We start from the raw sequence: 72089 nt of genomic DNA on the forward strand, positions 1-72089 counted from the left end.
GGAAATGGACATAAGAAAATAAACGGAGAGTGAACTGGATCCCATGAACACCCTAGTTATTGTCAATTCACTAGATATTCAGGCAACTCCTCCACCCAAGGAAACTACAAACACACCACAATGGTTGGAAGTTGTTGTTGGGAATAAATGAAGTGTAGTTCTGATTACAATCCCTATAGAAGACATGGTCAGCAAATGTCTTGGAAAGGTCTCCAAGCCAAATAGACTCAAGATGCAGAAAATGCTTTAGGTGGATGAAGCAACTGGTCACTGGATGGCTTAGATAGCCAAGCCTATTCCAGATAGAGATGCGGTCCAAGCTACTGAGGAGGACTTTACAATTGAAAAAATAGATCTAGGAGTTGCTTCGCGTGTTGTCGATGTCAAACATTTAGAGTCTTCCACAAAGAGAATAATTTCTAAAACATGGAAGGATGAGAAGGATAAAAAGGAGTTGAAGCAAATTGTCACTCAGATGACTGAGTACATCAATTCCATTCACCATCCAAATCTCTAACCTCTATCACAGGTGCCAGTGTCTTTTGATCCCAAATCTCCGGCCAATCAAATAATGTTGGACCAGGTTCAAAGAAACAAAATAGTCACATAGATGTTTAATAAATGGTTGGATCTTACAATTCAACAAGGATCAAACTATATCGTTAGTCTAGTAAAGGTTTATAAGGATGCTGAGACTGTGAGCAAGGAGCTGGAGTTAGAGGTCATGGCCTGGGAGAAGGAAAGAGTCAAATGGGTGGTAGTTTTGGCACAAATGAGTGACATACAAAACATGGAGTGATGAAATTCCTAGCCAAAAAACCAGTGGAAAACTTGGATGATAATGTACTATATGTATCAAGGAAAAATATGGAGTGATATAATTTAATTATAAAGCAAGGTCATGAAGAATCCACTAAACTGATCAAGGGGCTGACAGATTTAATTGGTACAATGCAGAAGGATCTCAAGTGCATTGACATCCAGCTCATGAAAGATGATGCAAAGATGATTAAGGCATCGCAGATATGACAAATATCTTCCAAGAAAGGATACAATTCATTCAGAAGATAAATTCTTTGACTATGGATGATTTTTCAAAAGTAGCCAAGATCAAGTCAATGCTTGTGGTCTATTCTGATCATCTGGAAGCGCACAAGGCAAAAGTGGCACAAGTGAATATGAACAAGGAGGCGTGGAAGCAACAAATCTAGCACATTGGACTCCCTTACTTTCAGGTCATCCTGAACTTCTCGGTGGCACATTTAGAATGGCATGGTGTGCACATCTTGGCGGCAAAGTAGGATAAACCAGTAACTTCCTCTGCCATGGTGGAGTCATGATTGATTAGGGAATGAGTTGTCAGCCTCTTTGTGGCTATTATTTTAGTTTTTCCTATTTTAGCAAATGATTTCTTTAACCTATGGTTAAAGTAAAAATTTTAATTGTTATGTAAAAACTATGAGCCTGGAGGCTATTTAAGCTAGGAAGTTTGTTTTCACAAGGGCTGGGAAGAACTGTGATTTTTCGAGCAGCAAACAATATCTGTTTTTCTATGAATTTCTTTAAACTGGAATGACTAATTTATCAATAAAAATGGTTATGGTTTGCAATCTTTGAATCTGTGTGTTTAAATATTGGCGATCCTTCTCTTGGAAAATCTGCTATGTGCATGATAGCATTTTGTTTATCTGTTAATTCTATGGTTTTTCATAATTCATTATTATTATTAATTGTTAGTGGATTCATTGTGGATTGAGTTACGTTGATCCCCCTTGTCCTGTGAAGCATAAGAGAGTATCGATCAAAATCAATACTGATTTGCATTTGCTATGCTCTGAATTTATGAAATGAACATGTGTGAGAAACAGAGTCTGCGAACTCTTATTTAATTTTCAGAATATTTCCTCTATTTTATGTTGATGGCATTCCTTTGTGTTGATAGATGAATGCTAAATCCTTTTTATGCTTTCTGGTTAAAATCATCTTTATTTCAAAGGTTTTTTTGTGTAAATTCATTGCAAATTATATGAGGAGCTTCTCTCTAATGCAGAGGATGAATTTTGATTAGTTCATCCAACTGTTGGTTTATTTGTGTCCTTTCATTAAGGGGTGTACAAAAGTCATATTACTATTCAGAGAAAACAAATATTACAATTTCAAGAAAGGGACAAATCTATTAACCAACAGTTGGATATCGCAAATGAGGAAAAAAATTGTTTTATATATAAGGTTCTAGGTTTAATTTGATAAATGACCGACTTAGAGGGTGTTCTGCTATACGAGGTAGGCTAACTAAACCTTTCTATGCGGTTCTATTGCTTTCAAGATGTTGTTTTTGTGTGTAACCCTATGTGATCATGTGAACCCTCTCAAACTAGATGCCATCGTCCCATCTAGGCACCATCGTCACACATGGGCACTATGGTCCCAAAACGAGCTCCATGAAATGCACAAGGGGTTACAATAATGATGACAAATAGAAATGATGTTGATAAAAATATTTGATTGTCATATTTTCAAGAGCTACCGACTATGTGAGAATGTACAAGAGGTTCCTTGTTCACATTTCTTTGTAGTTAGGTCATAGAGCTCAGTTGAGAGGAGAAGAAATCCCTTGAAGATGTAGGACTCTTCTGGGTATGTCACATTCCCAACATGCTATATAATGAGAATATATTTATTGATTTGATGGAGTGATGGGATGTAGACACCTCTGGCTTCCATCTTCCAACGAGGGAGATGATAGTCACTTTAGTGGATGTTTACCGCATCCTAGGACTACTAGTATGGGGTACATATAAACCAATTCAAAACATTAAAATATTATTAATTAATGTCTAACAACTAAACACCTTCACCTAACCAAAACCCCTTACATTCTTGTACAAATCTTTTGTTTTGACTTGTAACCTCTTGGTAAATAGAATCTCTGCAAATGAAGAGGAAAATACATTTTATGGGGGAGGGAAACCTAGATTGAATCTTCAGCTAATACCTAACATTTTCAACTCCCTTTGATTTGGAGCAAATGGCATAAAAGAATATGCTCATTTCACATTTGTCCTTCCTATCATCTTCTTATCATTTGTAATTGAATGTTACTTTTCCCATTTTTCTTTGTTTTTATCTTTCATTTGTTCTTCATTTGTTTCCAACTCGTATTCTCATGAATATTTTTAACCTAGGTGTAAAAACACATTATTGCCCTATTTTTCACAAGATAATAAAAAATTTCACTTTTTGGGTAAAATCCCATTTTCTTGCAGTGAAAATTTGCCCTTAAATTGTATCTTAACCAAATATTCAAACCCTTTGAGCACTTAAATCACTCTCTCCAATATTTGAGATTTCATCAAATAGTTGTCCTGCAATCCATTTGCCTATAGAAATCGTACTCTTTCATATACCCATTTTGACATGAATTTCAAGCTTAAAAAACTCCACCTACAAGCATCCATTTGCAAACATTGAAATAGACAAAATGGCACTAAAATCACCAAAATAATGCTCAAGTATTGAAAAAAAATATGTTTGGGTAGTTATGCAAGTTATTTTGTTGATGGAGGCAATTAAATTAAATCAAGCAACACTAGGAATGTTACAAAGATGTGGGATCATTGTTGGGTCATTTTTCACCTTAATAGCAACCAAAAATGCATAAGAAGTTCCAAATTGTTGTCTGGGAGTTTTCATAGTTTTGTGGTCCTTTATGGTCTCATTAGCATTCCAAAAATGCTCATAGGTCCAGAAAAGTTTTTATACAAAGAAATGGTCATATTCAGCCTGTGAACACCTAAAAATCTTCATTGTGCCTTAAAAAATGTGACTAACTTCATTTTAACATTGTCAATGGTTGCAAAAAAAACTTCTGCGGGTCAAAATATAAAGAGACAACCCCAAAATGCTACCACATCCATGGAAAGGCAACTCACATTGCTTCTTGGAGGATTTCACAAGCCTACGGTTATTTCAATCCCCCATTTCTTTCATGCTACATACATTTGGAGTGCTTCCTTTCATTGATTTTAACTTTGCTGAAGTCTAACTTTGGATTTTTTAAAAGATTGCACATGCCTTTTCACCCATACAAATGAATATTCAAACATTGAAATTGCCTCAACATTGAGATTTAAATCATTATAAAATGATTTAAATAAGTTTGAAAAAAAAATAATGGAGTTGACACTCAATTATTCTACAAGCCAAACAAGGAAATTTTCACCGTAGAGGCAAACAACCCCTGAAGGCCATGATTTTTTTATGGAGAACCCTACTTAATTACTTATTATATTGTTACTTGGTTTTTGTGCATTGAAAAGATTAATATTTTGGATTGTTGGTTCCCAAATCAACAAACATCCAAACCCTATAGGATTGCCAATTCTAATTCTTAGTTTTGGTGTTGGATATGGCCAACGAACAAGAATCAATTGACAAAATTGAATTCCCCTGCACTTTAGGCTTTGTAGGACCTAGGAAGGTGATCCCTTTGTCAATAATTTGATTTTAAGAACATGTGGAACTCAAACTAAGCTACCTACTTCTAATAAAATTAAAAATGAAATGGTTCTTCAAATTTATATGTGATTCTATTTTGATGAAGACTAAGAATCATGACCAGTACCCATCTAGGGTTTCAGAGTCACTCAAGAAAGTATAGAACATAAAATAACAAGAGGTTTTTCTGATCAATAGGCTTAGTATCAACACCTTATATGCACACTTCCAACTTCAAATACAATTACAATTCTTCTTTTTAGATTTTAAGCAATCCACCCAAATTCTTGTGATTTTTCAAATCTATGTCTAATCTTTTACATTGAAAAGAAGTAAAAAATAGATCATACACCATGACAAATGCAAAGAGATTGAAACAAAATGAAACCTTTTTCATTGATATTTTAGGAAGATTTGGAATACAATATTTAGGAGACAATTGTAAAGATTTAGCATATTTTCGTTATACATTGTGATGAAAAACTTTACATGTATTGATATTTAGATATGCAGGCTATTAGCCTCTGTAACAGAGCCCAAACTTAGACATAAAATCTACACTCAATAAAAAATCAAAACCCCTACCAAATGGCCTTGATTTTCCTTCTATAAAAATAAGGGAGAAATAATTTTTTGGGCCATTTACATTCAAAATTTTGGTAGTAGCCACTTGAACGCACAAAAGTCAAATGCATTCTTCAAAAGGTGGCAAAAAAGACAAATTAATCCTCACCTACTACAGAAGGTAGTTGAGGAAGTCAATTGCATTGATGAAACACCTATTGATAACATGCCAAAAACAAAATTGATATGATCCTCCTAGCAGCCATTGCATCATATTAACTCCTTGTTTTGATGATGTGGCTTGTAAAATTGCTCAAATATCATTTTAAAAAATATTTTGCATTTACTTCTTTCCCAAGGCTAGTGGATGTTAGTTGAATAGATAACCAATTGAAGTGCAAATCAAATCATGTACTTGCTTCCTTTCATAGTATAAGATCATATTTATTTATCACTGACTCTGACAAGATGAAATGGAAATCAAGTTTGCATTTTCCCTCTATTTCACATCAAAAATTATAAGGCATGCATCTAGATAATCGTGACAAAATATTTCAAAAATATAACAAAATAAAATGTAAATTAGATGTGTATCATGTTGTGTAATATCTCATCAAAAAGGACTAGAAGCAAAAAATGGCGGGAGCAGGAGGCGATGGTGAAAATTCTCATGGCGGGCATGACACAGGCATCTCTGAGCCTCAAGAGTAGATCCAGACTGGAAAAAATTAGCTTTTTGATCAACAATAAGGAGGTAGGACTGCTCGATGGAAGGCAACTTCATGAAGCGATGAGACAGATCAAGCTAACTCGATGGAGGCAATCAGGGATAGAGTCAATAATGGATGGAAGGCTCATATGGCAACCTGGGTCGCGATTCAATGAAAGATGTCAAGAGACATTCGGACCCCCCCCCCCCCCAAGATCTTTTTTAGGAAATATCAGTTGCAATGGGTATTTAGAAATGGGTGCTGGATTGATTCACTATATCAGGCTGGGAATGGACGACATCTACTGCACCCTGGAGTCCCAAGAAATTCTGAAATCAGAATGGGTATGCCAATAAAGAATCAAAAATTTGTTGGTCCTCCTTGGACTCGAAGAAGGAATCAAAAAAGAGATTATCGTGCTAATAATCCCACCAGCAAGTAGCCTACCAACTCACAGGAATGGAAGGCTAAGGGTTTCCAAAGAGGAAAGAATTTGTAGTTCAGGAAAATGTCGATCTCGGAAGCGGATGTGGTCCACAATTAAAGATCAGATCGCTTCAAAGCTAGACCTTGAAATGGTTGACCTGAACATAGCATGGATTCAAATTTCAATGGATCTAACCCCCCTAGTGTGAAATCAGAAATTGGTAAGGATTCTTTGAACCCTTGGTCAATTTCTATTGTAGATGAAGTAGTGATGCAAAATAAAGATTTTACAGAAAAATTTGGGCTTTTCATCAAATGGGGGGATTTAGATGGAAGAGTGATGAGCTAATCAACAACTAGTGCAAGGAGCAATCGGGAGTGGGCACATTGAGTAAGCCTGTTGCAAATGGTTTTTATCTAGTTACCTTTGCATCAATGGAAGACAAGCAGAGGGCACTCAATTTTGCCCCTCTTTTCATGAATGGGGCCCAGATGCACCTCTTTTATTGGAAACCATGATTCAATCCCAGGATAGAGATGGTCTTTGAAAGCTCAGTATGGTTCCACATTTATAACCTGCCATTGGAGTTCTGGGGTGATGGAGTCCTAAAAAGTATTGGCAAAAAACTTGATAATTTCTTATATCTGGACAATCCTTTGGAAGATCAGTGATTGGTAACTTATTTCAGGATCTGTGTGAGTGTATCCTTAGAGGCAAAGATTCCATCAAAAATTGAATTGATGTTGGAAATAGGCAATTGGACACAGTTGATTGATAGGGAGGATACGCTTGATTTATGTCCGCACTGTAGGTCATTGTCCCACACCCCAGACAATTATGATTTCAAGGTTTCTATAGATGCTCATCACAAAATTGAACAATCCTTCCTTGGCAGTGAAAAGGAAATATCAAGAAAGGATCCACTCACTGACATGGAGAAAGAACTGATAGATATAATATGGCCTGTAGAGAAGGTTATTCAAGAAATTGGGAATCTGGAAATTGTGGATGCAGACCCTAAAAAATCTAGTGCCAACCCTTTTGAGGACATACAAGGCACCCATATTTTTGTGGATCCACCGGCCCAAATAGTTGGCTTAGAGGCAATTGAATTGGAGAAGTCATAATTTGTGCAAGAGGCTACAGGACCCTCATAGGATGATTTGATTGGGACAGAGACCTTGGGCTTATCAGAAATCTCATTGCCTAATCAGGAGGAACATTTTGAGGAAAAGATAGCTCATCCCATGGTGAGTAACCGGGGTAAAGATCCAGAGACTTCTGATTCGGGGGTAGGAGACAGGTAGAGTCAAGAGGATCCAATTGTAAATGTAGAAGTTGAAGATGAGCTAAACACAGACTCAAACATTGACAACAACTTTGAAGAGTTTCAAGAAGAAATTCTAAAAGAAAGGGAATTAGATCAAATCCAATCCTCTTTGAAAACTCCCAAAATCATATCAAACAAGCAAAGGGGTTGCCAGAAAAACAAATCCAAATTGGAAATGGTTGGTTGTGCGAAAGGGCAGACCAAACTTTACCAAACAATTCTTAGAAATGGGAAGGAGTTACCCCCTCTCGAGGAGCCATGAGGATACTAAGATGGAATGTTAGGGGCTTGAATTCTTCTAGCAAATGGCACCTTTTCAAGCACCAAATTGAGTCAAGTAAGGAAGACTTAGTGTTGATTCAGGAAACCAAGTGGAGTAAAGATGAGCAGGAGAGGAAAATGAAGTTCTAGAGGTAGTGGGAGGGTGTTTTTGTGGAATCTATGGGATCTTCAGGTGGAATTGGATTTCTTTAGAACCCTTCAAAGGATCAAGGTTCTATTGTGAAAGCCAACAACAATTGGATGATGGTAGTGTTTCAAGCTTTCAAGGATAATCAGTGCTGGAAGGTGATCAAATCAATGTGTATAGACCCATTTCCGCACCAACTAAGAGGTAGCTTTGGCACGAATTATCTAAGAAACTCAACTTTGAAAAGGATGGGAATATTATTATTGGGGGGGATTTCAATGTGACCCTCAATAGCTCAGAGAAGATGGGAGGTTCTATGGTGAAGAATTGAATACAACAAAACTTTTAGTAATTTGTTGACTCCAATCAACTGAGGGAGATAGTGACAAATAATGGAAAATATACTTGGACCAATAGAAGGCAAGGTTTCACTAGCATAGCCAAAAATTTAGACAAATTATTTCTTTTTGGTGATTGGTCTTTGATTCCAAGTCTGGTAGAGTCTTCAATTCTTCCATTCAATGGATCAGATCATTTTCCAATCCAATTGGTCTTTACTTCAGATCCATATTCTAGTAGATCCCCCTTCAGGTTTGAGAGGATGTGGATCAAGGATCCATCCCTTTTGGCTTCATTGAACCAATGGTGGAAGGAATGTAGATTTGGAAACTATTCCAAGATGTTTATCTTTCATAAGAAACTCTCATACATAAAGACTAAACTCAAGGAGTGGAACAGGGTACACTTTAAAAACATCTTTACTAAAAGCCATAGGATTGAAAGCGAATTAAGAGCTCTAAGTGAAGTCGTTATAGCTCAAGGTATGAGAGAAGAAAAGTTCAGATTGGAGCAAAAACTCAAAGTGGAGCAGGCATAAATCTTGATCAGAGAGGAACAATTTTGGAGGTAAAAGTCACGTAAGCTCCGGCTTCAGGAAGGGGATAATAACACAAAAATAATTCACAACTCTGCAGTTACAAACAAAAACCAAAACAAGATCTTGGAGTTGATTTGAGAAGATGGGACTGTTATTTGCTCCAAAGATGAGATTAGTAGAGAAGCGGTGGGATTCTTTTAGATTCTTCTGAATCAAGTGTTGGCATTATAATAGACAAAGAGAGATTGTTGGCATTTCAATAAGGATATTGAGAAGGTTGTTGATGATTATGGATATAACTGATCAAGGATGTTTACTGTCTTAATATTATTATTTTGTCATTGATGTCAAGAAATTGATTTTCTAATTCAGTATGATGTTGCCATATCTTAAGAAGTATGATTTGATGAGTATAAAGATGTCGGTAAAAGACACAAAAAGAATGTGATGAATAAGAGGAGGAATAAGTTATTCAATGGGCAACTATTACCGAGCTAGACAATGATGAGATCATGATGTTTAGATTGTTTTGATATCCTACATATGTTGTTGATTGTAAGGTTAATACTATACTATGTTACCGAGCAAATAACCTGGTCGGTAAACCCTAAGGTTATCGCTATCGGTTAATGAAGGCAGAATGTCTATCGAGTAAAGTTTAGTATTTACCAAGTTGCCACTGAGTAATAACAGAATGCATTGAATGAATAAAAGCATTATTTAATGAAGGAAGTTGATGAGATGGAATTGATTAAATGATTGGTATGTCGTGCATGAAGTTTGTTAAAAAAATCTATGGTAAAGGAAAATCGGCAGGAAGATCTATAGCTCAGATTGAACCGCAATACCCTAGCACAAGTTCCAAGAAATGTATGCAAGTTCCAAGGCGGGGTAAAACATTTTCAGGTTGAAGGATACATTGAACCTGGTCAAGTTTGAAGATCTGATGGTTGTGATTGATCATGGGATATGTGATCAAGGAGATTAAGTGGTTGGCAAATTGTTTATAAATAAGGAACTGTTGATAAACAATGTATGTGGGCAAGTGTATGCATAGGGATGCTACATAGTGATTATCGAGCATTAAAGCTTGAAGACCTGTTTGAATAACAGAGTATAGAGCCCAACAGATGGACAAGATAAGTCCTATTGTATTGAGCAAATAAGAATCTGCTTTAGCATTTTAGATGTGAAGTTGCAAATAGATTTTTATTACTCTTATTTTGTGAAGTGACAGAAAATCTCTTAATCGAGTGGACTTAACAGTCTTATTTGTAAAACCCTCTAGCAAGGTGACATTATGATTGAGTGTTTGAAATCCTTTAACAAGGTCACTTCTAACAAGGTGAAGATCCTAACAGATCTGAGGGAAATCCCTTAACCGGGTCACATCTAGCAATGTGTTTGTAATCTTTAACAGGATTTGCTTTTAACTGAGCATACTCTAGAAGAGTATATTTCTTAGTGGGTCCGAAATCCCACAGTGGTTTTTCCCTTTTTGGGTTTCCACATTAAATCTGGTGTTATGAGTTTTATGATGTTTATATGCTTATGAGTTTGTATGTTTAGCAGTTTTGGTTATATTACTGAAGTATATGTTACCGAGGTTGAATCTGTTGTTTTTATGGAAGATTAAGTTTGTATGATTCACCCCCCCCCACTCTCATCTTATTAGCTTGGCATCTATACTTAACATTAAGTATCAGAACTATCATCAAGGATACTAGAACATTAATCAGGGAGCTATAAGGAGTGAGTTTCTCAATCAGATACCCAACATCATCTCTAAGGAGGAGAACAGGGAGATTTCTAGGCCTATATCTCCAGAGGAACTCAGAAAGGCGACTTTTCAACTTGCCCCTTATAAGGCTCCTAGACCAGATGGATTTCCAACTTGCTTCTATCAAACCTTTTGGGAGATCATTAAGGATGATTTACTCAGGGATGCAGAGGAATCTAGAAAAAAAGCAACGATTTTGGGATCCATTAATCATAATTTTTTATCCCTTGTCCCCAAGAAGAAGGATTCTTCAAGTATGAATGATTTTTGGCCAATTGCTTTATGTAATACGTGTTACAAGATAATCACTAAAGTAAAGGAAAATAGATTAAAAAAGGTGTTGAAAAAGATCATATCGAAAGAACAGAGTGGCTTTGCCCTGGGTAGGTCTATCACAAAGGGAATTATTGTAGCCCGTGAAGCAATTCATATAGCTAGGAAGATTAGGATTCCCAACATGATCATCAAGTTGGATATTTAAAAGAATATGATCTTGTAGATAGAAACTTTTTGCTAGATGTTCTATCTAGATTTGGTTTTGATCGGCCTTGGATTGAATGGGTTAGAGGTTGCATTGAAGCCCCAAAATTTTCTATTCTTATCAATGGTTCGGCCAATGGGTACTTCAGATCTAGCAGGGGTTTAAGGAAATGGGTTCCATTATCTTCATATCTATTCATTATAATGGTAGAGGCATTAGGTAGGAGCATCACGACAATAAGGGATGGGGGCCTATAGAAGGGCATTGAGGTCACCCCTGACATAAAACCAATCACCCATCATCAATTTGTGGATGACACCATTCTCTTTGGAGAAGTCTCCAGATGTGAAGAAAGAAGTATCAAAACCATCTTGGATAAATATAGTGAGGCTTTTGGTCAATCTATTAACTTGCGTAAATCTGAAGTATTTTTTCTCAATGTCCAGTCGGGTCTTCAGTTAGAAATTGCAAGAATACTGGGATTAAAAGTGGCACAATTCCCAGGGAAATTCTTAGGTCTGCCTCTGTTTGGAGGTATCATAAAAAAGAGCTATTGGGACAGATTGATTGAAAACTACAAGAAGAAGATGGAGCTTTGGAAAGGGAAATGGTTGACTTCGGTGGGCAAATTGCTCATGGAGAAGGTTGTTTTATCAACTATCCCAATCTACTCAATGACTTATTTGAAACTTTTGGCATCAATAGAGGATAACCTCAATCAGATTCTATGAATATTCTTCTGGTCTGGCCCTCATGAGGATCGGAAACATCCACTACTTGCTTGGGAAAAGGTTTGCAAACCTTGGAGTGTTGGTAGTGTTGGGATTCAACAACTTAAAACCATGAATCTGACCCTTGGGGATAAGCTTTCTTGGATCATGACCAATCAAACCTGAAGCGTGTAAGAATACTAAGAAAAAAACATCTGGATTTGGATTACCCCCTCAACATTCTAAGAGTTAGAGGCCCTTCAAAAGGTCCGACTATTTGGAATTTTATATGTGAAAGCAGGGAGTTGGTGTCCAAATATATCACTTGGGAAATACATAATGGTCAATCGGCTGCTTTTGGGGAGGACTCATGGGATGGTCACAAAAATCTTGGGATAGATCACAACTTGAAGGAGATCAGAGCAACAACCTCTAGGGCATGGGGGACTAAAGTATGCAACTTTGGAGAGATGGTCAAGTTTGATGGAATTGAAAAATGGTGTTTGAAATCCTTGGATTCCATTGATGCTCCCCAAAATAAAAAAGACACTTTAGCCAACATTCTCAAAGATAGATCCATACCTGTCTCTCAGGAAGTAGATAGAATCAAATGGTGTGCCTCAAAGGATGGGGGATACAAGGTAAAGCCTAGGTATAGGCTAAAAGAAGTTGCTCTCAAGGAAGGTCATTGGCCAATCAAACTCCTTTGGGGAAAAGATGTTCTTCCTAAAGTCGGGGTATTCTCCTAGCTAGCCATTCAGGGCAGGATTATGACTCGGGATAGACTTGCCAAAATTGGGATTTGTGGACCCAACAAATGTTTGTTGTGTAGAAACAATGCAGAAGATGTTGATCACCTCCTTTGGGCTTGTCCTTATGCTCAACTTTGCTAGAAAGTCTTTATGGGAAAGCTAGGCTTTCAACATGTGGAACCCTAGAGCATCAAGGATTGGTTCATATCTTGGCCAACATCGATGCCTAAAGTATGTTTTGTAGTATCTAGTTTGTTCTCCCCTTCATAGTCATATGGGAACTCTGTAAAGAAAGGAATAGGTGGGTCTTCAAGGATCAGGCCATGTCGAGGGATATTCTTGTGTCAAAGATGGAAGCAACAATAGTGGAATTGGTAAATGAAGTAGCTAAAAGGCATTTCAATAAGTCCAATATTTTTAGAAATCAAGACAACGAGCTGAAGAAACAATTCTTGGGTCTGATAGTTCCCAAGGGCTATGAGTTGGTGCAATTTGTTGTGGATGAGAAACATAGGGCTACATGCTGGAATGCTCCAGAGAAGGGATGGATCAAAATGAACTTTTATGAAGCTTCCTTGGGTAATCCAGGATATGCAGGTGTTGCTTGTATAGCTAGAGATGACCATGGTCACACTATTGGGATATTGGTTGAATACATTGGTAAGACCACTAACAATATAGTACAATTTTGAGCAGACTCGAAAGGAGTGGAGCTTGTTAGGAGGTTGGGGGTTGATAAAATATATCTTGAAGGAGATTCTATTCTAATGATCATTGCAATCAAGAATCAATGGATGGTGAGCTGGAGACTTGAGAGCTCGCTTACACCAATCACGAATGCTTTGAAGAGTTTTGAAGAATTTAAAATTTGTCATATTTATCGAGAGGGAAATGGGATGATAGATGACTTGGCCAAACAATTGGTAGAGACAAAAAGAAACATTGAAACTATTCATTCTGAAAAATGATTTGGAATTGTCAGCAATCGGTTGTGGCAATAATAACGAGGATTGGGCAGTAGATGATGGGATGATTTCCAAGTACTCAATAACCAAGTGACATGTGTGAGCCTATAACCAAGTGGAAAACTATTTATTACATAAGATCAACCAAATATGTGGTTTGTACTCAAATCAATATGATGCCTAGGTGGCGACGACCTAAGCCTTCATGTCGCAGAATAATTTAATAAATAAAGGTTGCATCCAAGATTTATTTTGAGTATGGGTCAAGGTATGTTCTCATTATGATAGGCAATCAATACGACTCACAGACTTTTTCAGTGAAGGGGATTATATATTTGGCAAGTATGGTAGTAACTGCACCGTATATTTCCCTTCCTCAGAGTACTTTGGAATTTGAAGGTATGGACACCCCTATTCTTTTGGAATCAACCAAGAAGAAAATGGAATTTCTTGGGGAGATCACGGAGAAATAATTCCTGATGATTTTGGAATCAAAGCACCCATTGATTTTGCATGCGGTTAGGAAGATTCTAGGCTCGGATTTTTTGCTGGCAAAGCACAAATACAGTGAATTCGAGCATCCCAGCCATGTTCTTGGCTATTTGCATTCAAATGGGTGTTTGTAAACCCAGAATGAAGAAGGTTTACTAGATGATTTCCAGGCATTCCTTTTTGGGGGAAATCGATACAGTCCTAGACAACATTGATGACCAGAATCTTATTTCGTTGGACCATCAATACTACATGACTTGAGATGCAGGGGGAGACGAGGAAATTATGCATTCTGCAGACCATGAAGTTGGAGAAATACAACCAAGGCCATGTAGAGAGAAATAAAAATTTTACCTTCATTCTATTTGTTACTAGCAGTCTGGCAAGGCCATAAGGGTTTGACCTGGGAAAGTATGTGAGGGAGGAAGGTCTGTAGGGTAGGCGGGATATTGGGGTGGATGACAATGGGGTGGTTGTAGTAGGAAATGACTAGGGTCTGAGACGTGGGGAGTTGTAGATTCCTAATGACATGAGGCTGGTGGAGGAAATTATGATTGGAGAGGCTCAAGTGGATTGTGGCAAAGACTGCCCAATTGTAGCATAGGCCCTTGTTGCTCAGAGTTTTTATGAAAGAATTCCAAGCCCCTCGGATAGTGAATGATGGTGCCTCTTTCCTCAAGGTTTTTTTGTCTTCTCGTTTACTATTATGATGTTTTATTACTGATTTTTATGTCATTGGTAGATAGTGTAGTGTCGATAGGGTGTAGGAATTTGAGTCTAGATTTTGTATCCCTATCCAGAGCAGGTATATAAACAGTTGGTATTTTTTGTTGTTTGTACTTGAAAACTAGAAATATTTCAACTTTTTGAAGGAGGTAACAGTATATAGACACCTATGGCGGATGTAAAAACTTTATCATTAATATAGGTGTTGGCCTATCCAACTATTTACTTACGAAAAAAAATAAATTAAATTAGATTATATCAATCCCAATTCTTTTAATTATTTGGGGGTAAAATTTTATTGATATTTTTCATATGCTCAATGTACTCTTGCCTAGTATCTAGAATAGTTGAAGCATTAATCATTATCATTTCATATTCAAGCATTGACAACTCAACCAATTTTGAACTCAAGTTGTCAATGACCTTCTCTTCATCTTCATTGATGGCAAGAATGATTTGAGAATTAAACATGTGAAAATGTTTCCTTCCATTTTTCCTAACACTTATGGTTCCATCCTCCTTCCAAAATTGTAGCATGGGGGAGTCTTTTAGTTTCTCAAAATGATTTGATTTCCTAAAAAAAAAATTATAGAACTTCTTATACAGTTTTAGTATATTTTAACAACCCCAAAAGTGCCACAAATATATGTTAGATGTTTCAAAGAATTGGCATTAAAAAAAGTTTCTTTAAAATAATATTAAAAACTTTAATTTTAGGAGCGAATTTCCTTCCTGCATTCCAAATTTATTTCTACCTTCTTGTGCTCAACAAACATGTTCCTTAATGAATTATATTTCTCCCCAAGTCTTGTCAACATGTGTCATAATTGTTTCCAATTTCCTATTCAACAAGCCTATAAAAAAATTAATTTTTACCTATTTCAATTGCTTTACAATATTTTCCTCTTTGTCCCTTCTCTCATTCAACTCCTTAAATATTGTTTCTCTCCTCTATAAGGTAGTGGAAGTGACATTGGAGATATGGTTCCTAAGGAAACATTCAACCTTTCTTGCAATGATAAGTTTTCTATGTTCAACATTTCATTCTCATCTTGCATTTTCCTCATTGTTGCCTCTATGCACATAGTGAATGTGTGGTTGTCAAGCTTGCAGCTTGAACATTACTTGTATCCTCCAATCTATGTACAATGAAGTTCTCTGTTAATTTTTTTGGGTCCTCTATAACCATTAGTTTATTATTTCAAGTGGAAATGGCCCAAATGGCTAGAACATTTGAATCTAGACCAAATGTAGATCCAAAGTATAACTGATTTGCCTTCCCTTCATCTATTTTTTGGTCAATAACCTCATGCCTTCTAATTGTATCAAAAATGGTGGTAGATGGCATGTTCCATCTTGGAAATAACAAACAACCAATGTCTCTAACAATTTTTCTTCTTTTTTGGGAGTCATCCTTGCCATCTCGTTTTTTACCTTCTCCCAAAATTCAGCAATTGCTTGATCTCTATTCTCTAGAATGATTTCTCTAACATTTTTCCCAATTTATTCCCCTTTAAGCTTATAAAAAAAAATCTATAAACTCTCTAGTAGCTATAAAGGTATCATTTGTAGACACCTAAAAATGTCTCATTGATCTTGTACTAATTATTCCTCTAATTGATTAAATAATTTTTTAATTATTTAATTAATCTTATTCTTCTAAATTCATATTTCTTCATCATCTTACTAATTATTCTATTTCTATTTCTATTTCTATTTATAATCAGTTAATCATTAACCCTTTTCTAAATATTAATTAAATATTTATTATTTTAATTAATTGTGATTTTAATCCTTTAATTTAAATAATTTTTATTATTTAATTAAATTCAATTTCTAAACAATTAAATACTTTCTTTAAATTATTTAATTAACTAATTTATTCTTCTAATTCCAATTCCAAATTCCCAAATTCTAATTTCATCTAATTTCATTTAATTTCATTAATTCCTCTAATTTCATTAATTCTCCAAATTCAAATTCAAATTCATATTCTTCCAATTTCTTCTAAATTCAACTACATGTGCATGATTTCAAAAATTAAATTGAAAATCAAAGTCAAGTTCTAAATATATTCAAATAACAAATTGAATTTAAAATAAATTCAATATTTGAATTAAATCTCATGCAAAGATTAAATTAAAAATCAAAGTCAAAGTGCAAGCACATGCTAAATTAATTAATTCAATTAATTAATTAATTAAATCATTATCTTTTCATTTCCTATTTATATCTTCCACTTTACTTTTTTCCAAAAAGCTTTCAATCAGTTAACTATTCCATCTATTTTAATTGATTATTTCAATCAATTGATTAATTGCATCATTTCTTTAATTCTCTCCAATCTTTCTTTTTCTATCTCCTAGTTAGCTTTTTCTAAATAAAGTTTTCTTTGTCATTAATTAATTCTCCTCCAATCATACTTTTTCATCTTTCAATCAGGTTTTTTCTTAATTAGTTCATTAATTAACAATTCAATCTATTATGTTTCACCTCCAAATTAGCAATTTACAAATTGAGACACCTAACAAAATCTCTAATTCATTTGAGTCACACCCAAGTAGGTTTCATTACTTACAAGTCAAGGCAAGACAATAAAAAAGAAAAAGTGTTATGCCAAATATTCATCTCAAGGCAAAAGAGCAATGATATATAAGTGAAATCTGACGCATACAAGTGCGACAAAAAGATTGACTATGGGAACATGCGAGTAACTCCGACGCCTGCTGCTAATGGAGCAATATTCAAGAAATTACAGTCTATAGACTCGTCGGAGCTCTAAAAGCTTGTTGGCAGTGAGGCTCTATTCGGGATGATTTTGAAGTTAGAATAATCCACGTAGCTAGTCATATAGGATGCTAAGGATCTTTAGTGAACATGAGAGCGGGAATTATTGCCCCTGTTTGAGACAATGTTGGAACGACGTTGTTTCAAAGAAAATGAAAAAAAAATTGCCCTAGTATGCCTCGATATGCCTCAGTGACGCTTAGGGTGTAATGCCCCCTCGAGAGATTGTTTATGCATTAAAGGTATGAATGATCTCTCGAAAGAAGAAGAATGTGAGATAGAAGAATATTTAGCTGATTAGAGATAGAGGCAGGTGATGCAAAGATGATATTAAGATAGAATATGAGAGAATGAACCTTAGAATGAAATAGAATGAAAGACGAGAATTAGAAGCAATTGAGGATGAATGATATAAGATGATGGATTGATAATGATAGACTGAAAATGAAGATGATGGTTTTCACAAAATTTTGTGTCTTTATTCATAGCGCAATATATATTCATCATTGAGCCTTATTATGGAACAATGGAGCTTAGCACATTAGGGTATAAGGAACCAAGGTATAAAGATATCTCATTGAAGAAACAAACACATAGCAGACAAGGAGTGAACCCTCTATTCTGGTTGTAGCACCAAGGGTCGAGGTATGTGTGATAATCACAAGCATAACTATCCATGATATTTTGCATGAGATATTTGTCGAATGAACATACCAATCACAAACACCCACTAGAACTATTGCCCCAAAACTTCATTGGTCCACACCACAAACAACAAACAAAGAAAAAGATCATGCCCATCACGACTCCTCTAGTAACTTGTGGACATCCTTGAGTAGCATAGGAACATGATATGTCGCCAAATGATAAAAGATAAAGACTAACTAGGACAAAATTCAGCAGTCATATTGATCTTTGTCTTTGTTTTGATTGTTTGATGTGATAGTTGATAATGTCTGATCTCAGAATGTTGTAGACCCCGTTTAAGGATGACCTGTCTGATTTCGAGTGTATCCTCTTCTGTTTAAGACAAAATAATGATCACTTGATATGGATATTGATACGATTGATAAGACTATTTGATCAGTTGATTACAGATGTTTGATTGGATAGTTGTATCCTTTGTTAACTTCATGTGAAGCGTTTGTTGGATATTTGCTAGGGTGTTTGATTCTTGTGATACATTTTATTGCAAGTTTTTTGATTGATTTTTTATTGTTTTTGGTTGATTTTGTGGATCGATATTTGAATATTTTTGGTTGATTTTTTTAGGACTTTTTCTGAATGTTTTGGTATTTTTTCAAGATTGTATTTGATTTTTATGATTTTTTTGTTTTTTCAATGTTTTTTGGATTTTTTCAAGACTTTATATAAATGTTTTTGGTATTTTTTCAGGATCGTATTTGTTTTTTTATGATTTTTTTGTTTTTTCAATATTTTTTGGATTTTTGAATTTTTTTCAGTACTTTATATGTTTTTTTAGGATTTTGTGCTTTTCAATGTTGTTGGATTTTTTTCAGGATCGTATATGGATGTTTTTGGTATTTTTTCAGGATTGTATTTGAATGTTTTTGGTATTTTGAGAGATGAAACATGATCTGTCATCAATTGATAAAGATAACTCAAATAAAAGATAAGACTAACTTGACCAAATGAGTCAACAACCATACTGATCTTCTTGCCAAGGATAAGTGTTTCTTGATTGGATGTTTGTTTGATAGGATTCCCATTGTAGGAAAGATGCATTTGTTAGGACATGATATATGATAGGATGCCTATTTTAGGAATGATATATCTGTAAAGGCATGTTGTTTGATAAGGATGCTTAAATTGATAGGGAATTGATCAATTAAGTTGCAGACTAGCTTGGGAGTTTGTCTGTTGATACATGATTTGTTAAGCTCAATGTTTTAATCTGTTTTAATGGATGGTCTATTCTTTCTTTCTTTGACTTTCAGTTTTTAATTTTATTTTTTTTAGGGCTTTTTTTTTCAAGACATTATATGATTTTTTTGGACTTTTTCAGCTATGCCCCTAGTATGTAGACCTATATGATACGTCGATGATCTACAGAATGCATGTGGAGACAATAAATTTTTGACATGACCTATGTTAATGCAATATGCATGATGAAGATGCATTTCCTATTTTGACAAGGATGAGTATGTTTGTTTAGCATTGTAGTACACCAATTGAATTGGAGGTATAAAAATATTTCATAGATAAGCGGTCAATCAATCCTTAAGGTACCTTGGAACATCCAAATTAACACACTTAGTGACTAGGATTTACAATTGGAGACGCCAAGAATTTCCCCATGGGTTCTTGAAACTTTGATCTTCTTTTGCCCATGTGTGTGAAAATGAGTTAATTCTTGCTCGTGTGTTCACTAAAGATCCTTAGCATCCTATATGACTAGCTAAGTGGATTATTCTAACTTCAAAAGCAGCCTGCATAGAGCCTCACTGCCAGCAAGCTTTTAAAGCTCCGACGAGGTTATAGACTACAATTTATCGAATATTGCTCCATTACCAGCAGATGTCCATAGCCCTGATGGAGTTACTCACATGTTCCCATAGTCAATATTTTTTTTCGCACTTATATGTGTGATATTTCAATTATATATCATTGCTCTTTTGCCTTGAGATGAATATTTGGCATAACACTTTTTCTTTTTTATTTTCTTGCCTTGTAAGTAATGAAACCTACTTGGGTGTGATAATTACAACAACGTTGAAGTAGAATTTTAGATTTTTCACTAGTCATATGATCAACTAGGTGTCTCGAATGAATTAGAGAATTTGTTAATGTGCTTGAGATATAGCAATTGATAGATTTTAGGTTAACAAGTCTCAAATAGTGAAAACACTACCCAACCATAAGTAAAGTGTCGTCACAGTGTAATGTTGAAAATGAATTACCTTAGGACCTCAAAGACTTCATGTCTGAATATATTAAGAATGCAGACGACCCTTGTTTCTCTTGAATGCAAACAAATGATAAACTTGGATAGTTTCCTTGTTTTATTGATGCTGCCATATGTAAATGCATAAATTTTGCGAATGCGATGCATTTGAAAAAGAAACTATATGTGATGTAGTGCTTTGAATAAAATGAGATGCAATGTGGAAAGAAAAACCTAAATTGACCCAATCCTTAGATATAGTATCGTTTAAGGTGCATGTTGTTCATAGGGTCAAGGAGTTTTGTGTAGGTAGTTCATTGGTCTTTGTTTGAAGAGTCGGATAAAGATGTCTTTTCCAATAGGATATAAGGACTCAGCTAAGTGTACATGTTCAACATCTCCAATGTTGATTTCCTTAGTTTTTGGATTTTGTGGATCATCAAAGAGAAATCTATCTCTGGAACCCATGCATTCAGCTATAGCTTATCATTTTCAAAGCAATCCAATTGTGGCAGATACTCTTGCCCCCAATCTATCAAGTGTGGGTGTATGAGGCAAATAGATTCTGGTTTCGAAGTTGTGACCACATTGACATGTGAAAATGGCACACATATAATCATTGATAAATTGTTCTATGCAGTATGATCAAGATTGGTGATTTCATTGATAAGGAGTTCATGAAAAACTCGAGTAGAGGGATTGGGATCATGAGGGGGACTAGGAGAAATGGTAAGTTCATTTGAGAGGGAAAAAAAGGAACATGGAGGATTATGGCATCGAGATGAAGGGATGGAGAGATCTTGATCAGGATCTGGAGAAATAATGGGATCTTGCTTAGGACATGAAGGTGAAGGAATACTTTGATCTTGACTTGGAAAGGGATTATTAGGAAGGATGTAAGGGATGTCTCGATTTTTCTTAGGAGGTGGATGTTGGATGGGACTTGAAAGGACACTTTGTTCTTGAGACAAAAGGGTATCATTATGAATGGAATATAAAAGAGAGAGGGGATCATCATAAGATTCTTGGTTGGTGGGATCTTGATAAAAAATTGGGTTATATGAAAGAGTTATTTCTTGATCTATATTTGTTTCAGGACTTATTTATTCTGATTTTGGATTATCCTCTTGACACGAGGAAGGTGTTTGGATATGCATTGGATATTCTTGTAAGGTTTCAACACTTTGGCCTAAGGAGAAAGGATTTTGAATGAGATTCTTTGAAGCGGGTTTTCTTGGAAATGGAATATATGTTGGCATTGGATTTTGAATTTCTGAAGCATGGGAAGGACTAGCATCATGACTTGGATTAGATTGGATTTGTATTATGGATAACCCTTGGGAGGTTGCATTATTGGATAAAGATGGCGTGGACTTCTCTTGTGTGACTTCAGGGTATGAGGAAATGGTGGAAGATATGGAGGCTACTTGAGGTGCAAAGTCTTGATGGGAAGAGTTATTGCTAGACATGGGCAGATGACCTTGTTACATGATAGGTGACACATTGACCATGTTCGATTGATGTCCAAAGGGTGATATGTTTGTAAATACATTTGCATTTGTTTGGGACACCCTTGATGGTGTATTTCAAGACAAGAGGATATTCACAGACATTGTGATGTGACTGAAGGAAAAATTGATTGTATGATTGTGTGTGACCTTGGTAGTGGTTGACTTGTTTGCACAATTTATGGTGTTGAGAGTTGTGTTGTTTGTTGTGTTAGGGTTTCAAGAAGATCTGAAGCAAATATGAACTAACAATTATATGTAGATTTAAATACAAAAGATAAAGGAATAAAATAGAACACAGATAACATAGGGATTTAACGTGGTTCACCCAGAATGGGTTACGTCCACCATACACAAACACATATCAACATGTTGGACTTGCATCATTGGATGTGTTTGTTGTTGATATTGGTTTCTCATGTTTATTTGTGTGAGAATAGTTGGTATGTACAATTTCATAATAAGAGCTTGCACATCAACTAGCTCTAAGTTCATATTGGGATGTCCAAATTTTTGAAATAGTTTGAACATCCAGGATCTACTCTCTTCACTTTTTTAACATTTTGTTCCAAGATCTATATTTCTCGAGCTAGTTTCTCTTCAAGTGGTGGATAAATAGGTATGACACTTGTTTGTTCCTAATAAGTTTGACGCACGTTTTGGGACATGTATATGTTGGATTGAGGTGACTGATTGTTTGGTTGCAATGACATGGTCCCATGAAAGTTGGAAGTTTGATAAGGGTAATGTTGTCTCCTAGAAGTTTGAGAGCTTGTTTCAACCATTGCACTATATGCTATTTTTTTTATTTTTTTTTGATTTTTGAAGTTTAGGGATGAAATGCAATGCAACTAAGGGATGAAAGTACAACCCTATTTTTGGGGGGATTTTAAAATTTTTAAAAATGGACAAACATAAATGAAGATGACAAATGCAACCTATGTTTTTTATGTTTTTTGACAAATTGGATTAAGGAATGACAAGATAAAATCCTAAAGAATGACAATGCAAATTTGGATGTGGACTAGGGAACACCCTGATTTTGAAGATAATGCAAAAAGGAGATAATGATTTGACCCTGTGTCTTATGAGGATGAAGACTATGCAAGGAATTATGCAAATATTATGATGATTGTTCAAGGACTTATGCAAATATTATGATGACTATGCAAGGAGTTATGTGAAGATTACGACTATATGAGGATTATATGTAAAGATCATGAGGATGCTAATGGGATACAAATGAAGACTTTATAAGGACTATGCAAGACTATGCAAAGACTTGTGTAAATATTACGACGACATATATGGGAACTCTATGAGGACATAGATGAAGACTATGCAAGTATTTATGCAAAGCAAGGATGTAAATGAGGACTATAATAAGGACAATAATGAGGACTATGAAAGGACTATATGCAAAGTAAAGACATAAATGGGGACTATAATGAGGACAATAATGAGGACTATGCGAGGATTTATGCAAATCAAGGATGTAAATGGGGACTATAATGAAGACGATAATGAGGATTGTGCAAGGACTAATGCAAAGTAAGGACGTAAATGGGGACTATAATAAGGACGACAATGAGGACTATGCAAGGACTTATGCAAAGTAAGGACATAAATGGGGACTATAATGAGAACGATAATGAGGGCTATAATGAAGATGATAATGAGGACTATAATTAGGACTAATGACTCTAAGAACACCTATGGTCACAAGTATGCAAAATTTTGGACTTTGTTGGATTGTCAAATGTTTCAAGATAGGCTCTGTTTCAAGTACTGTTATTTGTAGGACTGTTAGTGAACAGATTTGCTCTTTGTTTTTAAAAGATTAATCTTAAACTCTATTACCTTATTCTAAGAACAAATGATTCACTGAATAGTTGGGTAAGTGTTGTTCATATCACTTCCCTCTGAATTTTTGCATAGGTATAGCTCCCTATCTTAATTTTTCATGGAATGTGTTTTTTTTTTCCTTTTTTTTTTTTTAATAACAAGTCCCAACCATCTGATTCTTCCTTTGATTAAAAACAGAAAAATGCCAAAGCAAAAACTTGAGTCGAAGCTCACAAAATTAGTTACTAAAATCTAACCCTTCTACCATCTGTTTTACTTAATTTATAGTCTAAACGGGGGAGGTCTCCCTGAAAACTCGACCACTCCCCGGTAAAATAGTTACGAAACCAACAAGAAGTATTTTGGGACAGATGTCCCAAAGTCTTTGCATAACTATGAGAAAATTTTAAAAATAAAGGAAACTAGTCCTAAATTGATGCATTATGTCATATTCCATAATTGACATCTTCTCTGTCTTCGCGGGTGTCATGAGCAGTTGTAAGTTCTTGAACAATGGATTGGCTCGAGACTTTCATTGCATTGAGTTTCACCTTTGCCACCTCTTTATTCCACCTATGTTGCACCATCTTCTCTAAGTGTTTCGGTACCTGGTCATTCCCAATGAAAATCATAGATTCAATCCTAGCCACCTCGGTTATATCTTCCGGCGTGAAGCTACCCTTGGCTCTGATCTTCTCCATGTTCAACTGGAAAGATTTGATTGCTCCATGTGTGCTTGAGCCGTAGATTCCTAACTCCTAGTCATAATCGGGATTAACCACCTTATTATCCTTGACTATACTACTTTGCAGATCCTGGAGTTCATAGACAGAGGTCCTTGCATCAGTAATCACCGACTTGAAGGTAAGCACCCGCCACATTATAGTTTTCTTCAGCATGAAAAGCTGACATTCATCAACCACCAGCTTAATTGAATGTTCTGTCACAAACCTGGTAGCCCCATATTCTTCTATTTTGGCAAATAGAGGTAGGACATTCTGCCATTTGTGCTCTTCTTTCTCCCATGACACAAGCTGGTTTTGAATTTCAGAAATAAGGCTCTGTATTTCATCACATAATTTTTGGGAGTTAGTAATGTACTTCTCACCGTCTTTGATTATTTGTTCAATCCACTTCTCAACCGCTTCAGCAATGCTCTTAGCCCGTTGAAATTGGTTCATTAACTTCTTGTTTTCCGGAGAAGTTGGGTCGAAGTTCTCAGCGGCATGAGATATTGGAATTGCTCCAATGCAACCAATACTACCGATGAGCTAAGCCAAAACACTTATGTGTCATTTTAGTTCTCTTTTCTCTCGTCCATCCTTCTCTGACTTGGTAAGCATTTTCTTTGCTGACACTTGGAAAAAATGGTTGTCTGTATCTCTACTCATTTTTCCCAACTCTACCTTTGTGATCTCAAAATCATCAAACCAGCCTCTCTGTTTTCCTCTTTTAGTTTGTACGAGGCAATTTCTGCCATCCATTTTCCAGTTTCTTCATCATTGTTCAGGTGAGCGGCAATCTTGAACCTTTTCGGCTTAGGATTCTTCTATGTGTACTTAGCAACCATTTCCTGAATCGGAATGGTCATAGGAAGAAAGCTCATTTTCTTGTTTACTAAGGTTGTTAACCATTTAGGGGTCACAACGGAATGAGAAGCTCGTTCAATAATCTTTGGTGGTGGCGTCATAGCTATAGTCACTGTTTGGGAGTCCAGAGCACTAGCAACTTCATCATCCAAATCTTCAATTTCAAAAATCTGAGCCTCAAGCACAACATCCTTTACTCCCATATCCTTGACCTGGTCCATCTTCCTCTGGGCGACACTTCATGATCGAGTATGCTGAGGGGTACTAAAATCCAGAGTTGGACTAGACCTGCGTCTAGGCTGAGGCAACTTGGTATCCTTACCTGCACGAATAGGAGCACTGTTAGAAGGATGTTTTGGTGAAGATAGAGGATCCTTATTATTTCTTGCAGAAAGGGACTTGGCGCCTGACTTTATTGCTTTCTTTTTAGCCACCCATGCCACAGTTCTTTCTAGAACTTGTTTGGTCCTCAATTGTATATCATGATTTTCCTCCTCATCCCAATTAATCAGGAGCATTTCAGTCTCTGCATGGGCTAAATATCCTAGTTCAAACAATTCAAGATAATCCTCTTTGAGGCCTTTAATGTCTAACTTTATTTGCAAAGAGACAACTTGTTCTAGCACCAGTCTCATGTTTTCCCTTTTGAAAACTTCAAGTTCATCTGTACAATCTTCCCAGAAATCTTCTAACTGTGGCGTGGGAAGATAAGGCATTAGGCCAAGGCTCCAAGAAAATCCCTTATTATCAAACCCTTTTCTTTCATAATACAGAGAAAAATTGAAATTCCTAAGGTCTGCTCCTATACTTAGTGCATCAGACATTGAATTACAAGACAACACTCCCAATTGTATGGGAAAATGACCTTCCCACTTGTCCTTAGGTTGTGCCTTTTTTATCACAGAGGTCAGTTGCCTGCATACTTTTGCTAGAACAAAACAATCAGAACAGAAGTGAGGGAGCTTGAAGGGTTCCTCTTCAAAGCCTCCTACCCATATATAGCAAAAGCATGAGAACTGGATGTAAAAACTACCGAAGTTCTTTATCAATGTATGTGCATCATCTGAAATCCATTTAGCCTTTGTACTCTTCAATTCATGACACATATCACCTAGGAAAGCATTCTGTATACTTTTGAAATCTTGTAGGGCTTTGTCTTTTTGCAACATAGGATAGAACTCATACACGGGAACATCCTCCTCAGTGAGCTGCTTTGGTATACCCTTAACTCTTTAACACAAGCTAGACAATACAAGAGATATGAGGACATGAAGAAGTTTTGTTGAAACTTCTTGGCTAGACTCAACTGTTCTCTCATTGAATCAGCAATTAATTTTGCCCAATCCAAATATTGTTTTCCTTCCATAACTAATTGCACAGAGCAATAAATCTAGTCATCAAAGCTATAAGCTTTAGCAGAACCTCTGGATCAGCGCAACAAAAGCATCACATCATGGATATGTGGCAACATGTGGTTCTTGTTAGGATTTTTGGGTAACCTAGAACCACCTCTCTGAGGGACCTTCAACCAGAATTTCGCCACATTATTTTGGTGCCCAGCTCTATCTGCATTGACCTCACTGATTGACTCGGCAGGAGAAAAATTAGAAAACTGGTAATCCGATATCTTGAAAACTAAAGCAATCACCTCACGGTTAATGATAAGAAGGGTTTCGCCATTATCTCTCTTAATAGTTTCAGATACTGGGTCGTATCTAGCAATACATTTCTGAACCAACTCTGGACAAGGAATTGCTGGAGGAAAGGCTACGGCTTCTAAAAGTCCACTACTCAAAATCTCTATACAAAAAGACTTATCAATACCCTTGAACACCCTTTCTTTCAACTCTTCAAGGTTCTCTCCTTTCAGGTCAGTATCACTAACTATGGCTTCTGTGGATGCCAAGCTAAAGACGTTTCCAAACAAATGCAGAGTGGACTTCATAACTTCAAAACAAGAAACCTAAATTTGATTGCAATGAAACCTTCTGTATGAGAGAAAATGCAAGGGAAAACATTGGAGAAAATAAGGAAAGACTCACCTTCACAGTTGTATAATCGGATGACGGCTAGCAGCAAGAAAGACTCCTAACTAGGGATAACATATACAAAGGTCCAATAGCAAGTAACAAATGTAGAACACAAATAATTTCCATACCTTATTGAGAAAGGTAATGATACAGATACATTAAATGCAATGATTTCACAATTTCAGTCTGGACGCGACAAGTTGGTGGATTAGACCTCGCACGAATGCATTGAATGCGTGGCGGTGTGCTTTAAGAAACTGCCAGTTCTCGAAATGTTTACTTACTTCGAAAAAGCCAAAGAATGACATCACTTTAAGATATGGTTCTGCCTCTTTGTATTTAGCAATGAATGCACTTCCCAAAACATTAGAAACTGCGGGACCCACCAATATTGAACCCATATGAACATCTTGAACTGACTTCTTGAGTGTTCAAGTAGTTCAAGATGTACGCCGCGTCAAACTATTGACCACTTGTTGTGTTGAACATGTTGAACATATTTGAACCCTTTGAACTCAGTTCAATAAGTTCAACATGAATGCTATATCACCGAACAGGAAAAACTTTGGAAGAGCCGCTGCAAAACACTTAGAGAAAATGTTAGTACGAAATTTTTTTTCCTGAACACCTTGGAACCTATGGAACCTAAATGAATCTGTTGAACCCAATTCAAAATGGTTCGACGTGTTCACAGAGTTCAATCAATTGTCTGAACTTGACTTAAATGACTAGAAAAAGGGTTTGAAGATGCATTAGAGACTTGAACCAAGGTAATATAGCACGAATTAGGACTCCAACATAAAAAAGAAAAGATGACCCACTCTTGCCATGAGGAATAAATGATGCGGTAACATTGGCTCTGACTGGGGATTGTATTTTTCAAAGGAAAATGCAAAGAACTCACAAACTCTGGTTTCGCAGAATAGAAAATGAAAGGGGAAATGATTAGGGGGCACGACCAAAAACACCTAGACTACTATTTACAAACATCTCAATCACAGGATTTACAATTTATAGAGCTTGAGATCTTGCCCATTGTAGGTATAAGGCATGATCGTTCCGTCAACGTAGCTGAGTCCGAATGCATTTTTTCCTACTGCTTCACAGATTTTGAAAGGGCCTTTCCACCATGAATCAAACTTGTCATGAGCACCTTTGGACTCTCTCCTTTTTTCCCATAGCAACACCTCATCTCCTACTAAGAAACCTCTTGGTCGAGCTCGCATGTCAAAAATCCTCTTCACTCAGCTCTGATGTTCTGAAATTCTATCCACCAGCAATTCTCTCTCTTCTTCTATATTTGTCAGATACATAATTCTTTTCTCTAAAGCATTTTGAAAGAAGGAATCTTCAACTACTGTCTGCAGCTTGGTTGCTGATAACTCCAGTGGCAAAGAAAGTTTCGCTCCTACGCCATACACAAGTTCAAAAGGTGCCATTCCAATGGACCTCTTGGGTGTGGTTCGATTTGCCCACAAAGCCTCATATATCTTCTTATGCCAATTCTGAGCACTTTCATCAACTAACTTCTTCATGATGGTTATCAAATTATTGTTGCTAGATTCCGCCAATCCATTGCCCTGTGGGAAATAATCAGAAGAATGCGAGAGGGAAATCTAATGATCATAGCAAAACATAGTCAACTCTTATGAGGAGAAATATGATGCATTATCTGTCACAATTTTCTGGGGTACCCCAAAACGAACTAGGATGTAATCCTTGAGAAAACTGCACACAATCTCTGAGTTCGCCTTTTTGGTGGGAATGGCTTCTACCCACTTGGTAAAGTAGTCAGTTGCTGTCAAAATATACACGTGACCCGCACTAGAATGAGGGTTTATTGGGCCTATGAAATCAATGCCCCATTGCTTGAAAGGTTCATCTATCACTACAAGCCTTAGAGGCAAGGCTGCCAAATGTGGCTTTCCAGAAAACAATTGACATTTCTCACACTCCTTAACATGAATATAGGCATCCCGAAACATGTCAGGCCAATAAAAACAATTCCTTAGAATTTTGAAAGTAGTAACAGATGATGAGAAGTGTCCCCCACAAACCTCTCCATGATAGGCCTCCAGGAGCTTTTGTTGTTGAATTTTATCTACACACCTTAGATATGTTCCATCTAAACCCTTTTTGTATAAAACATCCTGCCAAATTACATACTTTGCAGCTTTTAGCTTTAAATTCCTTTGTTCTTTAGCTGACAGATGGTTTGGGCAGCTACCATAAGTTAAGTAATAGGCCACATCAGAGAACCAAGTATCCTGCAACCCAACAAAAAGAGTTAATGGTAACTCAGCTTCAGTTTCCACCTCATTTTCCGCTATCAACCTGCATAAGCCCTGCCCTTTAATTGTCCTCGTAGGGCGAATGTCTAAGTCATACTCCTGGATTTTTGTCACCCAAGTTGCTCTCTTATTTAGTCCAACCTCTTGCAGAGTCAAAATGCTTTTAACCGCTGAATCTAGAACAAAAACTACAGAGTGAGAATGCAGAATATAGTATCGAAACTATTTCACGACCTTTACAACAACATAGGCATGCTTCTCCATAGGTGAATACTTAAGCTCATGCTTCTTGAGCGGAGTACTCATGAACGCTATGAGCAATTCAGCCCCATTTTCATCCAACTGTAACAGAATCCCAGACATAGTATGGTCTGATGCATAACAATACAAAATGAAATCCTTTGTGAAATTTGGATTAACAAGAGTGGGCGCATTTGCAACCGATCCCTTAATTCTTTCAAAAGCATTTCTAGCCTCTTCGGTCCACTTGAAAGGATGTTGCTCACTTAGCAAGCCGACAATGTGTTTGGTGGTCTCAACAAATTCTGGAACAAATCTTCTTAAGAAATTCACTTGACCAAAGAACGATCTTACTCTATTCCGACTAGAGGGTAAACTGAGACGTTGAATTGCATTAACTCTCTCGAGATCAATCCTAACTCCCTCTTTCAAGACAATATGTCCTAACAATTTGCCCTCCGTGACGCAAAAAAATGATTTCTTAGGATTCAAAGAAATTTCGTGCTCACGACAATGCTGCAATACTGCACTCAAATCCCGAAAATGATCTGTCCTTTTTTTGAAAACACTGTGAGGTCATCCAAATAAACTACATTTATTCTATCTCGAAAATCCTTGAAAGAGGAATCCATAGCCCTTTGAAAAGTGGCTCCGGCATTTATTAAACCAAACGGCATGCGGTTGTATGCGAATGTTCCCCATGGAGTGATGAACGTTGTCTTATGTTGCTCATGCTCTGCTACAGTAATCTGGTTGTAACCAAAAAAACCATCCAACATCGACATCATCTCTGACCCGGACACTGTCTGCAAAATGTGATCCATATTTGGTAAAGCATAGTTGTCCTTCAAGCTCGCTTGATTCAAATTTTGAAAATCAACACAGATACGAATTTCCCCATTTTTCTTTCTTACAGGCACAATGTTAGCTACCCAGGTGGAATGGTGGATTGGATATATGATTCGGGCCTTAAGCATTTGTTCAACTTCCTTAGAAATTGCATCCGCCATGATGGGGTTAAAATTCCTCAATTTTTGCCTAAAAGGAGAGGCACCTAGCTTCAGCGGAATCTGATGTTGAAAATGTCCATTTCTAAACTCCTTCAGGTCATCATAAGACCAAGCAAAAACATCAATGTATTCCTTAAGCAGTGTGCCAAGTGCTCTCTTTTCCTCCACAGAACAACACCTACCGATTGTCAATTCTTTTGGATCAGATTCATCTCCCAAATTTATTTTCTCACAATTTCCTTTCCCGTCATCCTTGGGAACTTTGTTACCTATGAATGCATCATCTCTGGTGAAAAATCTCTCCAGTGTCACTAACCCCTTTGGAATTTTGTTACCTTTGAGCTGAATAAAGCTATTTGTAGGATCTACCTCTGGGTCTGGACTAAACTCTTTGCAAACATTCTCAGAGCCTTCAAAATATGACTGAGAAAATGACTGAGCACATTCTAGGAAATCTTTGATCTGTGCATCCGCATCAAAAATCTGTCAATGATCTACATTATCAGGAACACTGGGCCTATAGATCATTTCAATCCTATATGAATTATCTTTAAAATCCGGATGTGGTAATAATAGTGAAGCTGACACGGCCAATGAATCTGTCCTACTATTTTGCTCCCTCGGAATTGCTTCAATTGAGAAGGCATCAAAGAATTCTAACTCATCCCAAACTCTATTCCTGTAATGCCTCAACCTGTCATTCTTAACCGTATAAACATTTCTCACCTGCCTAACGATTAACTCTGCATCACCTTTAACTTTAAGCAACTTGATTCCTTTACATTTGGCCTCACTTAATCCAAATAATAGTGCCTCATATTCAGCAGTATTATTAGTGTTCTTAAAATCCAACTTGAAGGAAAAGGGGAAAATATTACCAGTTGGTTACAGCAAAACCACCCCTGCTCCGGAACCGGAGTTAGCGCAGCTTCCATCAAACTCCATCTGCCATAGCTCGTCAAGTTCATCAACTGCCTCGTTTCTTTTCTTTTCACCAAGTGCAAGAACAAGATAGTTTCCAAACTCACACTCCTGAAACAGAATCTAGGCTTTGGGGTTATATGAGGGAAAAACAGTGTACTTATTTTTGGGCTCAGGTTCAAGCTTAATTTTTTGATTTCCAAGGGGAATGATGGCTTTAGACTAGTCCATTTTAATTTCGCCTCCAAGATCTTTGCAAAACATCCTACTCAGAAGCATTTTGTAACTCGCCAGAATATCAGCAACCAGTATAGTTAATCTTACTCTTTTGTTTGGGCACGCTGCCAACACTGCCTGGACGTCCTTTACCTGACCTATAAGAGGAACCTGTTTTCCATCCATTGAAAAACATCTCCCAAACGTTTTAGTGAGGGTCAAACCTAGAGATTTAGCCACAGGAGAAGGCATTATATTGTCTAAAGCCCCTGAATCAATTATGCAATTACTTAACTTCTGGCCATTCAGGAGAAGGGAAATATAGAAAGGTTCAGGTTTTGGAATCTCAACCTCAAGCCCAGACTTTGTATCCTGAAAAGCATAGGGATCTGCCAGATTAGCTAATGAGCACGGGACAGATGAAGACCCTTCTGCAGCAGCTAAATCACTATTTTCCATACACCCATGTACTTGGGCCTTCGAAAGGAATCTCCTTTAACGTATTTGACCATTTTATCCAACTCTTTTGGGTTAAGCTTTAAATACTCAGTGGTAGGAAGTTGAATGGTAGAGGCCTTACAAAACTCGACGATATCAAAGAAGGAAGAAGAGGAAGGGCTCTTATGATCTTCATGGTTCCTTTGCAAAATCTTAACTTCAGGAACCTTTGAAAAACTATTACCTGGGAGATCTTTGCCTTTGAAATTTCTTCCAGAAGGGTTCACAAAGGAAGAAGGCTGGGAGGTTCATTGATTCCTTGTTAGAATCACACATGAAGAACCTTCAAGAGTCACCAAAATGTTACTACCTTTTTCTGAATCTGACTCATACTCGAGGGAGAATGTTCCAGAGTCGTCGGGTACCTCTTGAATTCTTTCTACTTCAGTGAACTCTCCTAATTCATCCTTTGTGTTTTGCATCTGAATGTGTCTTATCATATTGGGACATGAAACCCCATCATGATCAGTGGTAAGATGAAATAAACACATGACACCTTTGTCAAGAGGTGCCTCTATCTGTAATCTTTGTGGAACTGCAGGAAGTTGTAACGGTCGTCCATAGTTATACTGATTTGAAGTTCTCCTACTTATATCCTGATAAGGTTGTGGATAAGAGTTTCCAGGCTTAGGTATCTACCTCTTTAAAGTAATCATATCATTGACAAGCCGCTGAACAACCAGATCAGTAGATGACATAGAAGCCTAAGATTGTCCCTGAGGAGTTTGTATATCTTTCCTCCACTTGCTAGCTATTATCAGATCATCTTCAAGCTGTATAGCCTCATTTTGTGCAGTCTCTAAATTAGTCGGCCTACTTCTTCTAAGGTGAAATCCTACGTCAGGTGGCATGGAATTTACGAAGAAACATCATTGATTATCTGCAGTTGGTCTTTTGGCTTGAGGAATTTTGTGAATAATCTTATTATATCTTGCTACATAATCCCTCATCGGCTCATGAATTTCCTTCTTCATCTATGTGAGTTGAGCCAATAACATATGTTCATCATCAGCGCTTTGGAATCTTTTTTCAAAAGCAGTTTTCATCATTTGCCAAACAGTTATGGATCCTGCTTGCAGTTGGCTAAACCATTTTGTTGCCCCTTCGGTGAGAGTTTGGACAAAAAGCCTAACAGCCACGTCCTCATATTGGACTGCTAGGATTCCAGTAGCTACATTAAAGGAGTTCAGATTCTCTTCAACTAAAACTTTCCCGTCACCTTTATATTTGGGTAAAACATCCCTTGCTCCTTTTGGTAGTGGATTATGGGCTGCAAGAGCAAGAGGTCCAACAGCCGCACCCCAGGGTTGAGCCATAATGAACACTAGATGAATGGTCACAAGAGGAGGGGCTTGAATTCCAGTAACTGTTAGTGCTTGCCAAGGGGAAGAAGAAGACATAGGGGTAACTTTGATAGGAGAAGAAGGTCTTCTTTTGGCCTTCCTTTTAGGGGTAAAACTTGGGACAAATGACAGATTTTGCAATTCTTCAAAATAGTTATCAACTACTCCTTCTCTTCTTTGTTTTTTAGTATATGGACGAGAATCCAGGGTGATTACTCATAGGAAAACTAAACTACTTCAAACGAGACTCAATCTCAACAATCTTCCTAAACTCGGAGCAATTTTGCCAATTTGGGCTCACTTTTGTTATGTCTACAACATACCAGTCTACTGAAAAATTGATTTTCTCTTTGTTTCACTCCCTAGCAGAGTCGCCAAAAATCTGTTACTGAACAAATTTGCTCTTTGTTTTTAAAAGATTAATCTTAAACTTTGTTACCTTATTCTAAGAACAAATGATTCACTGAACAGTTGGGTAAGCGTTGTTCAAATCACTTCCGTCTGAATTTTTGCATAGGTACGGCTCCCTATCTTAATTTTTCATGGAATGTGTTTTTTTTTTCCTTTTTGTTTTTAATAACAGGTCCCAACCATCTGATTCGTCCTTTGATTAAAAACAGAAAAATGCCAAAGCAAAAACTTGAGTCGAAGCTCACAAAATTAGTTACTAAAATCTAACCCTTCTACCATCTGTTTTACTTAATTTATAGTCTAAACGGGGGAGGTCTCCCTGAAAACTCGACCACTCCCCGGTAAAACAGTTACGAAACCAACAAGAAGTATTTTGGGATAGATGTCCCAAAGTCTTTGCATAACTATGAGAAATTTTTTAAAATAAAGGAAACTAGTCCTAAATTGATGCATTATGTCATATTCCATCATTGTCATCTTCTCTGTCTTCATGAGCGTCATGAGCAGTTGTAAGTTCTTGAACAATGGATTGGCTCGGGACTTTCATTGCATTGAGTTTCACCTTTGCCACCTCTTTATTCCACCTATGTTGCACCATCTTCTCTGAGTGTTTCGGCAACTGATCATTCCCAATGAAAATCATAGATTCAATCCTAGCCACCTTGGTTATATCTTCCGGCGTGAAGCTACCCTTGGCTCTGATCTTCTCCATGTTCAACCGGAAAGATTTGATTGCTTCCTGTGTGCTTGAGCCACAGATTCCTAACTCCCAGTCATAATCGGGATTAACCACCTTATTATCCTTAACTATACTACTTTGCAGATCTTGGAGTTCATAGACAAAGGTCCTTGCATCCGTAATCACCGACTGGAAGGTAAGCACCCACCACATTATAGTTTTCTTCAGCATGAAAAGCTGACATTCATCGGCCACCAGCTTAATTGAATGTTCTGTCAAAAACCTGGTAGCCCCATATTCTTCTATTTTGGCAAACAAAGGCAGGACATTCTGCCATTTGTGCTCTTCTTTCTCCCACGACACAAGCTGGTTTTGAATTTCAGAAATAAGGCTCTGTATTTCATCACATAATTTTTGGGAGTCAGTAATGAACTTCTCACCGTCTTTGATTATTTGTTCAATCCACTTCTCAACCGCTTCAGCAATGCTCTTAGCCCGTTGAACTTGGTTCATTAACTTCTTATTTTTCGGAGAAGTTGGGTCGAAGTTCTCAGCGGCATGAGATATTGGAATTGCTCCAAGGCAACCGATACTATCGATGAACTGAGCCAAAACAATTATGTGTCATTTTAGTTCTCTTTTCTCTCATCCATCCTTCTCTGACCTAGTAAGCATTTTCTTTGCTGACACTTGGAAAAAATGGTTGTCTGTATCTCTACTCATTTTTCCCAACTCTAACTTTGTGATCTCGAAATCATCAAGACCAGCCTCTCTGTTTTCCTCTTTCGGTTTGTACGAGGCAATTTCTGCCATCCATTTTCTAGTTTCTTCATCATTGTTCAGGTGAGTTGCGGTCTTGAACCTTTTTGGCTTTGGATTCTTCTCTATGTACTTAGCAACCATTTCCTGAATCAGAATGGTCACAGGAAGAAAGCTCCTTTTCTTGTTTACTGAGGTTGTTACCCATTTAGGGGTCACAACGGAATGAGAAGCTCCTTTAATCATCTTTGGTGGTGGCATCATAGCTATAGTCACTATTTGGGAGTCCAGGGCACTAGCAACTTCACCATCCAAATCTTCAATTTCAAAAATTTGAGCCTCAAGCACAGCATCCTTTACTCCCATATCCTTGACCTGGTCCATCTTCCTCTGGGCGACACTTTGTGATCGAGTATGCCGAGGGGTACTAAAATCCAGAGTTGGACTAGACCTGCATCTAGGCTGAGGCAACTTGGTATCCTTACCTGCACGAACAGGAGCACTGTTAGAAGGACGTTTTGGTGAAGATAGAGGATCCTTATTATTTCTTACAGAAAGGGACTTGGCGCCTGACTTTATTGCTTTCTTTTTAGCCACCCATGCCACGGTTCTTTCTAGAACTCGTTTGGTCCTCAATTGTATATCATCATTTTCCTCCTCATCCCAATTAATTGGGAGCACTTCAGTCTCTGCATGGGCTAAATATCCTATTTCAAACAATTCAAGATAATCCTCTTTGAGCCCTTTAATGTCTAACTTTATTTGCAAAGAGACAACCTATTCTAGCACCAATCTCATGTTTTCCCTTTTGAAAAATTCAAGTTCATCTGTACAATCTTCCCAGAAATCTTCTAACTGTGGCATGGGAAGATAAGGCATTAGGCCAAGGCTTCGAGAAAACCCCTTATTATCAAACCCTTTTCTTTCATAATACAGAGAAAAATTGAAATTCGTAAGGTTTGCTCCTATACTTAGTGCATCAGACATTGAATTACAAGACAACACTCCCAATTGTATTGGAAAATGACCTTCCCACTCGTCCTTAGGCTGTGCCTTTTTTATCACAGAGGTCAGTTGCCTGCATACTTCTGCTAGAACAAAACAATCAGAACAGAAGTGAGGGAGCTTGAAGGGTTCCTCTTCAAAGCCTCCTACCCATATATAGCAAAAGCATGAGAACTGGATGTAAAAACTACCGAAGTTCTTTATCAATGTATGTGCATCATCTGAAATCCATTTAGCCTTTGTACTCTTCAATTCATGACACATATCACCCAGGAAAGCATTGTGTATCCTTTTGAAATCTTGTAGGGCTTTGTCTTTTTGCAACATAGGATAGAACTCATACATGGGAACATCCTCCTCAGTGAGCTGCTTTGGTATACCTGTTAACTCTTTAAGACAAGCTAGACAATACAAGAGATATGGGGACATGAAGAAGTTTTGTTGAAACTGCTTGGCTAGACTCAACTGTTCTCTCATTGAATCAGCAATTAATTCTGCCCAATCCAAATATTATTTTCCTTCCAGAACTAATTGCACATAGCAATAAATCTAGTCATCAAATCTATAAGCTTTAGCAGAACCTCTGGCTCGGTGCAACAGAAGCATCACATCATGGATATGTGGCAACATGTGGTTCTTGTTAGGAGTTTTGGGTAACCTAGAACCACCTCTCTGAGGGACCTTCAACTAGAATTTCACCACATTATTTCGGTGCCCGGCTCTGTCTGCATTGAACTCACTGATTGACTGGGCAAGAGAAAAATTAGAAAACTGGTAATCCGATATCTTGAAAACTGAAGCAATCACCTCGCGGTTAATGTCAAGAAGGGTTTCGCCATTATCTCTCTTAATAGTTTTAGATACTAGGTTGTATCTAGCAATACATTCCTGAACCAACTCTGGACAAGGAATTGTTGGAGGAAAGGCTGTGGCTTTTAAAAGTCCACTACTCAAAATCTCTATACAAAAAGACTTATCAATACCCTTGAACACCCTTTCTTTCAACTCTTCAAGGTTCTCTCCTTTCAAGTCAATATCACTAACTATGGCTTCTGTGGATGCCAAGTTAAAGACGTTTCCAAACAAATGCAGAGTGGACTTCATAACTTCAAAACAAGAAAGCTAAATTTGATTGTAGTGAAACCTTCTGTATGAGAGAAAATGCAAGGGAAAACACTGGAGAAAATAAGGAAAGACTCACCTTCACATTTGTATAATCGGATGACGGCTAGCAGCAAGAAAGACTCCTATCCAGGGATAACATATACAAAGGTCCAGGAGCAAGTAACAAATGCATAACACAAATAATTTTCATACCTTATTGAGAAAGGTAATGATACAGATACATTAAATGCAATGATTTCACAATTTCAATCTGGACGCGGCAAGTTGGTGGATTAGACCTCGCACGAATGCATTGAATGCATGGCGGCATGCTTTAAGAAACTGCCAATTCTCGAAATGTTTACTTACTTCGGAAAAGCCAAAGAATGACATCACTTTAAGATATGGTTCTGCCTGTCCGTATTTAGCAATGAATGCACTTCCCAAAACATTAGAAACCGCGGGACCCACCAATATTGAACCCATATGAACATCTTGAACTGACTTCTTGAGTGTTTAAGTAGTTCAAGATGTACGCCATGTCAAACTGTTGACCACTTGCTGTGTTGAACACGTTAAACATATTTGAACCCTTTGAACTCAGTTCAATAAGTTCAACACGAATTCTATATCACCGAACAGGAAAAACTTTGGAAGAGCCGTTGCAAAACACTTAGAGAAAATGTTAGTACGAAAAAAATTTTCCTGAACACCTTGGAACCTATGGAACCTAAATGAACCTATTGAACTCAGTTCAAAACGGTTCGATGTGTTCACAGAGTTCAATCAATTGTCTGAACTTGACTTAAATGACTAGAAAAAGGGTTTGAAGATGCATTAGAGACTTGAACCAAGGTAATATAGCACGAATTAGGACTCCAACATAAAAAAGAAAAGATGACCCACTCTTGCCATGAGGAATAAATGACGCAGTAACAAGGACAAGTCTATTTTTTAAATTCTGAGAACAATGTTTAAAGATAAGTATAGCTGGATGAACTGTGTTTTGACAAACTCAGAGAATTCAGAGCTACGCAAGGTATGGCCTAAAATAGCCCAAATACTGACTCAATACTAGTATAGCACAATGATACACACAAAAAAATGGAAGACAATCTTAGGCTGGATATTGGAAACCATTCGAAGAGGCCCTTATGAAATACTGAAACAAGATAAATAGCTAGAGAGTCTGGTAGCACTAGATCCACTCCATGACACACACTTCTCGGGCATTCCAATCTCTCTTACCCCAAAGATCCGAAGATCTTATCATCGAGGGATTTTTGTCTCATAATGCAAGGTACATGAAGGGTATCTATGGGGTATGATCTGCACTCTCAAAATCAATGAATGTGGGATTTGGGCTACTAAGTTGGTTCTTATTATAAGTTTTGAGGGATCCCAATCCAATGACGTATTCTCATAGAAAGCCACTTATCGCTTTATTCAAGCTTATCAGTGCAGGGAAGGCCCCCACATACGTCGAATTCACTCAGCACTCTATCCACCTGACCAATATGTTTATATAGTGGCTCGAAAAACCCACTCGAGAGTATGCTGGGGGAGATGATATCCCCAACGCATCCCAATTCAAAGTACCTCTATGGGGTGATGAAATCCCCAGTCAAAGATACCCCTCACTACTAAAAAGAAAAGTGGGTGTCATTATCACCTTTCCCTCCCTCCCAAGACCCCGAAGGTGGGTGGAAAGGTACTTAATGCAATAATAGGTCCACTCCAAACACAATGAAAAGTTATTTTTCTCTTAAATATCACAATGTGTGATTTATTCTATTGATAAGCCTGATTCACATTCATTTTAAAAGCCCAAACTGAGGTGTGAAATACGCATGTGTATGTCAATTTTAAGCACCAAGCTGAAGTGTGAAAGCATGCATGTCAATTTTAAATCCAAAATCCAAAAGTGATTTAACTCTAAAGGATCATGCAATCAAATTGTTAGTGGTTTCCAAAATAATCTGGGATGATCAAGCCTTCTCTGTAATGTTGCCACACGCTGCAAATAGGGAATCAGTAACCAAAAAACACACAGAAAAAAAGAAAACCAAGCTACCTTTTAAACTAATGTGTGATGTTGTCTGAGTGAATGCGTAAAAGTGTTTGAGCGATTGTGTCATTTTGTCTACATGATTTTGTTTGCGCAATTGCATGATTCTCTATGCGCGATTGTGTGAAAATAACAGAGCGAATGCGTGACAGATAAACAAACAATTTTTTTTTTTAAAAGCAAAAAAAAGCCTAGATTTAATCAGAAACCTGCAAAACAGATTGTGATGCCCTAGTTAGATCTCTCATTAACCATTCTATATTAAGCAAGTCATATTTCACTCTGTATGATAGCACTAGGTTGTTGTCTATGTCAATAGATGGTTAGTCCTCTAGGTATCGTATCCTTTTTCTGCCTTTAAAATTCATTGATAACGTCTGGCTTGCCTCCTTTGTTTTGTTGTTCTTCGAGCACCTAAAATATTAAATTTTACCTTATGTGCCATAAGATGTTATATTGAAAACATCTTATAAGGATTAAAAATCTTCAGATTTACAAAATTGAATGCATAATTAAGACAGAACATAGAATATAAAATTTTTAAAAAAATGAAAAAAGACAGAATGCCTAAATATGAATGATGAATGCGTAATGTTATATAGGCGAATGCGTGATGGTTTTTGCATGAATGCATCACCCTGTATGATAGAATGCATAATTTTGTCCATGTGATTGCATGATTTTGTCTGAGCGATTATGTGATGTTTGATTTTGCTTTTGAAATCCGTACAAAAACCTACAAAAAGTTTAAAAATATGTATGATCTATGAAAATCACACAAAAAACACAGAAGGTTAATTAGTTGTTGTTCACGTCGGGTTCACCAAAATGTATATGCTTAAAATCAACATTGTGTAACTAGAAATAATAAAGAAATCATGAATCCCTATTCTAGCAATTCAAACATAAACCAATGAAATAGATGCATAATAGAATCAAATTTAAACAATATAAAACTCCCTATTCTGCATCATATCTTCCATTGTTCTTCTCTTCTCTATGGTATGATAGCTCTCAGATATCGCATTGGCAACCCACAAATGACACAAAGATTCAAAGTTTGTGATTGATCGTGATTGTTTGTGATTCTCGTGATTGTTGAAAATGGAGATTGAATGCTCAATTTATAAATTTTTGGATAGGATTGATTGAGAGGTGGAACAAATTGATTAAGAGGTGGAACTCAGGTGAGATCACATGTTGATTGATAGTTGAACTGTTGATTTGGAGGTGAAACATGATAAATTGAATTGTTAATTAAGTTGACTGATTGAGAAAAAAGTTGATTGAAAGATGAAAAAGAATGATTGGAGGAGAATTAATTGATGACAAAGAAAGTTTTATTTAGAAAAAACTAACTAGGAGATAGAAAGAGAATGATTGGAGAGAATTAAATAAATGATGCAATTAATCAATTGATTGAAATAATCAATTAAAAGAGATGGAATAGTTAATTGATTGAAAGATTATTTTTATTTTTTTGGTAGGTAATAGGCCTACTGATTGAAAGATTATTAGAAAAAAGAAAAGTGGAGAATAGAAATAGGAATTGAAAAGATGATTATTTAATTAACTAATTTTTTCTTCTAATTCCAATTCCAAATTCCCAAATTTTAATTTCATCTAATTTCATTAATTCCTCTAATTTCATTAAATTAATGAAATTCTCCAAATTCAAATTCATATTCATATTCTTCTAATTTCAAATACATGTCAATAGTCCTTAGTCCTAATTTCTTCTTAAATCATCAGAGAGTTGGTCAATAGTTTAAAAACTCATGATCATTTTATCTATAGAAGGATATATTATTTCAACCCTAGGAGGTTGTATGACCTCTATCACATATCATGTATCCATTGCTTCACTTTCATCCACTGAGAAAATTGGAGCAAGAGTAGGTTGTCGGGACACATGGTGCAAAGGTGTAACACACCTTGGACTCTAAGGATTAATAGTTTGTCTTGATATAGAGGGGGTTGATGTTGAAGAATCTCGAGCACTCCTTGCAATCATTGGCACATTTAAAAAAAATATTGCTTTATTTTGTAACATTGCATGGACCCTTCAAACTAGATCCTCAAAATTCATATAAGCCCCTTCATAAGAAGGGTCTACTTATTTTCTTATCTTTTTAGCCACTTGGATCCTTTCCCATATCTCAACTCTTCTTTCTCCCTTGACTTTTGTGGAATAATTTTTTATTAAATCCTTACGGAGATTAAAAAAAATAAAAAAAAATCACGTCCATATGCCTTAGACTTGTTGGAAATCCTAGCATTGTGTCTAAAATCCTTAGGGCTTCTTATCCTCCCTTTATTTAATAGCAGCTCAAAATGGGCCAACTTCAAAGAAATGAGCTCAAAACCCTCTCTTGAGGTAGCCTAAAAGTCAAAGAAAGAAAGAGTACGGGGAAGGAAAGAAGGTTTCTTGTGATTCCTAAAATAAGTCTTATCAAACTCATTCATCCACCATAAAATTTACAAAAAGGCAACCCTTTCTATTACTGATCTAGGTAACACATGGGGTGCATCTTCAAACCCATACACTCTAATAATTATAACATTTGTAAATATGTACCAATTTGCCCAATTGTGGCTAATCTGCACCTATGCTTGTAAATCCCTAGGTATTAATAATTGCATAACCCTCTCAGACAATCTTCAATCTATTGAGTGACCTAAAGCTTTGTAAACCTCCACAACAAAAAATTCCTCAAACATCAAATGATTTCTTGTGGGTAGTGGTTATCCCAAATATAGGCCCATTTCTATATTGGTAGCCATCTACCCTAATTATCCTTCATCCTCAATCTTAGAGGGGGTTTCCATGCATTTATGCCTCTAAACAACAAAATGTGGCACAACAAAGAGTACCATTTAAAATGGAAAATAGAACTGTCCTTTTTACATCTATCAAGGCCTTGTTGATTTTTTCTTCTAAGAATGATACATAATCAAAATTCCTATTGCCCTCCTAGCTCTGAGTATCTACTATTAACACCGTAATGTTTAGAGGCATGTAGATTTGGGTATCAATCCCCAAGACCTGAGACAAAGAAAAATCTCTTCTGGAAGTATCCCTCAAACATATCATAGCTGAAAGGCTCTTTATCATCATTTGTAAATTTAACATGTTTTTAATTCACCTTCAATCTCTCACATGGGGTCATTTGACTCTATAGTTGTATTGTAACCTATGATACTCCCTAAGCAAGGATATCATATCAATTGGCATATGATCATTTGGATCCAAGTTAAAAACTTTACAAACGTAGACCCTTGTCAACTTGACCAATTTATCTCCAACACCAGTATAAATTGTTCTTGTCTCAGGGGTATAATTCTTGGATTGTGCCCTTATCAGGTGGATATTTATTAACACATTTGACACTACTAGTCATCCCAACCCTAACTTACAAGGGCTACAAATAAGGATTTTTCTCATGCACTTCCTGAAGTGGTACATGAATAGGTCATAAACATTAATTGGGAGTATGACATCCCCTTGAATGTCTATAATCTAGTTAGATTGAATACTCTACCTTTTTTATGAAAAGGCTTCTTATATGAACTAGGCAGTTGAGCAATCAAATCATCGTTGAACTCTATCTTTTTTGCTCTTTTATGAATCTTCTTCTCACTTTTCAATGAACTTGTCATTCTATAACTAAGGTTCAAAACTCATTTATCCTTGTTTTTTGATAGAACTTACTGTAGGGTTTTGTTTACAATTGACTACTTTCACTAGTTATTTATGACTAAACTAGGGCTACCTTTACTTCTACTAGCAATTTATTTTGATTTGAACTTTAAATTGCCAAGAAAACCCTAATTAATTATTGAAAAACTTTGCTTTGCTATAGAAACTTGATAAAATTTTATCTTTCCCTTATGTTGCAGCTCAAGATTTCTTTGTGCTTTTGAATGATACAAGAAAAGGTATAAAAATCAACTAATATTGATCAAAGGGCACAATTAATGCAACTTGTGCAAAATAAGCATTCTTGTTAGTGGACTATTGGTAATTTTAAATATCAATTGTTGATTAGACTCGATCTACAGTGTTCACCGAGGTTTGAATTTCTTTTTGGTGAAAAAGCAACACCTTTTTGAGTTGGAATCTTTGACACATGTCACCTTTTTGCTTCTTTGTAGGAGCCCCTAAAATGCTCCTACAAAACCTTTAGCTTCAATGAAAAGGCTAACTCAACATATTTGTCTATCATGGAGTATTTCATTATCTTGTTAGGACATGGGAAATGTCCTATTGAAGGCTAGTTATAGTAGAAATGATGATTGAGATTAATTTATTTCAATCATGTCAGTGGGCCCCCCAAAACACCTGCACTATCATTCATTCATCTAACACTTACCATGTGTGCATTCACTAAGCCACCAATACCCAAGAAATGTTCTAGTGAAGGTTTTATCTCTAGTGAAAAGGCCTTATCACTGACATTACACGATGAGTCATCCTTCTCCTTATGTTTTGCACCTTCATGGGAACCTTTTAACTACTTTGGTGAAGGTTCATGATCCCGCAAAATATTGCTCACATTTCATTCAATCAACCATATCAACTTCTTCTAACATTTTGGATGTTCACAAGAGCTGCTAAGAAGCTCTACCAAATGCATCACTTCCCACAAAATGTTATTTGTTCCATGTTGATTGGCCACATTGAATGTTCCTCTTCATTGAGATGGTTCATGGAAACCTCTAGGAAGCTCCAACAAAAGGATAATCTCTCATGAAATGCCAACATGGCATAAACTTTGAACATACAATCCCCTTTCTTATTTCTGCTAGAGCTCTATGAAGTGTTTCAGTGAAGATTATACCTTTCTCAAAACATAATAATAACAAAGTCTAAGGCCACGTCATGATTCAAGAGTTTGCAAGAACACATTGAGAGCTTGGGTGAAGGTTTTATCTTCACTAAAATTAAAACAAGATAATGTGTCCCCTAGCCATATAGGATGTTTCACAACTTCATTGAGAGCTATGGGGAGGCATGTGAAGGTATAAGCTTTAGTAAAAATACTAATATGGACTAAAAGGGTCCCAATTGTTAGGGTTCTAAATGAGATAACTTAAAGCTTTATTTAGCCATGTAAATACTTGATTTCAACTAGGAAAAAGGCGGTCATGAAGGGGACATGGTAAATTTGACCATGGGGAAGAATAAACTAGAGGTCTTGGGAAAAATTAAAATAACTGAGATACAAGCACTGCCTAGGATAGAGGGGTCAGACATGATGTTGTGTTAAAGGAAACAAGTTACAACTTATGTTACTATGGGGAACAACTAGTCAACACAAAAATAGAACCTAAGTCAAATAAGAACCAAAGGGTTTAGGGTTTAAGGTTTAAGGTAAAAGGCTTATCATGCTTTAAGTGTTGATGAATAAATACTTAAAATTTTAACATGGTGACAACATGGACCTCCTCTGTAAATTGGGCCCCTCCAGGGGCCCAATTTAAAAAAAAAAATCTATTTTGGCACAAGAACTCCTTAGATCAACACAAAAATGGAGTTGGGGACATTTAAGGGCAAAAAAACAAATAGGTAACCACCAAAATCAAGAAAATCCAACTTTTTATAGGACCCATCAAACTTGCCTTAAAATGGCTAGAGATTAAAATTCAAGTTAAAACTTCAAGAGCCATGGAAACTGATGTGCATGCTCATGATGAATTATAGAAACTTTTTGTGAAGCAAATTCTCACGACAACCTTTGGATTTCAAAATTTTAATGTTGGAATATATTAGTCAACTATTCACCATGGGGCATAAACATAAGCTTTTTTTGCCAACTAAAAGGTCCATCTACATTGAAAATTTGCCAAATTTATAGGTGTTAACAATGTGTACAACATTTTTTATGTAGTGGGCCTTGGAGGGACCAACATGATCTTAGAAGTATAAAATTTACATTCCTTGGGGGAGCTCACTCAAAAGTAGCAAACCATGGGGCTAAAATTCAAGTTAGAAGGAAAGGAATTGGTTCTTTAAGGTATTGCTAGCAGAGCCCCCAAAGTAGTTTCAATAAGAAAGATGGAACAACCTTTTAGGATAAGGTAATTTTCTTAGGAAACTCATTGTTTAATGACAACGATACTTCAATTCTTAGATAATAAATATTATCATATTGATATCCAATCTATCTTGAATAAACATAGTGTGATATTTAATGATTTGCCTCCATGAATACCTCCTAATAAAATATTTAAGCATAAAATATAGTTGGAACTAGTTTCCAAGCTTAAAATACACTACCTCCATCCAAGAATGTAAAAAAGACCCGTAGCATCCTAAAATTGCACCCCTCACAATTTTGACCTCATTATGGGCCCTCACCTTATCGGTCTCATCTCCATGCTTGATTAGGACTTGTTTTTGCCTCTTTTATGCAATTATACTTCATTTTTTACTTTACACCTTGCATGGCCACCTTGATCTTGCCCTAAAATAGGGCAGGACCAGAGTGTGGCACCCTGGGATCCCCTAAACGGGACCTATCTTGGCCCCTCTCCCTTGGACCTATCTCAAAAATGAGTGGGAAACAATCCCCTATGTCAGCCTATAACAAAAAATTAAGCAATATTTGACAATAGGCAAGTATATAAGGAGTTATTCCCCTCTCATTTTGATATACATGCATAACACACGATCACCAGAGATGGCATGACAAAGTGGAGAAGGAAAGGAAACTACATTCAAGCATCAAGCATTCATCATCTCAAGGTTGCATACTCTTCATCTATCTATTGGAGCAGCATTACAACATTCATTTGTATGCATGTGTGTGTTAGGGTTTTGTCATGTTCATGTCATTTCATACAACATATGTGATTACATTCAAGAAGAAAAGCATCATTATCATCTATTGCAGATCTGAAGGTATACCTTTCCATCATTTATTTTAAACATTTGCAGTATTTCTTTCAAGGTTGATTTGAAACTAGGGTTTGACTTAGGCAAACCCCTATTCCCAACCCTTTTCTTCTTCTTTCTATGTGCAGGAAGTAGGTGCACAGTTGTACTTTTGGAATTAAGCTTTATTTGCAGAGATGGAAAAACCCTTTTCGAAGCGCAAAAAGTTCAAAGGACCAATAGGAGGGTGCCCTTGTCTGGACACATGCCAGATTTCGCAGGGCAACTCCGAATCATCTCAAACTTCTCAGATCTAGGTGCATGAATGAATCTCAAATCTATAGCTCACTGTTTTTGCATACTTTGTCTCCATTTTTAGCACTTTGTCTTAATTCAATCAGTCAACTTACAAAAGAGGGTCAATTCCACTCCAATCTACTTAGTATTCAATCCTTGCATCATTTGGGATTGGATCTAGTAGATTCACCCCCCTCTTTTGAATGTAAAGTCCCCCAAGTGAAAATTGAGCTTAGTTAAATTCTTCCACCCCTCAAGTGGTGAATTGGCTAAGCCTCCAAATTTTCCACTTTACAAGACCATAAAAGAACATTTAGATATAGGTTACATCTATTGGTGTTAATGTGGTTATATCCTAACTAGTTCTTAGTTAGAACCTATTTACATGTGTTTAATATAAAAATGGAGCGAGGTAGGATTAGGTCCAAGATCCACTTTTACACAAACATTGAAATATGAAACCTCAAAAGATGTGATTGAATTTGACTCTCTTGTGAAAGAGAGTCACATAGTACCTTAGGGCTTCTATTCCTTTGTTGCTTTGAAAAGTTTGTGGATTTGAAATGATATTGAATTAGGATCTAAGTATGATATAAATGAAAGCTTAAAAGGTTCTAAAAGACTAATGCACAAAAAAACTCTTTGCAACAAGTATAAAATTGAACAGAAAACATAGAGGGGCACCTGTGAGTGAAATTTGGGGTCGAATTCACTAGATCAGATCGCCAAGGGTGTTATGGCCTTTTTACTTTTGCACACAAAATCAACCATTACTTTTGAGACCTTGCACTCTACTCCTCTCAAATTTGGTACAAAATTCTGAGGACTAGGATGCCCAAGGCCCCCTAGTCCTAGACAAGGGTGCCCAGAGTGCCCTAGTTCAGGGTTTTCCTATCCTAGTCCTAGGTACTATTTTGTATTTATCTATTGATGGCCCTTCTGTCTTCATGTCTCTGTAATAAACCTATAGTTGCACACAAGAGGAGAAAAATGGTGTTTGGGTGGTTTATAGAGGTTTTCCTAGGCCAAACCTCGGGTTTGGAATTAGCCCTCAAATTAAATTGAAATTGAATTGGAAATGATTAAGTTAATTATACCTTCAATTGATGAAGCAATGTCCTTGGGATAAGTCCTTAATGTGTTGATGCACTAACATTATAAATTACATAAAATTCATCATGAAATCATAATTGAAACATAATTGAAGATGCCTTAATATAGTTTGTTGCTCCTTGAATCAGATCTTGTCTTGAATTTTTTCTCTTGAAATGGAATGATAGCAAAATGATGAGATACAATAATAAGATTATGAAATGTATTGAGGGGGATTACTTATATAGGGATGTCATAATAAAATCACCTTTAGGTCAATTTGGAATTATCATATTTTTTGCATGGAGCTAGATTTGAATAAGATAGGACTATCTTATTATCCTCTTGCAATTCGGGGAAAAAGGCATGGGACTGAGATGCCCAAGTCATCTCGATACTAACAATTTCAACCCATTTTTTTAGGGATGTGATATAATAGGATCCTAATGCTAAAAATAACTTTGTGCGACAATATATATTGTTTAGGTGAGGGAAACATGTATTGATATTTGAAATAGAGCAATATTTATAATAAATTGGGATAATAAAAGATAAAGGGCACACCTAGAAATAAGGGCCCAAATAAGAGTGTGATGGTGTATTAAAGTGGAATAAGATCCATAATATTAATTTAAATTAATAAAAGTCCTATAATGCATAAAGGAATGGAAAATACTAAAAGGAGTGCTAGGAGAGTGTGAAATTGGATGCTCTAATTAAAGGTATACAATTTATGATGCTACATTTAACCCCCAAATTAATGGAGTATAATGATCTTATGATCATACTCACGATAAAGTATAAATTAAGAGATAAAGCATCTGAGAGAAAGACAAGCTAGGATAGGAGAACACTAACTTTGAGGGGTGATCAAACCCCCAAGCATAGGATCTTATTAATCCAGACAAGTAACCTTCAAGTATACATAAAAGCAACCAACATTAGTAAAAAAATAAAAAAGATCCAAATCAACTAGTTGAAGAGAACTTGATGTCAAAATGTATCAACCACTAATATCATTCTCAACATGTTATTATAAGAGCACAAGTTGATTATAGAAAGAACAAGGACGCACACCAATCTAAAGGAGAAGAAACCATGATCCAACACTAGAAGTGTGTATTATTCTATGAGTTTGTGGGAGAGAAAGAAGGAACATCAAAAAGAGACTGCAAAGTTAAAACCAACTTGTATCATGCTAGTCAACTCATCTTGAAATTCATTGTAAATTTGAAAAAGGAGAGTCTTGGTCGACTCATCCTAAAATATGATGCAAATTGAAAAAGGAGAGTCCTAGTTGTCTCATCCTAAAATATTATAAAAAGGAGATTCCTAATTGAATCGTCCGAAAATATAGTGCAAAAGGATAACCAAACAAAGAATTGTCTATAATGAAATCTACAAATTTTGAATAAGGAGGTTGCATATATGCCCCCCCCCCCCCCCCTTTAAGATGTTAGCATAGCCATATGTTAAGGTATAAAGAATAAGGAATAAGAATATATGCCTTTATTACCAAGGAGATATCCTTTAAGAAACAATGTTCATGCAATCCAAGCTAAAGAGGCATAACACTTATGGGCAAGGAAGATATAGTTGGAAAAGTGATATCTTGCAACAAATGTAAAGGGATCCTTTTTAGGGATTCAAGGAGGAAGAGATCTTTATCCAAATATATTTACCTCCAAAAATATAGATCTTTAATAAAGATGACGTCTTTGAAAAAAGGGAAGGAGAATAAGAATGCACACCTTTCCCATCACAAGGAAAAAGTGGATTCTTAATGGATTACATACTTCTTAAGGAGAGATTATTCATAAAAGATGTATTATTTCAAGCAAGGAATAGGTCCTAACCAAAGAACACATATGTACTCACATGAAGGATAATTATATGCTAGAAAGGACATCAATGTATGAAAGATGCAACTCAACAAAAGAAAAGTGAATCCTTAGAAAGAAGGAATTGATTGGAAAACTATTCTTGTCCCAAAATCATGGAGACAAAAAAATAGTCTATTATTTTGCTACCCAAATATGATCTTGCACCCAAAATTGTACCACCATGAATGACAATGAACCCCCAAAAGGTAAGCTATCAATGTCACATAGTGAGGACCAACATAATAGGAACTTAGATGTTATTTACAATGGTGATGACAAAGATGCTACTCATTATCACCTTTTACTTGAATGATACCATAATCAATGAATTATTGAATTTTAATATGCAAAGCTTGACATTCATTAGTGGAATGTCCAATGAGTTGATATGACACACACAAAAAGTAGGGTTGTCAAGGTCTTATCTACGTTTTCTCCTTCATTTGGGCCAAAGAAGGGTAACCAAATTGGCTTGAAGAAAATGAATAGAACATTACCTTATTGTAATTAAACAAAAGACATGGATGCACTATACAATGGGGGAGAGGATGTCAAAAAGGAAGAGGTTGGAAACCTTAAAACTTTTTTGGAAAAGTGTGATGTACATTCCCCATTAGTCTCAAGACTTTGTTACACACATCCTAAATCATGTTCATTGCATCCATGTTTAGAATCAAATGGAGGAGTTGAAATTTCTAGAGGATAGGGTTCGTTCTTAGTTATAGATTTTAAAGAGCTCCAATCATCGTCGAGACATGTGTTGGAAGAAGAGGTTTGAATAGAAGAAGCTTGGATAAATGACAGGCAAGGCTACTTCAAGGCTTCATTTTTAGATTGAGGGACCTCACAGCCATGAAAGAAGGTGTAAAGTCTAGTGTACCCCAATTCTTTTCTAATGAAGCATAATTAATAGGCTATTGTGTTGTTGAAGGAATTATAGTATGAAAGGGAGATATGCATCCTACTTAATCTTAAATAATATAGTTAGGAGTAGGGTCAACATGGATTATTTTAATTCTATTATTATAACTAAATTTAACTGTGTGGTGAAGTGTGGAAGGGGTTGCTTTCATAGCATGAATTTATGGTCTACCTAGAAGAATATTATAACTAAGATTGTTGAGTGTGACATGAATAGGTGTGGGTAAAGTCACAAGTCCTACTTTGATAGGTAAATGACTATACCAAGTGACACTCTAGGAACATTATCAAAGCCACAGACTCAAAGAGGATCAAGTTAAATAGAAGAATAATCCCAAATTATCTAATGTAATAATTCAACATGAAAAATGTAAAGTGTTGACCCATTATCAATTAAGGTGCCTCTTATTATTTGCTCATTAATGCAAGGAGTGATCCTAAGGGGATCATTTCTATTTTCAACCTCTATAGAAGGTAATTCATCTTGTGTGAATGTAATGTCATTTGGTCTATTGTAAAGATGGGGAACTACCTTTTGTAAGGTTTATTGGATCAACCCATGGTATTAAGGTGAAGTTTGATTCAAGTCCCAAAGGGAGATCTTAACTAATATATTATGAAGTTGCTCAACAATATCATGTTGTGGAAGACGAGGGGGGGGGGATATGGGAAGTGAGAAGAACATTAGAATATTGCTTGCTTATTCGAGTGTTATATGAGTGGGATATGTCAATACCATATTTTTGTTCTATTTACCTTTCCATATTACTTGTTTCACATATGTATTTTGGAACTCTTAATAAATAGTCAGGAGGTATTTTTGGTTTCTTATCATAAAAAATGGCATTGACTTGATTAGGTTATTTATCCACTAAACCTTCATCTTTAGGTGATAGAACATAAATAAAAGTGTTAATAACACCCTCCTCTTGGTCTAAGGTATCTTCATTAGTAGGATAAACTTTAGGAGAGGGACAAACATCAATGATTAATGTTTCATTTCTAGATGGAATTGAAATGAGAAGAACATAAAGATTCATTAAGGGGACTATCAATCATACCATCCTTGTGTACCACAATAGCATCCTCTTGCACCAATTAACTCACATAGGGGAGATAAATATTAATAGAATAATCAACACCATTCCCTAATGATTCATCCCATAGAAATATATCATTGAGAGAAGTGTTAAGAATATCTTCTTGCATCAAAATATCCTCATCGCGGAGAGAAATATTGGGAGAGGTGTAGGGTGTTATAAAAGAGTCCAAACCAACATCACATGCATCAATATTATTCATTTTAGTACTACTAGGAAAAATACATTGCAAAGACAATTCAGTCGAAGGCTGACATTTTATCTCAAAATTGATGGCATGAAATGGGCTTCATGGCAAAGCCCTAAAAAAAATTGCAACATGAAAAGATTTTAAAATGTCCTTTTTTTTTTGTTTATTATGCTCAATGAAATGAAGAAAACAATGTCATGAAAAAAGAATTTATATCCAAACCATGCATATGCATCTAATGAACCAATAATGTGATTGGCTAGGAGATGCAAGTGCATGAACTGAATAATGAATTAAGCAATGCAAATAATCCAAGTACCTCATTGAATGCATCTAATAACATGTAAAAATCCTATTTAAAACTTAAAATTAAAAGTAATGCAAGTGTAAGAAGAGTTGGGTTCACCAAAAAATTTAATATGAAAATGGAGCAAGGTAGGATTCTAGGGTCAAGATCCACTTTCACACAAACATTGAAATACAAAGCCACAAAAGATGTGATTAAATTTGAATAACTCTTGTCAAAGAGAGTCAAATGGTACCTTAAAACTTCTATTCATTTACTTCTTTAAAAAGTGTATGGATTTGAAATGATATTAAGCTAGGATCTAAGTATGATGTAAATGAAATCTTAAAAGGCTATAGAAGATTGATGCACAAATAGAATCTTTACAATAGGTAAAAAATTAAACAAAAAACACAAAGGTGCACTTGTGAGTGAAATATGGGATTGAATTCACTGGACCAGGTCACCCAAAGCATCATGGTCCTCTAAATTTTGCACAAAATCAATTGTGCCTTTTTGTGACCCTGCACTTCACTCCTCTCAAATTTGATGCAGACTTATGAGGGTCAGGTGCCCAAGGCGCCTTAGTCCTGGACAAGGGCGCTCAGAGAATCTTGGTCTAACGTTTTCATGTCCTAGTTTTGAGTACTGGTTTGTATTTGTCTATTGATGGCCCTCCTATCTTCTTGTCTCCACTAGAAACCTATAACTACACACAAGAGGAAAAAAATGGTGTTTGGGTGGTTTATAAGGGTTTGCCTAGGTCAAACCCCGATTTTGGAATTAACCCTCAAATAAAAATGTTTGAATTGAAATGATTGACTAAGTTGATTATACATTCAATTGATGAAGCAACATCTTTAGGATAAGTCCTCCATGTGTTGATGCAATAACATGATAATTTACATAAAATTCATAATGAAATTATAATTAAAGCATAATTGAAGATGCATTGGTATAGTGTGTTGCTCCTTGAATCAGATCTGCTATTGAAATAGAATGATAGCATAATGATGATATGTAATGATGAGATTATGAAATGAATTGAGAGGGATGCCTTGTATAGGGATTTCATAATAAAATCACCTTTAGGCTTACTTAGAATTATCATATTTTCACATGGATCTAGATCTGAATAAGATAGGACTGCCTTATTATCCTCTTACAATTCAAAGAAAATAATTGTGGGACTGAGATGCTGAGGGTGTCTCGGTCTTGACAATTTCAACCTGACTTTTTAGGATGCGAGATAATAGGATCCTAATGCTAAAAATAGGTTTGTGTGACAGTATATAATGTTTAGGTAAGGGAAACATGTCTTGATATTTGAAATGGGATGGGATTTATAATAAATCGGGATAAGAAAAGATAAAGGGCACACCTAGAAAAAAGGGCCCAAATAAGAGTGTGATAATGTATAAAAGTGGAATAAGACCCATAATATTAGTTTAAACAAAATAAAGGTCTCATAATGCATAGAAGAATGAGAAATACTAAAATGAGTGCTAGGAGTGTGTGAAATTAGACACCCTAGTTAAAGGTGTGCAATTTATGATGCTACGACATGTTAAGTTTACTTAGGACCTAGCCTGCATTTAAGTTAGTTATCTTAAAGTTACTTTGTGTAACTTGTTGTTTAATATCATTCATAGGATCATGTAGTTATCAAAGATGCAAAGATGGTGTGATGATGTTTGATACTAGAATGATTTTGGCAGGGTGTAGGTACTCAAATGATTACTTGATTTACAAATGAGAGGGAAGAAGCCTCGAATGGAGGGTTTAGATTAAGAGGTTAATTTGTGAATGGCCCTGATCTCACAGATGAAAGAGAATAAATAGGATTAGAGGGTAGGTAAAAGATGAAGGGAGGAAATTGAGTGATAGGTGGGAGTGAATAAGTTTAAGAGTTTAATTTGAAACGAAAGACTAAGATTGAGTGGTGGGTAATTTAGAGAGATGTGTTGTCATGTGGAGATAAGGAAAGAGAAGAGGCGGTTAAGAGAAATTTGACACTTGTCACACACCTAAAAATTTATATTATGATCCATGTGAACAAGTTGGAGGTCTAGGATTAGAAAAAAGAGGATAATGAATTAATTAAATAAATAAAAGTATTTATTGAATTAATAAAGGAAATGGTGCTAGATTAAATAAATAAAATATTTATTTAATTTAAGAAAGAGGTGAGATTAAATAAATAATAAATATTTATTTAATTAGAATAGAAAAGGCTAATTAAATAAAAAATGTTTATTTAATTAATAGTAGAAAATGTTAATGAATTAATTAAATAAATAAAATATATATTTAATTAATAGAGGGAATTAATAAGAAAATAATTAAATAAATAATAAATATTTATTCAATTGCGTTGAGACAATTTGAGGTGTCTACATTTTGTCCCTCTTTGAGACAATGCAATTTATCGCATTGTTTCAAAGGATATTAAAACATAATGGGTAGGAAAGGAATAAGGACTAGAAGCACGATGTCTTGGTCATGGGAAGAATGAGGAAGGGTGACAAGTTAGTAGGATGATGCCCCCTTGAGAGGGCATGTGGGTTAGGATAACACACATGTGCTCTTGAAAGGAAATATGGAGGATAAGGCTAGAAGCAAATTGATATGGAGATGGTAAATCGAGGGTCATAGAAGTATTTATCGATTAGAGTGGATATTGGAGATAGAGAGGATGATGGTGACAAGGACTTGTGCTTAATATAGTGCTATATAATCATTGAGCTTATTATTTTGCAAATGGGATATATTTGCACAAAGGTATGGAAAGACCAAGGTGATGATGTTATCCCTTTGCATAAACATACACATTGTAAACAAATGATAAAACGTATTATCCATCCTTGCTTCTCTAATCACTTGTGGATACCATCGAGTAGCATAGGAATGTCATACAAGATAAATCAAAGAAAAGACAATCTACTCATTGGACCAAATGAGTCAACAACCATTTAGATCTTGTTTCCAAAGTTAAATGTTCTTGGTAGTATGATAACGATGGTGTCTGGTTTCAGGAATGAAGCATCTCATATAAGACGATAGGTCTAGTTTTGATAATGCAACAACAAGTATAAGATAAATGATAGATCAAAAGGATAATGTTTGGTTTTGAGAATGAAACATCCCATATAAGATGATAGGTCTTGTTTTGAGGATCTAACAACTCATATAAGACAAATGATAATTGATAAAGTAATCTTGATTAAGCAATTGATCAATTATGTTGTAGGCTAGTTTGGTAGTTTGTTTGTTGATCCGGGACTTGTTAAGCTCAATTGTTTGTGGAATATTTTGATTGTGCTTGTTCAAAGTGTCGTTGTCTTAGCAAGAGATGGTTTATTATGGATTTTAAATTTTTGAATTTTTTGGGATTTTGAAATTTTTAATTTTATTTTTTAAAGATTTTTTTTTTTAGGATTTTAAAAGTTTTTGAAAGTTGTCTTTATCACTGATTGATGTATAAGACATATATCAAGATTTATTCTCAAGCAAGATGTATTTGTTTTCCCTTATTGTCTAGCAAAGCACGAGGCATTATGAGTGGTTGGGTGAATTGATTGGATGAAAATGGATAAGTGAAGGGTGAAGGCAACTTAATATGGAATTAGAGCTTATTTAATTTTCAAAGACTATCTCGTGATGGGAAAACGTGCTTATCCAAGCTAAAGGACTAGATATGAAAATGTGAGGTGATGGCATGTTACTTTGAATGGTATGTGGTCCACATGAATGGACATGTTAAGAGGTTTATCAAAACATGTTTTGCATTTTATGTCCTTAGTTTTGATCAAGATCTACGGACAAATAGGATGGAGATAGCATAGAAATATAGGATAAGCAATATCAAAGGTAATAATGGAAGATGGAAGTAAGAAATGGATAAGATAGTAGACATGGATTGAAGGGTGTGGATAAGGTGAAGCAAATATGATGCACGATTCTTATGGGGATCCTTAATATTGTCAAGATCGAAGTTGGAAAAGGGAATGTATATGTAGATAGGGGAAATAAGGGATAATGGAGAATGTGGTGGATAGGATAGCATGGATGAAACTTGCCCCCAAGTGTAGAGTGCAAGAGGGTAATGGATTACACATGACGCTTGTTTTCCAGGTTTTTGTCATGGTACTTGCCTAAGCCACCACAAAAGATGGTTTTCACCATTGGATGAATTATATCTCTCTACTTTATTTTCATTTTTTTTTACTTTTTGGAAGATAATGGATGCATAATAGGAGATGGGGGAAGGCATCTTGTTCTTTAGATAGTAGCCTTGAAATAAGTGCTACAATCGACCGTATGGTTATTGAAGGTATGCTCAAAGACGTTGGTAGGGTGATGGTAAAGGGAAATGAAATGGGTTATAAGGTGGAATGAGGTAAGGATTTATAGAAAATAGGTGTTGGATGATGGATAGGGTGTCGAAAGATTTGTGTAGGGGTGGATGAAAACGTTGGAAAGATCAAATTTAGCTCACATCTTAAAGGGTGGTGGAGTGATGGAGAGAAAACAAATTTTGGAGTTTACAATTTTGATGGAGAAGTCGATGTGGATTTTGAGCTATAAGGACCCAAAAACAGATTGAAAGGTGAGAGGTGTTTAGATGGAGAAGTGAATGAGGCCTTTGGAATATCAATCTTGGATGCTAGTTTTTATTTTTATTTAGGATGCAGGTCTTCTATGAGCAACTTAGGAATCTACATGGTTTTATATTTTTCTTTTCTTTGTGGTTCTTTGAAATGCATTACTTATATGAGTGAATTAGGAATTCACATGGTTTTGGTGTTTCTTTTTTCTTGATGGGCCTTTGTGGCCTTTTGGATATTTCTTTTTTCTTTTGGATCAATTTTTACCTTATTTTTATATGTCTCTTAGATGGGACATGGTGATCTTTGGATATATGTGGTTTTTTGGACTTATAAATTTTATGCTTGGCATCCAAATTGCTAATATTCAATGATTTGTTTCTAGATTCAATTGTGTATACCATTTTTTTATCATCAACGTTTTGAATCACACTATGTGATTCATCATCAGGATGATCAAGAATGCCAAGGAGATGAAAAATAGCCAATTGCAGACTTGATAAGGAATAAAAAGAGATGGAGGGTAAGAAGGGTCACAAAAAACAAGGAAAACAATATAAAAAATAATAACCCGAAACAATATGAGCAACTTGGGAATCCACATGGTTTTATATTTTTCTTTTCTTTGTGGTTCTTTGAAATGCATTACTTCTATGAGTAAATTAGGAATTCACATGGTTTTGGTGTTTCTTTTTGCTTGATGGGCCTTTGTGGCCTTTTGGATTTTTTATTTTTTTTTCTTTTGGATCAAGTTTTGCCTTATTTTTATATGTCTCTTAGATGGGACACGGAGATCTTTGGATATATGTGAATTTTTGTACTTATAAATTTTATGCTTGGAATCGGAATTGCTAATATTCAATGATTTATTTTTGGATTCGATTGTGTTTACCAATTTTTATCATCAATGTTTCGAATCACACTCAATGATTCATCATCAAGATGATCAAGAATGCCAAGGAGATGAAAAATAGCCAGTTGCAGACTTGATAAGGAATAAAAAGAGATGGAGGGTAAGAAGGGGCACAAAAAATGAGGAAAACAATATAAAAATAATAACCTAAAACAATATGAGCAACTTGAGAATCCACATGGTTTTATGTTTTTCTTTTCTCTATGGTTCTTTAGAATGCATTACTTTTATGAGTGAATCAGGAATTCACATGGTTTTGGTGTTTCTTTTTGCTTCGTGGGCCTTTGTGGCCTTTTGGATATTTATTTTTCTTCTTTTGGATCAAGTTTTGCCTTATTTTTATATGTCTCTTAGATGGGACATGGTGATCTTTGGATATATGTGAATTTTTGGACTTCCAAATTTTATGCTTGGCATCCAAATTGCTAATATTCAATGATTTATTTTTGGATTTGATTGTGTATACCAATTTTTATCATCAATATTTTAAATCACACTATGATTCATCATCGAGATGATCAACAATGCCTAGGAGATGAAAAATAACCAGTTGCAGACCTGATAAGGAATGAAAAGAGATGGAGGGTAAGAAGGGGCACAAAAAATGAGGAAAACAATATAAAAAATAATAACCCAAAACAATACAAAAAGCCAAAACATAAAGAAAACCAAAAAAAACTTGAATCCTCAAAAGTCAAAAAGAAGATATTAGCTGGTTTTGACATTGTCCTTTGGGTATTAACTTGGTTGTTTGAAGTGTTAGGTGTGCACGTGGATTTTTGGTTGAGTAGAATGTTGTTTTGGAGGATGTAGTTTGGATATGTGACTTGGGGGTTTGGCCTAGATGCTTTAACTTTTATAACCATTTTTTCTAACCAATCCATGATGTCTGGGTTTGGGTTGTATGTGTTTGTGTTGGCATTATATTATCATTGATGTCAACCAGTATAGAAGGATAAATGGTATGGGAGTATAGTTGATGTGTAGTTATTGATGTCAACTAGTCTTGCAGGTCATAGGTAACAGAGAGAATGTCATTCAGTGCAATGACCATTGGAGTCACAACGGAGTCATTGATACACAAGTTAGTGTCTAACTTGTGTGGAAGATGAAATGGACAGGTTATCGGTACAGTCTATCACCAATAAGGAAAGAGTTTCAACTGGTAAGTGATGTGTTGACAATGTGTGGTTGCCAACCGACAATCTTATGACCAGTGTACAAGCAGGATGAGCAAGATGTTGAGTTGTTGATTGTGATGAAGAGGTGAAATGTTACCTAAATCACATCAACAGTGGAGGAGAAAAATGTACAGGTCACCAATACACTGTGTGGATGCAGAACAATAGGACTCCCACCGGATAGAGATGCAGTCACCATGTGAAGAGATGACTAACAGTGAGTGTGCCCAACCGGATCACATTTGCCTGATTGAAGATATGTTACTCAAATAGGGAAGCCACATTGGTGCATTGCACGATACAGATGACAAGGATCCACTACCACCGGTAAGTGGAGCTTATCTCCTATTATGCAAAGTGTGCATCATAGTTATGTGAGATAAGACAGAAGAGATAAAGGCAGGTGTTTGAAGGATCACACCTGATCTATTGGTGAAACAATAAGATGCCTCAAGTGCATGAAATAAGGGATATGCACTGGATCAGCCGGGTAAACATGTTGAGTTGTCAATACAGAGATTGAAGGATATGTTTGTCACTTTGACAAATGTGTTAATAGCAAAACCAATCTAGTCGTTAAGAAAGATGTTACCACATATGCAGACAGATGGAGGCAGTTGAAGGTTGATGACATGGTGTCATCAAGGTGTTTAGTGGTAAATATGTCCACTCGTAATGCTGACAAAGTGTAGATGCAGAAGGCTCCCATCTGATGAAGGTAATCATGAGATGGGTTGGCATGTGTGCTAACCAATTTAGGTGCTCCACCAGAAGAGAAGCAAAGTGAAAGGTTGAAGGTAGACCGGTTAGGGTATAACCAACAAGGTTTGTGAACCTGTAGATGAACCAAGTTGAGTGGTTGGTCGGTGATCTTGTTTGGACCGACATAACCGACCTAGCAAAGGTGGATGTCGACAAAGGGGCCACGTGGAGGTGAAGTGGCATACATGCATGGGTCAATGTGATGTATCGGTGAGGTCCTTGGTGACTGGTCCAACATTTATGACAATTGCGAGGCTCAAGAAAGAAAAGAAGAGGATTGTGGCTCAAGATGAAGGAAACAAAAGAGATCCTAAAAAGGCTAATCTTCCAGATCAAAGAGGGTGAAGGAAACTGCATGACTCACGTGATTGATCAGACAAAAGGCCGAAAAACATGCTACAGATGGCTAAAGAGAAAAGATGTGTTCCTTAGGGTAGACAGATGGGTGATGCTCATTGATTGAGTGTTGAACATCAATCAAGGACATGATATCAGATTGGATTTGATATGCCACGATGATCAGAGATCAGATCGGATGCAGATTCGGTGCATGGTGGAAACCTTAACCGTGCCAATGTTCAAACTCACGTCTTGGTGGGAAAATCTGGCTATAAGTATGCAAGCCAAAGATATTGTTTGTGTTGTTGAATGATAAAGTGTTGTTGTTGCATGAGAGAGAAAATCAGTCAAGTACTCAACGAGAATCAAAAAAGAGACTGAGTGTGTGAGTAAGAAACAGGTTGAAGAGTTCAACCGACAATAGTGAGGCAATCGGTAGACGGTCATTGAGTCTGACAGAGGAGTAAACCAGTGGTGACCAAACTAGCAAAGAAGAGTCATATAAGATTGCAGAGAAGGCAAGATGAGAACTGGTAGGAATCAAATGGTAGATATCTGACTAAGTTATCAAGACTGGTAGTGGATAGCAACAGTGTGATAGAGAGAAGAGAGAACCGACAAAGAAAAGAACCAGCAAAGAGAGAATCGACAAAGAAGAAGAAGAGATTGGATCAGTGTAGGTGCAACAGAGAGTAAGGTTGCAATAGTGAGAGGGTGAGAGAGAGAACCGATAGTGAACTAGATAGAAGATCCAGTGGAGAGATTTGCAGAAGAGTTACAAAATCCATTTGTAACAAGAAGATAACTTTGGTACAAAACATGTTTTTGTAATCACTGAGTTGGAGCTCGTTGCAGGGGTTGTAGCTCCTTGGGTTGGTGCCCTAAATCAGGCATTGGTGCTCCTTGGGTTGGTGCCCTAAATCAGGGGTTGGTGCTCCTTGGGTTGGTGCCCTAAACATTGTAATCAGAGTTTCATTGTGAGGTTGGATTGGAGCAGTAGTCTCCAGCAGCATTTCTCACCGAGGTTTTTCCCATCTTGGGTTTTCCTCATATATGATAGTGTTATGTGATGTCCCTTTTATGTGTGAGTGCATTTGTGTCATTCCCCCATCTAACCGATAAGTCTACTTTTAGTTAGATCTGTTAACTGGTATACACACATAGGATAGTTAAAGAGAAAAGTTTGCAAACCACTGATTCACCCCCCTCTCAGTGGTACATTGTGTCTAACAGTTTGTGGAGAAGATATTTTGTTGTGGTGTGGAGGTTTTGGCCCTGCTAATTTTCATGTTTTTGATTTGTTGTTTCAAGCTCTAATTTTTGAGATAATATCTCTATTTGTGATGGTGGAAGAGTGATTGAGTTTATTTGAGAATAATAGGTTTGGTTAAAGTTTTGAGATGTGTGAGTTGGATTGATACGTCGACTATGATGGTATGGTTGCCTTTTCTCTTTCAATTGGAGGGATAAATTATTCACCTTCCCTACGAAACGTGTAATACTAATCCATGATGTTTGTAGTTTGTAACCTTGTTTCAACTACATAAGATTTGATTAGGTTGTTTTTTGAATTTTTTTGGTTTTTTTAATTTTTATGATTTTAATTTTAATTTTTTATTAAATATGAAAACACATGAGAAAGAAATGTGAAAAACAAAATCTTATGGCTCAATTTGGATGATGCATCCCCTTTTGGTTTCAATTAAAGAAGGTGGTCTAAACTTTCAAGCACATAAAACACACCAACAAGCCTTCTCAAGTGAGAGTATCAATCCTTGCATAAACAAGAAATGGTGGCCAAAATGTTCAACTATAGGATCTACAAGTTCAACTAGGGGCATCCTCTATATACTAAAAGGGAACATGAGGCCTAAATCTATGAAATCAAAGGATAATAATGCCAAACAACTAGGAGGAGAGGGTAACCCACTCTCCACCTTCACTTCTCTAAGGTATAAAGTTCTTGGAATCTTAGCCTAGAATGACAAGATTCTACTTCCAAGATGTGTATCTTTAGATTCGCCCTCACTATTTATACTTTGTCGAAAGACATGAGTTAAAGTTGTCCCGTAGAGTGATCACTTCTCTAAGTAGGCCTCCCAAAAATAAAAATCAAGATTCCTTACCTTTGGTGCACTCAAGTTTGTCGCTAGGACGCAAGAGGAGAGCATACGTATGGAAATCTTGGTGATTAAAAGACATGTTCATTTTAAGTCAAATCCAAATGTGTATGATCAATTTTAAGCCCATTTTCAATATGTGGAAAACACAATAAGCAAGTTGATCTAAAGCAAGAAATCATTTTATGATAGATAAAATGATTATGATCACTTTTAAAATGGAAATGAGAAGGTTTAGAACAAGTGCACCTAAATTTAGCCCTTTCCAATTGTGTTGAAACCCCTTGATCCAATATGAAGATCTTCATGCTAGCCTTTTCAACTCATAATCAAGTGTGTGAAATCATGAAAATATAATAGTTCAAAGAAAAGAAATGTATTGCATGAATAGATTTCTTATGATATTAGAGCTCATAATAAAACCCTTTCAATGATGATAAAATAATCTCATGTTGCAATCGCGGAGGAGCAAAATCCAAAGCGGTGGCTAAAATATGTATATATATAAAATATAAGCTCCTCATAATAGTATAATTTCATTTTTTTGTTTTGACCTAGTCTTGACAAGATCCGATTTTTTTGCAATATTTTTGACCCCAAAAATAAAAATGCAAAGAAGATACCCCTCCTATAATTTTGAGATCTTTCCAAAAATGTAATAATTTTGATACCTTTCCAAACAAATAAGAAGATTCCAAAAAATTGTTGATTTGTGACCAAAAATAATTTTTATGAAAAATCATAAAAAAATTATAATTCACTCAAAATTTATGATGAAAATATGATTTTTGGATTAAAAACTCCTTATACTATCCCCAACCTGCAGTAATTTTTTTGTAGAAAAAGTTGTAGCCGTTTGAGAGATATGATGAAATCTTTGCAAACCCTAGACTTATGTCCTCAACCCTAGTTACACAAGGTTAGTCTCATTAATTTTGAAAAAAATAGTAATATGAGGTTAGGAAAACTTGCAAAAATATAGATTTAATTAGTAAATAATTCCCACCAAGTTTGCTAAAATGTGAATTTTAAATTTGTACTTATTTATAAACCTTAAAGATCCAACCACTAATCTAGATCTACAAACTAACTCAACAAACAATCAATAGAGATCTACGATGCATACAAATAACATAAACTAATTAAATATACATTCGCACACATAGTAGGCTTGTCTTCATTGTCCTCCTATCCTCCAATATCTTGTATAGATGATGGTTGCTCTCAGATATGTAGCACATGCACAAGAAGTCATGACAAAATGGAGTGTGGTTACTAAGATTGGGTGGTGGGTAATTTAGAGAGACGTGTTGTCATGTGAAGATATGGAAAGAGAAAAGGTGTGTTAGGATTTGCATGCAAAAAATATCAATTATATGTTGTAATGGTGGGAAAATGGTGAATGACAAATCAAGAAGGAAAACTACCCTTTCCCTCAAAGAAAGATGAGAGTTTCGCTATCGATTACCATTCAAACACTTTTCACCATTACATTAGGAAGGGGAGAAGATAATTCACTAGATTCAATCTATCCACACAAAGATGGTAGATTGAATTCTAAATGAATTGGGAATACTAAGTTGATCCCCTCTTCCTTGTTTGATTTAGAAGGAATTTGATTGAATTATGTAGTGCAAAAGTGACAAAGAATTGATTATAACTTGAGATCGGAAAATGGGATAAATTTGTGCACCTGGATCTGGCAATAAAATGTCGAGACAAAGTTGCCCTGTGAATTTGAGGAAAAGTTGCCCGAACTGTGGCGGGAATGTACACGGTCCTCCGAAAAATCCGTGAAATGAAAAGGGTTTTTCTGCCTCTGCAAATGAAGCCTGAATCCGAAAGTACAACTGCGCACCTGCAACATACACACATAAAAGAGAGGAAAATGGGTTGGGATTGGGGGTTTGCCTTTAGGTTAAACCCCAATTCGGAATTAACCAAGTAATGAAAGAAAGTACTTGCAAGTAGATGTAAATGAAAGATTGAATTATAAATCACCTCAAGGGAGGTTGTAGTAGCAATTTTGATAGAAATTCTTGTGTGGAATTGTATGTTGGAATCAATCTCCTCTTCAATGGTTGAATCCTTGACTTGAATGCAACACCTAGCCTTGAATGGAGACTTGAGAATGCTCAATGCTGGAAAGAATGCTTGAATGCTCTTGAATGCTTGATCGCTTGTGAATTTCCCACTCATCCAACTTATGCAAATGAGAGAGAAAATGCCCCCTTAAATACATATTGGTGGATTTGAATTTCGTCATGGGCCGACATTGGGGGAGTTTCCCGCCTGAGGCACAACCCACAATACATGCTCTAGGAAGGGTCCTGCCCCAAAATTGGGCAAGGATAGGGGCACCACACCCATGTCCAAGTGGGGATAGTGGTGCCACGCCCCTATCGTACCCCTTTCTCTAGGGCAGAATGAGGTTGGGGTGATGCAGAGACCAAGGAAGAAGTTGTTTTCACAAGCCGAGCAATCTCCAGTCTCCGATCAAGCTAGAGGATTCGAGTTCACATGTGTGAGGACCCTAATGCAGTCAAAAAATGCTAAGGTCGCAATTTTATGACACTACATATGCAAATAATGATTGAACAGGGGAATGAAAAACATAAAAATAATAACAGAGAGGAGATAATTTTAACGTGGTTCACCCAAACTTGAGCTACGTCCACCAAACAAAGATTCCAATATTATTATCCAGTAAATCGAACCGATTACAACCAACAATCCCTTACAACTCAATACCACTACAAAATGCTACAAAATTCTCTACATAAAACCTTAACCCTTAGAAGCGGGGAAAATTTGGGGGGAAACTGCGCCGATAGAAGCGATAAATATTTAGCCTCCAAGTCTGATCAGGCTCCATATAACAACAAGGTTGTTAAGAGGAATTTGACACTTGTCACATGCCTTCAAATTTACATTATGATCCATGTGAACAAGTTGGAGTGCTAGGATTAGAAATATGAATAAAAATCCATAGCTACTCTTTGAGCCCTCTTTTGTTCTCAAAGTTTTGTCCTTCGTGCCTCAAGTTAGATTGAAACTGCCTTCCGCTAAAGCCAGGTATCAGTTGGGCACATTTTTTTAGATAGTTCTTTCACCTTGGTTCCTTAGAGCCCCGCTAGGTTGTCACATGCCCTTTCCCTGTGCAACTTGCTCAAGCAATTTTATAGCACAAATCTTTTGTGTCAGTGCCACCATGTGTTGCCCCTTGGGGATTTCTAGAGGGAAGGAAATAAAAGATGCCAAGAAGATTCACTTGTGCGCCACATGTCCAAACTGATCAAATGAACAAACTGTCATGCATTAGTAGGACAAAGTACCTAAGATTTTCACAGCCAGGGTTCATCCAATGGCGTGATCAAATTCCAAGTGTTCTCCTTGGAAAACATGAGGGTTGGCAAAAGGAATCAATTTGTCGAAGCAGTTGAAGCCAAAATGTTGATTTTCGGGGTGGAGAAGATGTTCATGAATCCTGAGGGTTGTAGCATTTCTGAATGGTGTGAGCCACAAGATAGATTTTTATGATTGCTTTTGTTTCCTCGGGTATTCCAACTTGTGATGGAAGTCTTCAAAGGCGAAGAGTTCATCAATTGTAGGGGTTTCTTTCTGATAAAATAGTTTTAGCAGTTACTCATGGTCTTATCATTGTTGTTTTATTTTATGCAAATAGATGCTCAAACTATGCCAATTATTAGCCTTTGTGTTTGTTTATTTTTATTTGATGAAGGATTGTGTTTTGTGTAAATTGGAGTAAATGTTAAAGTCTTATAATCTGATTAAGACTTTTCTGATTTTAATATAACTTCTATTGGTTGAACCATGTTTGGCACTCTTTCAATTCAGCAATCATTTGCTAAAATTGCATTATGCTAGCTGCCCAGTGAATCTTTAAAGGATGAAATGTGTTTTACAATAGATGTTTCATAATGAGCCTTCAGTTGTGCTTTTACAGTATAGCATTTTGTTCACTTTGAGTCTTGAATATCAAAATCTCTGGCATATAGTCATAGTTTAGGTTAATGGTTAAGTTTTTCTCTCTCCCTTTTCCTCTAGCATGAAGAGTCAACTTCTAAATCTTGAAGGTTGTTTAGTGAAACACAATAGGTTCCCCATTCACTGAGCTTCTCATAAGGTTGTTTCCCTAAAAGCAATTTTAGGCATCAACAAGAAAGAAGAGGATAATGAATTAATTAAATAAATAAATAATAGTGGAAAAAGCTAATAAATTAATTAAGTAAGAAAATATTTATTTAATTAATAGAGGAAATTAATGTGAAAATAATTAAATAAATAATAAATATCTATTTAATATGGTTAGGTCAATTTTAGGTGTCTATGAGTACAAAACTCACTCCAAGCACCACCTATTACCCATAAACTAATGGTCCAATAGAAGAAGTGAGTAAGTGGATTAAGAGGTATTTGATGAACTATATTGTAGATCGACAATCAACTTGGGTAAAGTAGTTGTTTTTTAGAGTATTATTATATCACTTATTATCACATGTTTATTGATATATCTCCAATCATTAACCTATATGGTTGTGATTCTTTAACCTTTGTTGATTGGGTGTTCTCTTATAGCTGAGTGTTAGTTGTTAGTGATCTAGATAAGCATAGCCAAGATGTGTTGAGAGAACTCAAAGATCGCCTCCAACAAACTTAGAATCAACATAAACTATATGTTGGCAAGAGACATTGTACTGGTAGAGATTAGTGCATGAGGAATGTTTCGGGGTTGTCATTGATGGCAATTCAGATAAGAAATCACATCTTGTTTTATCGAAAGTTTGATATTCATTTTGCTTAAGTCTGGAAGGTGGAATACAAAGTATGGGTACATTAAGCAAAACTCAATTTTGGTTGCAGTGGAAGAGGTAGTTGATTGGATGTTCAAAACAACTTATTTCGCAATCCTAGCCTCCGATATTGATTCTCATGCAAGATAAAAGATCTGGTATTTGGTATTCAAGGAAGAACATGGTTATTTTGGTGATTAGTGATGAAGCGTGTTATGCAGAATCTTTGGGATAATTTTGATGATTGGTTTTGAGTTCGAGGTGGTCGAGCCAACATGTGTGAAGCATATTATCAACTTTTTTAGGTCTACATATGGATTTGTAATCAGATTGAGTCAACTTATTGTTACACGTTTCATATTTTGCAAAAATTTTGAAGCCAACATATTTGTGACCTAATCAAGTGGTGTAGATATATAAGACCAGTTTGTATGAGAATTTTGGGGATAGATGTGAGTGTGCAAATATTGTATGAGCATTGGTGCACGGTTTTACATGCACTATCCTTGGATTGATGCTCTAGTATATGATAGAGCAGAGCAAAACAAAGCAGTGAGTCAAAACAGTGGAAGAAGACTTTTTGTGCTTAATCTGAACTACATTTTGGTATTTGTAGATGCTATTCATCAATTTAGACAATCAGTTATCTTTTGTAATCATTTGTAAGACAGTGAGTCCTCTAGGGGTTGTATCCCTCTTCTTTGTAATTGGGGAGTGAGCTCTAAGTAGTTGTACCTGAATGCATGTGCATTCCCTTGTAACATTGTTATACTCACGATCACAATATTATAATATTGTGGGTCTCAATCCCACTGTGGTTTTTCCCTTTTTGGGTTTCCATATAAAAATTTAAGTGTTATGGTTTTGTGCTTGTGTGTGTTAAGTTTATACACTTTGATTTTATTCATTTGCATCTGGTAGTTTAAGAATTAGTTTAAGAAAGTTGTTAATTACAGAACAATGATTCATCCCCCCTCCCTCTTAGTGTTCATTGATTCCAACAATTGGTATCAAAGCCTAGTTCCTCAGAGGAAGCCTAACAGCTTGAGGAAGATCCGGATTAGTGAATCAATGGACTCCGGTTTGCAGAAACAACTTATTGTGGCACTTGAAGACCTAGATGCAACAAGGAAAGAAGCAAGTAGCTTGAGAAGAAATCAGAGTGATGCTGAAAAATTTCATTAAGTCATTGAAAGAACAAGTGAACACATCCAGAGAGAAGAGAAAGGAGCTGATGGACATACTTAAAGAGAAAGAAGAGCAAAGCATTGATGATTAAGTTTTGAAAGAGAAGACAGATGAATGTGAAAAACTTGCTAGAGATAATGTAGTCTTGAAGAATGAAATGCAATCCATTGTAATGAAGTTGACAAAGGAGAAGAATGAAGAAATTCTGACTCAGTCATTGAAGGATAGATCTGATGAATGTTGCAGACTTAATCATGAAAATGACTTGTTGAAGCTTCAATTGATACAATCCAGGAATAATGAGCAAGATCTTGAAAGACAAATCATAATTATGAGAGATGAACTTACCACTACTAATGAGTACAAAGAAAAATTCAAAGCTAGCTGAGCTAAGCTGGATGAAATGCTACAAATTCATAAGAATAAAGGTGATATGGGAGGACTTGGATTTGAGAAAGGAGAAAGCTTCGAATCTGGTCAAAGTAATGCTAAACCTCATCATCAGAAGAATAAGAGATCTTCAATAAGGCAATCTAATGCTTATAAATTCAATGGTAAATTTTTGTTTGCAATAAATTTGGTCCTATGGCAAGTCAATGTAGAAATAGAGAAAATTAAAATAATTCATCATTCTCGGGACAATGTTTCAATTGCAATTGTATGCAGTGAAAATGGATAGTGAAAACAAAAAATATTGAAAGACTAACAAGGATCCAACCACAAAACCCTAGCCTAACAATGAAAGCAATCCACCATACACAAATGAAGATACATAAGACCATGCAAATCAATAAAATAAACCAAATATACCATTCACATGTCTGGTAGGGTTTCAATCTCCATTTCTTCCTATATCTCCATTGATCTTGTTTGATATATTTTCTCTTAGATTTTATGTGTGTGCAAGAGCTCAACAAAAAATAAATGTGTGGTTGGTAGCTTGATCGCAAGAAGGCTTGATTGCATAAGATCAATTAGATCATTAGGGTTGATAATGAAGGAAGCATCCTCTTTGTAGACGCTTAAAAGTTGCACAATGAATTAAGCGAATTTTATTAATTTAGTTATCCCTAATTCTTCCAATAAATTAAATTAAGATTTCATTAATATCCCTATTCTTCTCATTATCCTTTTAATCAAATTAAAGATTTGATTAAATCTCCTTCTTCTAGCCCAACCTATTAATTAAACCAAAGTTTGATTAAGTACCCTTAGCCATTTGATTGAATAAATTTTATTTATTTGATTAAAATCTATTTTTCCCCTTTTGATTAAATTCACATTTAAATGAAAATCTCCTTTGCAAATAAATAAATCAATATTTATTTGTGAATAGTTCCCCCACTTACAAAATCCTACAAATGCAAGTTGCATCCCTTTTGGCTAAATTAAACCATTTTAATTTGCTAAAATATCTATTTTCCTCACCCAGTTGCAAAATCCTACATTTTCCATTATTCCCCTAATCATCCTTCTAGAAGCCTTCTAATCCCATCCTAATCATGTCCTTTCCCTAAATTTGGGGGAATCGCTTCTCCAAATTTGGAAGAAAGTCTTCAAAATGCATTTAAGACTTTATCTATTTCAACAAGTTAACTTGTTGAGTCTTCCAAACATATAAGGCTCTTACATAAACCACTAGTGGTTTTCCTCTTTGAGCAAGTTAGCCTCCAAAGTCTTCAAAAGGCATTTAATGCCTCTTACAAGCCCACACTCCTTAGCCATGATGGTTGTCCCTTTAACCATTTTCCCATGTTGCACAAGAGTTTACATCTTGAGTAATAGCATGCCTCCCTGGTTAATGACATTATCCAATGATGTCACTCCTTGAGGTTATCCCTAATTGCTTGCTTAGCATCTAATTCTTGTTTAGCATCCTCTCAAGCCCTCTCAAGGTGACATTTATCAACTTGGGATTGGATTGAATCTCTCTCATGGATTGATAACTTTCAATCCTAGCCCTTGTTGAGATTACTCAATCTCAACCATCCATTTCTCTATTTTGCCTATAAATATAACTCATTTCTTCAATTCAAGGATCCCAATCTTGTGCATCAAAATGATAGTCTTTTGCAGGTTATCAAAGGAGCTTATTGGTCACCTTCAAGCATCCAAGCCTTTTATCATTAGCATCATAGCATTTAGTTTAATTGCATTATGTTTTAGATTGTATCAATTACATGCTTTTTCATATTCATCTAGCTTAATTAGCTCATCATAATCTTCAATTTGGACTTAACTTAGCCTTGTATCATTTCCACCATCTTGATCATCACTAGCTTGTCATCTTGCATTCTTAGCTTTTATTTATATCATCATCTTAGCAATTCGCTAGGATCTTAGTTGCATTCATTTTGATCCTAGAATCATCATTTAAATCTCATTCTCTAGGTTGACATCCAAGAGATCAAGTACTCTTCCAAGTGAGGGCCACCTTGAATCTTAAGGATCTTTAGGGATAGAGGAGCATGGAATGATTTTGAGAGCTTTTGGTTCACTAACACATTTTTGTGATTACTAACTCCATTGCAATGTTTCATGTGTGTATTTGAGGTGTTTTCTCTCATTACATGATGATCTCACATTTTTGGCATACATTAATTAGCACCCACCGTGTGGCTGGATCCCTGGAAATCCAAAGTTTCTAATATTTTTCCGCAGGTTCACGCCCAGAAAAATTTCATCACAGTCTTGCGCATTTGATGGTTTTTATCACGCATCTGATTGTTCTTTTCACGCATCTGACTGTTTCTATTGCGCATTTGACTATTATTTGAGCGCATTTGACTGTTATTTTAGCGCATTTGATATATGTTTTCATGCATCTGACAGTTTATGTCGCACATTTAACTGTTATTTTAGCACATCTAAAATGACGCATACAATCTCTGTTTTCGCACATCTGAGACAGAGACAAAAAATTGTAACCCGAGTTTGAAATTAGGCTTGTGGAAGGACAATGTATACGGAGTATAACATTTAAGTATAAGTGGCATTTCCTCTTCTCTTTTCTCTTTCTTATACTTTAAGTTATATTCCATATATATTGTCAGGATGTTTGAGAGGGGTTTCAAACCTCAAAGAGTTATAATGTCAGATTTGCATCTGTGGTGACGAGCTATAAGGTCTATCAATCTAGCAGAGCAAACTCAGTCTCCGATGCGACAATTTATGCAGCTTATCAAATTCTCAAGGAGGACAAGTTGTATGATTTGTGTGGGGTGTTTTTGAGTGAACTAATCAACAATTTGAAGAAGATAAAGTGGGATAAGAAGAATGTTTTTAAGTTTGGTACTTTGATTATCTGTTTAGCCTTCTATTTCATGAGAGAGATCCCCGGTGCAGGCAAAGTTCAATGGGCATATGTCACGACCCGTTTTTGACACGAGTTTTAGATGATTTTACTTGCTAGCCATTGATATTTTGACATTACCAAGCTAATAAATGTGTGTAATGATATTCTTTGATTTTGAAGTGATTAATGATGTTAGATAATAATGATTATATTTAATGCTATTTATGACGTTTTAAGTTGTGATGATGTTTAATGTTATCAATGATGTTATTAGATTTTTGGTCTGATGATGTAT

The 72089-nt window shown here is 36.0% G+C and overlaps 1 protein-coding gene across 1 annotated transcript; it reads right to left on the reverse strand.

Moving 5' to 3' along the window:
- Window positions 1-28628: 28628 nt before the first annotated feature.
- On the reverse strand, window positions 28629-29369 carry LOC131858629 (uncharacterized). The gene is made up of 2 exons (XM_059211925.1): window positions 29121-29369; window positions 28629-29000 (listed from the first exon to the last, which is right to left on the reverse strand). Exons 1-2 carry the CDS (start codon window positions 29367-29369, stop codon window positions 28629-28631), a joined length of 621 nt encoding a protein of 206 aa, XP_059067908.1.
- Between the last annotated feature and the right edge of the window lie 42720 nt (window positions 29370-72089).

This window comes from Cryptomeria japonica, chromosome 9 (genome assembly GCF_030272615.1).
Source record: "Cryptomeria japonica chromosome 9, Sugi_1.0, whole genome shotgun sequence".
NCBI classification, from domain to species: Eukaryota; Viridiplantae; Streptophyta; class Pinopsida; order Cupressales; family Cupressaceae; genus Cryptomeria; species Cryptomeria japonica.

Excerpts from the sequence above, each read along its gene's own strand:
- LOC131858629 (XM_059211925.1), bottom strand. The coding sequence starts at position 29,369 with ATGTTTCGGGATGCCTATATTCATGTTAAGGAGTGTGAGAAATGTCAA. Across the intron at positions 29,001-29,120 it reads AAAAGGCGAACTCAGAGATT|ATTTCCCTCTCGCATTCTTC; the intron begins GTGTGCAGTTTT and ends TATGATCATTAG.